At 34.7% G+C, this 72,089-nt stretch overlaps 4 protein-coding genes across 6 annotated transcripts; 2 read left to right on the top strand and 2 right to left on the bottom strand.

Moving 5' to 3' along the window:
* Positions 1-11,000: 11,000 nt before the first annotated feature.
* On the top strand, positions 11,001-15,783 carry LOC150035827 (pleiotropic drug resistance protein 2-like). The gene is made up of 8 exons (XM_090313954.1): positions 11,001-11,396; positions 11,508-11,626; positions 13,273-13,393; positions 13,491-13,579; positions 14,329-14,413; positions 14,499-14,789; positions 14,872-14,962; positions 15,059-15,783. The coding sequence occupies exons 1-8, from the start codon at positions 11,145-11,147 to the stop codon at positions 15,781-15,783; spliced, it is 1,773 nt and encodes a 590-aa protein (XP_090170080.1). The 5' UTR covers positions 11,001-11,144.
* Positions 15,784-19,461: 3,678 nt separating this feature from the next.
* LOC150035828 (uncharacterized) lies at positions 19,462-19,929 on the bottom strand. Its single transcript, XM_090313955.1, has one exon. The coding sequence runs from the start codon at positions 19,927-19,929 to the stop codon at positions 19,462-19,464; it is 468 nt and encodes a 155-aa protein (XP_090170081.1).
* A 16,731-nt stretch (positions 19,930-36,660) lies between these two features.
* LOC120077835 (uncharacterized) lies at positions 36,661-40,245 on the top strand. Its single transcript, XM_039031902.2, has 5 exons — positions 36,661-37,100; positions 37,870-37,965; positions 38,079-38,127; positions 39,334-39,459; positions 40,015-40,245. The coding sequence occupies exons 1-4, from the start codon at positions 36,744-36,746 to the stop codon at positions 39,420-39,422; spliced, it is 591 nt and encodes a 196-aa protein (XP_038887830.1). The 5' UTR covers positions 36,661-36,743; the 3' UTR covers positions 39,423-39,459; positions 40,015-40,245.
* An 889-nt stretch (positions 40,246-41,134) lies between these two features.
* On the bottom strand, positions 41,135-45,554 carry ERD3 (S-adenosyl-L-methionine-dependent methyltransferases superfamily protein). 3 transcript variants are annotated; one of them, XM_039031897.2, is made up of 8 exons: positions 45,180-45,554; positions 43,904-44,199; positions 43,662-43,810; positions 43,343-43,538; positions 42,929-43,139; positions 42,028-42,700; positions 41,841-41,918; positions 41,135-41,738 (listed from the first exon to the last, which is right to left on the bottom strand). In XM_039031897.2, exons 2-8 carry the CDS (start codon positions 44,180-44,182, stop codon positions 41,513-41,515), a joined length of 1,812 nt encoding a protein of 603 aa, XP_038887825.1. In that variant the 5' UTR covers positions 44,183-44,199; positions 45,180-45,554; the 3' UTR covers positions 41,135-41,512. The 3 variants fall into 3 exon arrangements, with proteins under 3 accessions (XP_038887825.1, XP_038887828.1, XP_038887826.1); XM_039031900.2 differs by lacking the exon at positions 45,180-45,554 and adding an exon at positions 44,766-45,157; XM_039031898.2 differs by lacking the exon at positions 45,180-45,554 and adding an exon at positions 44,394-44,558.
* Between the last annotated feature and the right edge of the window lie 26,535 nt (positions 45,555-72,089).

A 72,089-nucleotide genomic window follows, 5' to 3' on the forward strand; every position in this document is an offset into this window, starting at 1 on the left:
ATACATAGATTATACTGAGATTGTGATTATATGATTGACTTCCCAAAAAAAATATGTTTTGTAAAGTGATTGTTATTTTAAAAGGCACCACTCATTAGGCTTATTAGCTCACACTTTTCCAAATGTTTTCTTTTATTCCCTCCCCCTCCCCCCGCAGGTTGCAAAGCGGAGCGTTTAGAAAAGAGTCTACAACCACACAAAACACCAGGATTTGGTAATTTCTCAGGGCACAGCTCGGATCATGTAATAAAAGAATATAGGAAAATTTAGCTACATGTATCAAAATTAGATGGTTATTGTAAACATGTTAAGGTTTTTAATAGATAAAGGGGGAAATGTTAAATAAAAAGATTGTCTTGGAATAGTACTGGTATGTCTTCATGCTCTCTTCCAAGCCTTGGGCTAAGGTTAGGGAGGGGGTGTGACACGTCATCTGTCGTCTAGGACGAAAAACATCCTCGTCTCTCTCGTCAACAGCCTTGGGCCACCAAGCCTTCTTTCTACCATTCCTTTTCTGTGTTTTGCTCCCTCTCTTATAGCTTCTATGAGAGTGTAACTCTTTTTTGGGTAAATTTAGTCTTTCCTTCTTACGGTGCGCCACAAAGATCAAGCCTTCGTCATCGTCATCGTCAGGGCGCTCTCCTCCATTTTGAGGATTTGTAGCTTGGACCTTCTTCTGAAATTGCACTACCATAGATTCAAAGCTCCCAAACTGAACCGAGCTCTCCCTTTCTTCATAATATATGATTGGTGTCGCCACGCTTGGAATTGGTGTCGCCACGCTTGGAATTATTGTCACCACAGGATAATTCGTTTGGACCACCTCGTCTAGATCCAGCTCTATTTTCCTCTCACGAGCCAATTTGAGGATCAATTCCTTTAGTACAAAACATTTTTTTACTGGGCGGCTAACGACCCTGTGATACTTACAGTAGTTGGGATCATCCATTTTGCCGGCCTGTTCCGGTCGTTTACATTCTGGTAGTTGAATAAGGTGGTTCTCTAGTAGTTGCTCAAGCATATCTACAACGTCGGAGTTGGGGAACGGGTAGACTTTTTCCTGTTGGTCCTTTAGGGTTAGGCGACGTCTTTCGCCTCCTTCATCTTTCTTTTCTATCTTCTTCTCTTTCCCTTTCGAGGAGAACTTCAACGGATCGTATTAACAACCATTGATTTCTTTGTGGCACCTTTCACAATTTTCTCAGCGTCCTTCATCTCCTTCTTGTCTTTCTTCGATTCGTGGCTCAGGAAGTCCCTCGTTCCCCTGTTGGCGATACTTAGCTCCATGTCGTGAGTGCGGGTCGCCAATTCTTCAAAGGTATGGGGATTTATTCCCTACAGGATATAAAGGAATTCCCAGTGCATACCCTGCATGCACATTTCTACAGCAGATAATTCAGTGAGTCGATCTTTGCAGTCCAAACTCAGAGCTTTCCATCGGTTGATATAGTCGACAACCGGCTCCTCTTTTCGTTGTTTGGCATTTGTCAGCTCCATCATGCTGACGGTGCGCCTAGTGTTGTAGAAGCGATTCAAGAATTCTCTTTCAAGTTGCTTCCAACTGTCAATCACCTCAGGCTCTAAGTCCGTGTACCAGCCAAAAGTGTTTCCTTTGAAGGTTCTAACGAACTGCTTAACTAATAGATCTCCCCTTGTTCTCGTATTCTCGCATGTTTCTACAAAGTGGGCGATGTGTTACTTTAGGTTGCCCTTTCCATCGAATTGCTGGAACTTTGGGGGTTAATACCCTGCAGGCATTCTCAGGTTGTCGATCCTCTGGGTGTATGGCTTGGAATACATGAAGGAAGTTTGAGTCGGCCCTCCATATTAAGCTCTTATGAAGGTCATGATCATGTCTTGCAGTTGTTGGACCGACAGAGAGGCCACCGAGGCTGACTATTGCAGTTGGTTTTCTTGCAGAATGGTTTTTCCCTTGTCAATTGCTTTGACCATGGGTGCTTAGCTTGATTCAGCAGTCTCTCGAGACTGCATTTGTTCTCTCAGGGCAGCAATCTCATAGTCTCGTTTCTCGACGGCTTTCATCAGAAAGTTAATCTTCTTTTCCATCTCTGCCCTAGCCGCTTCCGCCATCACGTTTGCCATCATGATAGAAATCACATCTGGCGGTGAATCTCTTTTCGACTTGCTGGAGGCGGAAGTAGAGTTGTCAAACAAGGGGTTTTCCTTGATGACCACCCCGCTTTGTGGGGATTCCATCATTTGCCTCAAGATGTTGTGGGCAATGAGGGAGCTCTGCTCTTGCTCCTGTGTGACTTCTCTTGAGCGACTGTGGGTGATAGGTCCCATGTACGAGTCATTTGTGGAGGAAGTCTTGGATACATCTTTTAAGGTGTCATTTTCCTTTTTCAGATGCTAAAAGAGAGATGAGAGGTAGAGATGTTCCACTGGGCATGCCAATTTGTTCGCACGAGATTTCCGAAGAAACGTGTTTCATGGAGTTGAACTTGAGTTGGTGTTGATGTTGAAGTTGATTTGATGTGATGTGGTTCGATCTCTAATACTTTATCCTTTGATTCTCTCTCAGTTGGGTGTATGTACTTGACTTGAAGAAGAAAAGCACCGAACGTTCAAAGTAGAAGTCTTGGAAAAGTCTTTGTGTCTTCAAGGGTCTTCTGTCTTCTAGGAGTGCAACTTCAAGACTCTTGGGAGTCTTCTGCTTGTTGATGAATTCTCTCTGGGCTCTCTAAATGTAGAACATGCTTACCCTTACAAATGAAGAGAACTTCTTAAAGTTCTCAAGTGGGCTTCGTGAGCTTAGGCTTGGTTGGTCCATGGGCCTGGCCCTTGGGCTCAATTAGTTGGTTTTGGGTCTGATTTGAAATTTGGGTCCAATTCAGCCTTATTTTGTAGTTGGACTTTAAACCCAAATAATAATATCAAATTGGGCCAAATTAATCTCTTCTGATTAAACCGCGTGGCATCATCGAAATTTGTCTTCAATTCAATTCGGGACATATGTTAACTTCTAATTGGACCCAAATTTAATGATTTAGAATTTCGTCATTAATTTAGTAAACGACGTGGCAACTTGTGATTGGTCCAAAATTCCTCATTCAACAGTATCAATTCAGTCATCCTCGATTTAACAATTTCGTAGTTGAAGAACTTTTATACTGATTATTTTACAGAACATACTTTTTTTTTCTCTTGACAAAGTTAGAAAGTCGATTAAAGTTTATATATATACCATGAGTGATCTTTCTTCTACTCTTTTTTAGGCTCTAGTTCAATACTCTCTCAAATTTACCGATAAATCCTCCATTTTAAATTTTCATCAAGTATATAAAAAACATGAATTAAATTAGTTGTAAAATATATTACAGATTGGGGATTCCACATTGGAAAAAGTAAGGGACAGGTTCACAAGATACATGAATTATTTCTCTCAATGTCAATTGGTTTTGAGATGAAATCCAAAATTATGTATATTATTTTTGTAAAATCCATTTATTTTGTTTCATGGGTTGGAAAAAAAAAGAGTTAGACATTGTCCCTCTATGTGATTTATATATTCCGTCGGTCTAATTTTGATATTCCAATAGATGTTTAACATGACTGTAAATATGTATATGTATAATGTCCCCTATCCAAATACAATATTCAATTTTATGTTTGATGTATTATAAATGTATATATCAATATCGTTATCGTTCTTACATGTCATTTTGATAGTTCATTGTGTTTGACCAAGCCCGTTGGTGTATATATTTAGATGCATCTTTAGGTGAGTAAGTATATATATAACTAATATCATAAAGGTTGCCACTTGTCTTTAATATACAACTAGCTACATCAAGAGCTCACTGATAATTAGCATGAATTTCCTTCTTAGAGGTCAAAGGTTTGAACCCCCACACCCTATTATTATTATAAAAAGAAAAAAAAAACTATCTATATGTTTAATGTGTTACGTTTTAGATGATCTATATTACTTATATGTTCATATGTGTATATTATAGAAATCAATAAAGATGATAATGATAGTTAAATACACCGAAAAATCAAAATAGTAGAAGTCAAAAGATTTTCATAAATGTATATGAGCTAGTAGAATTTAAAGATGCATCATATTGAAGGGCATATCGAAGATTCCGCATTGAAAAAATCAAGAAACCACAGAAAGTTTATAGGATATATAAGAACTACTCCTCTAATTATCAATTGATTTTAAGATAGAATCTCATATTTTATAATATTATAAAATATAAAATTAGAAGTAGTTTCAATTATGAAAGGACTTAATTTGTCTCAAAAGTAAGAACATAAATTGTCGACGCATAACATTTTTGATGTGGTCCCGTTTTCAAACCTACTCAACAAGGCCATGCCAAGTGATTAGACTATCAAAGGATTGGTATACAATACATACATTGTCTTATGCATTAATTATAAAAACTGTTTTCTTGGATTTTAAGCTACAATTCTTATCACCCTTTCATGATTCATGATCACAAGCTCCCCTTAGTTAAAATACAAGTGTGCCCAACAATTACTCAAGTGAAAAAATGTTGGGTGTTGTCTATTGCATACCTCAAACATTTGCTCGATAAATTTTGCCATGTGGCAAAACAAATTAAATTAAATTATTTATATATTTTGTTGTCTAGACTACACCTAATCATTATTCTATTCAAGTTGTTCACGATCTCCAATTGAAACTTGAAACACGTACTTAAGGATTCAATAAAAACTAACACTAGAATACTCTTGAAGTGTCATTGAGAAATGATTATAATTGTATTTCTTTTTCTGTGTCATTTCACCTTCAATAATATTTAAAAAAAAAAAAAAAAAAAAAAAAAGTATGACAAAGAATAATTCACTCGAATGATATTTCATCAATCGATTAGCCAGAAAAACCACAAAGACTAAATTTGGTAATGATAAAATTGAAAAATATAATGATATACAATTCAATTATATATCTAACATATTCCTTATTAACTTCAATCTTATTATATACATTTTATAGTTTAAGAACTAATTTGATAAAAAAAAAATTTTAAAAAAAAAACCCACAAAGACTAAATTTGGTAATTTAATTTTTAAAATACATTTTATAATTTTTATCACATATATTTATTTTGTTGTGAGTTCAACAATATGATAGAACAAATTTTTAGTACTACCATAATTTTTAATACTACTTGGATTCGTTGTTTACCATAAAGATAAACATTAAAAACTATGTAGGGTCTATGAAATAAAATAATATCATGTAGTGTGTCAAATATTTATGAAGAATCTATAAATTCGTCCAATATAAAGAGTGAAGAGATTCAAATCAATAAGTTTGGTAGAAAAAATGTCAGTTAAGTAATCTTATATATGTATGCATTATTTCAATTAAGGGTGTTCATAGGTTAGGTTGAAAGATTTTTTTAGAACCAACCCAATTGTTCGGGTTGTAAATTTTTTCAACCCAAATAACCCTTATTAAAAAATGAACCCAACCCAACCTAACCCAACCCAACCATGAAATATTTGGATTGAGTTGGTTCGGGTTAATCAGGTCATTTATTTAAAATTTTGTTCTAAAAAAAGCAAAACGTAAATATATAAAAATCTAATTTAATTATTTTCATATATTGAATTAAGATTAACTACTCAACTTCAATTTATATAGTGAAAATTTTCTTTCTAAAATGCAAAAAATTACTTTTAAGAGTTGTTGAAGAATAAATTATTAAAAAATATTGAAATTAAATAAAATTAAAATCAATATATATGTAAATAATTGTATTATGAGTAACAAAAAATATATATATTAAAAATTGTTGAGAACAAAAAAATTGCACAACAAATTGTCTTTTATTGATAATGCTGCTAAGCTTAAATAGTAGCTAAACTACATCCACGAAAATAAAGGAGAAAAAATAGCAACCTACTCTTACTACAATTCAGCAAAGTGGAAACAGAAAGCTAAAAATAGAAAACTGTTATAACAAAAAACCTTTCATTCCCTCCCTTAAACTAAATGCTCAGAAGCAATTAGTTTTCCTCTGAAAATTCACATACTCCCAGCAACCTTCGAAGCTTCTGAAAAACTTCTAACTTTAAGGGTTTGGTCATAATGTCTGCCACTTGATCTTGGCTTCCACAATGAACCAATTCGGCTACACCATCTTTTGTAAGATTTCTTAGAAAATGAAACCTCACATCAATATGCTTGTTTCGACCGTGCATAACTGGATTTTTTGACAGCTTGATGGTTGAACTATTGTCACACAATATGGTAATGCAACTTTCATCTGGATGGCCCAACTCCTTCAAAATTTTCCTCACCCAAACTCCTTGACAAGCACAAATTGCAGCAGCTACAAACTCAGCTTCTGTAGTTGATAAGGTCACAATAGGTTGTTTTTTTGAACACCACGAAACAGCACCTGAACTCATTAAAAATACATACCCAGATGTACTTTTTCGATCTTCCAAATCTCCAGTATAGTCACTATCTGTATATGCTAACAATCCAGCATTTCCTCCTTTTATGTAATGAATTTCATAGTTCACAGTCCCTTTTAAGTACCGAAGTATTCTTTTAGCTGCTTGAAGATGATCTTCCATTGGTTTTGCCATGTACCTACTTATAAGGCAAGTAGCAAACATCATATCGGGTCTTGTGGCAGTAAGATACATTAAACTTCCCACCAATTGTTTGTAATATGTATCATCAACAGGGACCCCATTTCCAGCTTTACTCAATTTGGAACCAGGAACAATTGGGCTGTTCACAGAGTTACTTTCCAGCATGCCAAACCTTTTCAAAACCTCCAATGCATATTTTCTTTGACATATAAAAAATCCAGAAGACTGTTGTAACACCTTAATCCCAAGAAAGAATCGTATTTTTCCCAAATCGGTCATATCAAATTCACGCAACATGGAATTTTTAAAATCAATCATCATAGTTTCATCATCACCAGTAAAAATTAAATCATCAACATACACACTTACAATGATAATTTTTCCTTCCAAACTTCTCTTGGTGAATAATGTTTGTTCGCTATCGCACCTTTGAAATCCTTCATTGATGAAATGTGTTTCAATTCGACTAAACCAAGCACGTGGAGCTTGTTTTAATCCATATAAAGCTTTGTGCAATTTGTAAACTAAGTGCTCATTAACCTTCTTTTGATACCCTTTTGGTTGCTCTACATAAACATCTTCAGTTAACTCACCATGGAGAAAAGCTGAATTAACATCAAGCTGAAAAATATTCCAATCCTTTTGTGCAGCTAGAGCAATAATCATTCTTACTGTATCCATCCTTACCACTGGTGCAAAAACTTCTGTGTAGTCTACTCCATATTGTTAAGAGTAGCCTTTAGCAACCAATCGAGCCTTGTACTTATCAATTTTTCCGTGCTCATTGTATTTGGTTTTGTAGACCCATTTTACTCCAATCCTTTTAGCTCCAATTGGTAGTTCAACAAGTGTCCACGTTTTGTTCTTCTCAATGGATCTGATTTCATTGTCCATGGCCAGCCTCCAATTTCCATCTTGTATAGCATCTTCAAAATACAATGGATCAGTCGATATCCCTAGTGCCATATGAGCTTCATCCTCTGAAAGACCTTCTCCACTAATATAATCATCCATCCATGTAGAAAGACGCCTCTCACGAGATTCCCTTAAATTCCTCACATTTTGCCCACCATCACCAAAAATGTGATCCTCCTCCCTAACTCCATCTTCTTTATCACTATCAAGTTCATTTTCACTCACATTTTCTTCCTCATCTGCATCATCACCATCACCCAAATCTAAGTGTACTGCTACTATTTGTTTTGCATCCCAATCCCATTGTTTTTCTTCCTCAAAAATTACATCTCTACTCACAAAAACCTTTCCACCGACCGGATCATATAGTCTGTAACCTTTTGACTCCTCACTAACTCCCAATAACACACAAGAAATGCTTTTATTGTCTAATTTGGTTCTTTTTGCATCTGGAACATGTGCATGTGCATGTGCTACACATCCAAAAACCCGAAAATGATCTACTGAGGGTTTTATCCCACTCCAAGCCTTCTCTGGTGTGATATCTTTGACCACCAAGGTAGGACATCTATTTAAGACATAGATGGTCCAATTTACTGCTTCCGGCCAAAAGGTTTTGGGTATATTTTTCTCGATAGCATTGAACGAACCATGTTCATTATCGTTCTGTTTTTCCTTTCCGCTACACCATTCTGTTGCGGAGTATAGATGGTCGTTAATTGCCTTTTGATCCTATTTTGTTTGCAAAAATCATTGAACTCAACTGAATTAAATTCTCCTCCTCTATCGGTGCGTAAACACTTAATAGGCAACTCAGCTTCTTTCTCAACCAAGGACTTAAAGTATTTGAAAGAGTTAAAAGATTCTGACTTTTCTACCAAAAAATATACCCATGCTTTCCTGCTATAATCATCAATAAACAACAGAATGTACCTTTTGTTGCTATTAGATGCAGGGGTGATTGGGCCACAAATATCTGCATGAATAAGTTCCAGCTCTTGTGTTGCTCTCCAAGTGCTCCTCTTTGGAAAGGGATCTCGATGTTGTTTCCCTTTGATACAATCAGTGCATGTAACATTTGAGGCACTAAATTGAGGAAGCCCATTTACCATGTTTTTGCACTGTAGAATTCTCAAACCTTTGTAACTCAAATGTCCATATCGTCGATGCCAAAGATGAGATAAACTTTCAGCTTCAGCTTTTGTTTGAAGGCACTGCTCAACTTGTGTTTGAGAAGAAATTTGGGTTAGCAAAATAAACATCCTGTTGTTGCTCATTTTTGTTTGAATAATTAAGCCTTTCTTTGGATGAAATATTTTGCATTCCCCTCCCTTGATCAAAATAGTCAAACCTTTTTCTTGCAATTGTCCTATGCTCAAAAGATTGTTACTCAATTCTGGAATATAGTATACCTCAGTAACAACATGATTAACTCCATTCAGAAACAACTTCACATTTTCTTTTCTCATCACATCCATTTTAGTGTTGTTTCCCAACTTCACTGGATGTCGGAAATCTTCATTGAGCTCACTAAACATGAATCGATCACCACACATATGATTAGAACACCCGGAATCAAGAAACCATGTATCTTCTCTTTTGACTCCATGCAATTCCTCATAGGACATTAGAAGCATTTCTTCTTCTTCATCGATTTCGGCATAGTTTGCTTCTTTATTTTCAGGACACTCATATTGATAATGCCCAAGTTTTTGGCATCGGTAACACTGCACATTTGCTTTGTTGAAATTTGCTCGACCCCTTCCTCTTCCTCTTCCTCTTCTTCTTCCTCTGTAGCTGCCTCGACCTCGACCTCTTCCTTCATCATTCGTCACCTTCAAGGCTTGCTCCTCTCCGCTTCATCGCTGAAACTTTTGTTCATGTAATATCAAAGAACTTTGCAACTCATCAATAGTGAGAGTATCGATATCCTTTGACTCTTCAGTAGAACAAACAATATAGTTAAACTTTTATGTTAAAGAGCGTAGAATTTTTTCGACCACTTTCACATCTTGCATATCTTCTCCATAAATCCGCATCTTATTTGCCACCGTCATGACTCTGGAGAAGTATTCTGTCACTCCTTCACTAGACTTCATCACAAGAATTTCAAAGTCTCTACGAAGAGCTTGTAGATGAGACCTCTTGACCCTTGCATTGCCTTCAAACTTTTTCTTCATTGCATTCCATATTTCTTTAGAAGTGTTCTTCTTGAGAATGGTTTCTAAAACTGTACGATCAATGGCTTGAAAGAGATAATTCTTTACTTTCAAGTCTTTCAGCTTCATCTCATCATTTTTCTTTCGCTGGGTTTCTGTTTGCAACAATTCGCTAGCTGGTTCAACATATCCAGGTTCGACCAACTCCCAGTATTCCTTGGATCGAAGGAAGTTTTCCATCAACATGCTCCAATGATCATAATGACCATCGAAACGTGGAATTGCCGGCTGTACAAAACTTCCTTCATTCTTATTTCCTTCCGTAGTCATTTTGCTGCAAAGTTTCAAAGACTGCTGCTTTGAAAAATCAAAACCACCTTGGCTCTGATACCAGAATGTTGAGAACAAAAAAATTGCACAACAAACTGTCTTTTATTGATAATGCTGCTAAGCTTAAATAGTAGCTAAACTACATCCACGAAAATAAAGGAGAAAAAATAGCAACCCACTCTTACTACAATTCAGCAAAGTGGAAACAGAAAGCTAAAAATAGAAAACTGTTATAACAAAAAATCTTTCAAAAATAATAAATTCGGGTTGGTTTGGGTTATATTAGATGAACCCATGAACTAACTCAATCCATAAAATTTTCAATTATTTGAACCCAACTCAACTCAAATGAGTTGATAACCCAACCTAAACTGCATGGATTAAGTTGGATTGATCGATTTTTTTGGATCATCGAGTTTTTTGAATACCTCTAATTTCAATATTCTCAAATGAACATTCCGTTTACATCACACAATAGAAAAAAGAAAATTTAAAAAAAAAAGAGAGAGAGATTAAAAGAATTATAATTAGGCAACATAATATGTGCGCTAAGAAAATTTTCAATACTATGGGTTATTGTTGTTGGGTCCATAAAATAAATAATAATAAATTAATAAAACATTTAATGATGTGTCAAATATTTAATAGAATAAATAAGTAGTTGGTAGTATTAAATATTTTTTTAATGATAATATAATTATTTTTCTTTTGGGAATGACACGTATTCCATGCATGTACATGCATACAACATACAGCTCTGCATCAATATGATTACAACACGACTCATTTAGTCCTTCTAGAACTCCACGTCAGAAACGTTGACCAATATAAAATATTAAAAAGGTCAAAGTTGGTCTGTGCCTTTGTAAATGAAATCTCGTAAAATGGTTGTCAAAAAAAAAAAAAAAAAAAAAAAAAAAAATCCCGTAAAAATAGCTCTATAAATGTAGCACAAGTTATGAACAATAATTGCAACACTTACTAATTTTCTCTTTCGAAGTTGAAAAATCAACAGAGGAAGAGATTCGAAAAGAAAAGGAAAAAAAGATTTAAAAACCCACTTAGCCAACTATTAATGAAATCCGAGGGCTAGCGGAGGCCCACGTGGCGATTAATAATAAATAAAATAAGATGGCATCGGCCTTCACCGGAGACGAGTTTCTACGGCAAACGAGTAGCCGGAGCTGGAGGTCGTCAGCAAGCATGAGGGAGATTTGGAATGCGCCGACGGAGGTGTTCGAGTGGAGCAGCCGGAGGAAGACGGCGGCGGAGGAGGAGGAGGAGCTGAAATGGGCGGCGATTGAGAGGCTTCCGACGTATGAGAGGGTGAGAAAAGGGATGGTGACGCACGTGAGGAGCGGCGGGAAATTTGTTCATGAGGAAGTTGACGTCACAAAGATTGGAAGTGAGGATAAAAGACAGTAACAAAAAAAACAAAAAAAAAAAAAAAAAAAAGCAAAAAAAAAAAAAAATTAAAATAAATTTGTTCATGAGGAAGTTGACGTCACAAAGATTGGAAGTGAGGATAAAAGACAGTTGATGAACAACATTTTAAAGGTTGTTGAGGAAGATAATGAAAAATTTCTCACCCGAATTCGGGCTCGAACCGACAGGTTCGATCCTTTGAATCATTTTAGATCATCCTAATATTTTTCGACTTTTTTAGTTTTTTATTTTACAAAATAAATTTATATATGTTTCTTTGTTTTGTTGTCACTTCCTAGTTCCTACTATGTTTTTCTCTTTACAAAATGCTAATTTTTTAAATTTATTTTTATTTTGGAATTTGGAAGTGAAAACTATAATATAAAAAATTGGAATGAAACAAACATAAAGTCCATAAATAGAAAATTAAAATTGAAACATTCTCAAATAGAGCCTAAATACTTTCAAAACACGATAATTCTAAGGTGTGTTTGAGGATCAAATTTGTTTTTTAAAAAAATCATGATAAATAAATTCTAAAAAAAGTTTAAATTTTTTTTATTAATTTAAAAGTTATTTTCGGATAATCTATCTAATAGAGTTTCTTCCCCAAAAAAAAAAAAAAAAAAAAAAAAAAAAAAAAAAAAAAAAAAAAACTTTTAAATTAGTCCAAGTTTTGTAATTTTTTTCATTGTTTATTATAATTTCTACAACACTTTTGGTCATATGAAATAATTAAAAACTTATACTAAACCACTTTTTCAAAAGTATTTATAGAAAAATCGATTTTGTTAAAGTAAATTTTCTTCACAAATTATTCTAAACAAACTATAGAAGTTCTGTATTTTAACCTCCAGTCATTGGTTGGAGAAAATATGTATGTATGTATGTATAAAAGATTAAATAACTTAGAATGTTCTTGATTTATTTTTTCCGATTGAGTCGTAGTAATGTTCAATGAACAGTGTGATTTAACATAGTATTCAAATAGATGTCTTATATTTTTATAATTAATCTTCATAGTTACTAATTGGAAAAAAAAAATTGAGGGGCGGGAACAACGTGACTGACAATTTTTTATATCATTGAATCTACAAGAGATAACTTATAAATTATATTCCTATCTTAAATCAAATAATTACGAGAAGAAGATAGATTTTTAACATGCATTAAATGGTTATACAGTTTAGCAATTGAATACTTTTTTAAATAGAGTAAAAAAGATGTAAGACTTGTTTGGATTAACTTTTTAAGTGTTTAAAATAAGTATTTATAAGTGCAAAGAAAAGTATTTATAAACACTTAGAAAGTCAGTCCAAACAAATTAGTAGTATATCAACCGATAATGTTTGTAGTCACTAATTGGAGAAATTATCTGAGAGTTGGAACAATATGGTTAGTTTTACATCGTTTGATATATGAAAGAATTTAAAACAGTTATTTTTATCCTGTATATATAACTGGTATTAGGGGCAAATAGATTTTAAACATGCACTGAATGGTTATTAGACAACAATCCTATTGTAACAACCACATTTAAGGTCCATTTGGATTGACTTTCCAAGTTTTTAGAAACACTTTTTTTGCACTTATAAACACTTATTTAAACCCTTAAAAAATCAATCCAAACACGCCCTTAATCATTTTTTCTATAGTTGAGTTCATGAGGCATTGTAGTAAGAATATGTATAAAAGATTAAATACCCATAGCTTAACGACCTAGTAGCGACGTAACCATCTACTCTCATCTCATCTCTTTGAGCTTATTGCTTGGGAATGATCTGTTTGGTTGGTGAGAAAATGCAAAGTTACTAAATCATATTCTTCTTTACAGGGTAAGAGTTGAAATTCCTAAAATTGAAATAAGATTTGAGAAATTGTCCATTGAGGGGAATGTACATGTTGGAAGCAGAGCACTTCCAACACTTTTCAACTCCACCATGAATGCAATGGAGGTGCTTATAAACTATTGTTTCTTTCATTTGTTGATCTATATTTGAATTTGGGAGCTTTTCTATGATTTTTCTACTGAGAAAAATGGTAAATAAACAGGCTGTTCTTGGAGCAATGGGGCTCTCTCCATCAAAGAAAAGAATTGTTAAGATACTTCAAGATGTAAGTGGCATAATAAGGCCCTCAAGGTACATTTTAACTTCCCATTTTGGTTATTAACTTTCATGTTTCTTAATGTTTATACTTCGTTGAGTCTAAGATTTGCTTAGTGTGACATAGATTTGTGTTCTGAGTCACATGTATTGTTGAGTCTAAGATTTCGAATGCACAAAAATTTCATGGAAAAATGACCAAAACAAGTGTTATGGAAGTTCAAGGATAAAAAGTATAGGTTAAACGGCAAATTTGGCCCCTCTGATTTGAAGTTAGAATTTACTTCACATGGTTTATAATTAAAAATTAGTCCGGGACTATTTATGAGGATTATATCAAATCATAGAGACTATTTATTGAGATTTTACCAAATCAAAGGGACTTAATTCTAACTTTTAAACAACCATAGGGACTAAACCCTAACTTTCTTCAAATCATAGGGATCAAATTTGTAATTTAACCAAAAGTATAACGTTGAAAATGTAATGAAAAAAGAAATAAGGATGAAGCTTTGAGAATATTCTCACAAGCCTCGTATGAGGTGGAACCTCCACGTACGATTTTGAAGTTGAGTCTTTCCAGCAATGGGGCGTAGGGACGGGTATGTTGATTGGTTTAGATAGGGCGGTTGGGCTACTACGGGCACCTAGAGGGATTAGTGGCCAACCTTATGTAAATGTTACTTCTCTTATGATTTTGGCTATTTTCTTTTGCTTAGAAAAGTGATTAGTTATGTGTACACCATCATGTTATCACAACTTATTCTGTTTTCTATGTTTTCCAGGATGACATTGCTACTTGGTCCTCCTAGTTCAGGAAAAACAACACTTCTAAAAGCACTTGCTGGAAAATCAGATGATGATCTAAAGGTCAGGCACAACTTCTCTCTGCCATCTCTTAATGGATAGAATTGTTTCTTCATTTTAACTGAGAAATTAATATATTGTCAAACAGTTAAGCGGGAAAGTTACATATTGTGGTCATGAACTCGACGAATTCATACCTCAAAGAACCAGTGCTTATATTAGCCAGCATGACCTTCATTACGGCGAAATGACTGTTCGTGAGACATTGGATTTCTCTGGACGTTGCCTCGGAGTCGGAACCAGGTATGACTTGTTAGTTGAATTATCTAGAAGGGAGAAAGAAACAGGAATTAAACCGGATCCCGAGATCGATGCATACATGAAAGCCACAGCTATGGCTGGCCAGGAAACTAGTCTGATCACTGATTATGTTCTAAAGGTCTGTCTATTATGTCCTCTCTTCGGGAAGATCATATCTGTACAGATATAAAACATATTGAAACTGTTCCAACTTCTTTCAGATACTTGGTCTGGATATTTGTGCTGATATAATGGTTGGAGATAATATGAGAAGAGGCATCTCAGGCGGACAAAAAAAGCGAGTAACCACCGGTATGTTCGGTTATAGATTATGATGATTATGTTTTGAATTTCTCACTTGATTTTGATTAGTTTTGAAGAGAATCTTTGGTGTGTGTTAAATTCCAGGGGAAATGTTGGTTGGACCTGCAAAGGCATTTTTCATGGATGAAATATCAACAGGATTAGACAGTTCTACCACTTTTCAGATTGTCAAGTTCATGAGGCAGATGGTTCACATTATGGACATCAGCATGGTCATATCGCTACTCCAACCCACACCTGAAACATTTAATCTTTTCGATGATATAATCCTTCTTTCAGAGGGTCAGATTGTGTACCAAGGTCCACGCGAGCATATTCTCGAGTTCTTTGAATATGTAGGATTTAGATGCCCAGAAAGGAAAGGAGTTGCTGACTTTCTGCAGGAAGTTACCTCCAAAAAGGACCAAGAACAATATTGGAGCAGGAAGAACCAACCATACCGTTACGTATCGGTGTCGGATTTCGTCCAAGCGTTTGCTTCTTTTCATGTAGCCCAACAATTCATAGAAGATCTTAGAGTTCCTTTTGACAAATCCAGAACTCATCCTGCAGCATTAGTAACAGAAAAGTATGGTCTTTCCAATTGGGCACTTCTCAAGGCTTGCTTCTCAAGGGAATGGTTATTGATGAAGAGAAACTCTTTCATTTACATTTTTAAGACTTTTCAGATCACAATCATGGCTACAATTACATTCACAGTGTTCTTAAGAACAGAGATGAAACCAGGTTCGATCCGAGAGAGTGGGAAGTTTTTTTTGAATTGCTTATTTCATTTTAGAAAGAAATCCAATAAACTAAAAGATCCATGACTATTACATAAGTACTTGAACTTTATGTGGAGACATAAAAGTTGATTAGGTTCGAGTAAATAGTCAAAATGATCTATAGTATATGGATAAGGTTGGGTGTCTTATTTTGGTAACACTATTGGATGCGGCTCACTTAGTAGTTGTTACAAGGAGTTGTAAAGTGCTTCAGACGATGTGATCCTAATTCGTACGTGTTGTGACATGAGGAGTGGGAGCGTCCTGTGTAATGGGTTTGTACAAGATCATACCACTAAATTAGTTACCTTACTTTATAACACTGTTTACTGTTTTAGACTGGCCATTTCAAAGTGATGACCTAGGTAACTTGACCTCAATCCTGTGCTAACTATGAACTATTGTTTATTCGGGATTATCCTTAGATTTACATAGGTGAGGGTTGGCTCAACAGCGTCGGCTTAATAAACCTCCATTTCACGGGTAAGAATGGGTAGATAGCTGGGGACATAGGGTGCAAGATGGAATTCACTCCTACCTGCTTTCAGGGATAGTAGAGAGGTTGTTCCCTTAAGTACTGACTCCATGTCTTGAACAAGGGGCCCCACCCTCACATTTGCCCGAGAGGGACCTGGTTTAGTGATTGGATCATAAACCAATTGTTCATTAGAGGATTATTGGGAACTTAAGGAATAAGACGTAATATCGGGGGTAAAACTGTAACGACCCAAATTTCTAGCATGTTCCTAGGACGCTACTCTATGCATGCATAATCTTGGCAATACATTTCTCGAAGAATAATTAAATAAAAGAGATAAATTTTTATTTCATTAAATAAAGCTTAAATAAATAAAGAAGAGAAATCCTAGAAATATCGTTCGGGGTACCCCTAACCCAACTTTAAAATAAATCAAGGAATTAAATCAAGGAATATTTCATAAGATTTTTAAAATGCCTAACTCCTAAACCAGACTCTAGTACATGAAACTTAAGTGCAGAAGTAATAATTCGTCCAAATAGTCAGGTCACGGAGCTCTCTTGTCATTCGTCGGTCTATCTTTACCCTTACCTACATGAAAGGAAAGGGATGAGTATAAAAATATACTTAGTAGGCGACCCACTACTAGGCCCATCAATGATCTGTTAGTCTTTTCATTGAGACAGAAGTGCACAAGGGCATCATAGGCGTAGGCACAGGCATAACATAGGCATAAGGGGTGAACTCGAAGGCACGCTTTCATAATTGGTAGCCCCGGAGGGCACAATCATAAACATAAGTGGTGGTCCCAAAAGGATAATGTACATAAGCATATGGTGCAGGCCCGGAGGCTCACAACATGCGATGTGCATAGCCCAATGGCAACACTAACAGTCACTGAAATCTCATACAGACATAAAGCATTCATCCAACATCATAAATCATGCTAAAACTACGCAACCGTTTACAATTCATCCATCCATATACAGACATATAAAAAAATACATTCCAATTAGAACCAGTGGTACGCATGCTTAAGATCGAGGGCAAACCGTTAGTAAATCACTTACCTTGGGTTTAGGCCCACACAAAAGAAAATGGATAGCTGAAACTTCCTCCTAAATTAGCAAAGGCTTGAGTCAAAGCCTCTGACACCAACCACAAACACAATTCAATTTTTGGGGCGAATCCCCAAAATCCAAACAATTAATTCAGCAATCCTCACACAACTTACCCCCAAAACTTGCCCAAAAAAAAAACCAATGAAGGGTTTGGCGGCTACTACAATGCCTTAGAACCTCTACTTCGATCTTCTGATTCTACATTGGACTAAATGTCAAGCCAAGATTTCACTAAATAGCTAAGATCTTCCAAGAAACCTCAAAAGAACTTACCAAAACAATGTTATTCTTACCCTACAGTACGCGAACAGAGGCCATATGAGCAGGTCGACGTTGTACGGACGACCACTACCGCGGGTGTCGACGACCTTGACGACGATGGTAGGACGTAGTAGAGATCAGCTGCGGATGGCAAGACTCTCGTCTTCACGGCGATAATGGCCTGGTTGAAGTCGACGGAGGTCGTCGGTGCAAGTCTAGAACGACAAGTTAAAGCAGGGATGCGAGGCGTTGGTTGCGGCCGGACGAACGCGGCTCTGGATCAACGACGAATGGCGACGCCTTCTGGTGCGCGATCAACGGCGGCTACGGCTAGGCGGCGGGCTCCTCGTGCGGCTGGAAGAAGAAGAAACTTGGAAAGGGCGCCGTTGGCTGGAGAAGGAGAAGAAGATTTCCTCTTTTTTTCTTCTTTTTCCTTTTTTTCTCTATGCACACTTCCCGATGTCTTCTTTTTTAAAATAACCAAACCCTTAACCCTACTTCTTTTAGGAAAAGGCAAAAAAAAAAATATATATATATATATAACAACCCCAAATTTCCCTTTTTCCAAAAAGAAAAACTCAAACCATTAATAAAATATCTAAGTGCCTAAACTTTGGCCTTGAATTTAAAAGAAACGATTAATTCCACGAACTAATTTAAATCTTATCTAGATTCTAGGATGTTACAAACTTTCGTCCTTAAGAAACTTTCATCCTTGAAAGTTATAGTCCTGAAAGAGCTCTGGATGCAATGTTCTCATCTCATCCCCTCACTCCTAAGTTGCTTCCTCAAACTGATGATTCTGCCACAGAACCTTTACCAGTGGCATCTCCCTGTTGCGCAAAACTTTCACCTCCCTGGCCACAATTTGGCAGGTTTCTCTTCGTAACTTAAGTTTTCATTCAACTGCAAGGGCTCAAAGTCCACCACATGAGACGGGTTCATTAAATACTTCCTCAGCATGGAAACATGAATGACATTATGGACTGCGGAGAGAGTCGGTGGCAAAGCCAAATGGTAGCCACAAAGCCGACTTGCTCTAGGATCTCGAATGGCTCTACAAAACGGGGACTTAGCTTACCCTTCTTTCCGAATCTCAGGACACCCTTCATTGGCGCCACTTTAAGGAACATTTTGTCACCTACCTCGAACTCAAGATCTTTATGCCTAACATCAGCGTAATTTTTTTGTCTACAATGTGCTACTAGCATTCGAGCCCTGATCTTCTGCAAGGCTTCATTTGTCAACTCCACTAACTCAGTTCCTATCAGTTTCCTCTCCTCAACCTCCCCCCTAGTAAACAAGAGACCTACAACCTCTACCGTAAATAGCTTCAAATGGCGACATGCTAATGATGGCTTGATAGCTATTATTATAAGCAAACTCTGCCAAATGCAAGTGGGAGTCCCAACTCCTAGAGAACTCTTGCCCATGCGTCTGGGGGTGAAAGGCTGTACTGAAGTTTAACCACGTCCCTAAAGCTGTCTGGAGGCTCTTCCAAAAATTGGAGGTGAAACGAGGGTTCTTGTCAGACACGATTGACACTAGCACACCATGCAATCTTACTATCTCCTTCATATATAGCTGAGCCCACTTACTCACCGCGTACGTGGGCTTCCCTAGAATAAAATGTACCACCTTGGTGAGCATGTCTATCACAACCTAAATAACTGAGAAGCCCTTCGCTGTCCTGGGAAAACCCGTAATGAAATCCATGGACACGCTCTCCCACTTCCATTCTGGCACATCCAATGGCTGTAGCAAACCTGTTATCTTCTGCCTTGGGGCCTTCACCTGTTGGCAGACTAGACATCTGTTGACATAGTCAACTATCTCCCTTTTCATATTGGGCCACCAGTAATATCACTTCAAGTCTTGGTACATTTTGGTACTGCTTAGATGCATTGAGAATGGGGAGTTGTGAGCTTCTGTCAACAATTCCCTCTTCAGGTCATCATTTGCCAGAACACATAACCGTCCCTGATACAGAAGGCCCTGGTCCACCGACATAGAAAATTCACTAGCCTGAGCTGGCCCTACCTGATGACATTTCTGAACCAGGTTCGGATCACCCTGCTGTGCAACAATAATCCTTTGCCTCAAGGTTGGTCGTACTGTCAACTGAACTAGCTGCAAAGTAACTTTTTCCATTGCCACTGCAATCTCTGCTTGCTCTAGATCCTTACACAACTGAATTTGCCTAGTGATCAAGGAAACCAAATGAGCGGCCTTTCGGCTGAGGGCATCAGCCACCACATTCGCCTTACCTGGGTTGTAGAGGATCTCGCAGTCATAGTCCTTTACCAACTCGAGCCACCTGCGCTGCATCATGTTTTAACTCTTTATGGGTGAAGAAGTATTTCAGACTCTTGTGGTTGGTGAAAACCTAAACCTTTCCCCATATAAGTAGTGCCTCTAGATCTTCAGAGCAAACACCACTATCGCCAGTTCCAAGTCGTGAGTAGGATAGTTTCACTCATGTTTTTCAACTGGCGGGAGGCATATGCGACCACTCTACCATGTTGTATAAGCACACAACCCAAACCCTTCTTAGAAGCATCACTGTAGATCACGAAATTCCCAGAGCCATCTGGTACCATGAGAACCGGTGCTGAAACCAACCTCTGCTCCAGGTCCTAAAAACTGTCCTCATAAGCTTTGCTCCAAACAAACGAAGCTCCCTTCCTGGTTAGCTGAGTCAACAATGTGGCCATGCCAGATAAATTCTCTTCAAACCTATGATAGTAACCAGCCAACCCCTAGAAACTGCGTCTTTCGCTGACCATTGTAGGGCAGGACCAATTTTTAACGACCTCAATCTTAGCTGGATCCACTAAAACCTCATCATTTGACACCACGTGCCCAAGAAAGGACACCTTTCATAGCCAGAACTCGCACTTAGAAAACTTTGCATATAGTTTGTTTTCCCTCAGCGTTCCTAGGACTTTGTTAAGATGTTCCTCGTGTTTCTCCTCTGTCTTGGAATAAACCAAGATGTCATCAATGAAAACAATTACAAATGTGTCCAGGTAATCCTTGAACACTCTATTCATCAAATCCATGAATACCGCTGGAGTATTGGTGAAATCAAAAGACATTACAATGAACTCATAATGTTCGTATCTTGATCGAAACACAATCTTCTAGATATCACTGTCCCTTATCCTCAGTTAATGGTAACCTGACCGTAGGTCAATCTTGTAAAATATAGTAGCACCCTGAAGCTGGTCAAACAGGTCATCGATCCTAGGAAGCGGGTACTTGTTCTTAATGATTACTTCATTCAACTCCCTGTAGTTTATGCATAAGTGTAACGATCCATCCTTTTTCTTCACAAACAACACCACGGAGAAACACTGGGTCGTATGAACCCTTTACCAAGCAGTTCCTGCAACTAGACCTTCAGTTATTCAATTTGGCTGGAGCCATTCTGTACGGAGCTTTGGATATGAGAATAGTGCCCAACTCCAGATCGATCGCAAAATCAATCTCCCTTGGTGGCGGTAACCCTGGAAGTTCTTCTGGAAACACATCGGGATAATCTCTCACAATTGGCTTAGAGGTTAGAGTAATCTCAGTTTCTCTTGTGTCAACTACGCTAGCCAAGACACTTCAAACACCTTGGTAATCAACCTAAGGCTTTATCGCTGAAATCACCTTGGGAAAAACTACTATTCTGACCCCCTTGAACTTAAAACTGACTTCTCTAAGGGGGTTAAAAATCACCTTCTTATGAGAACAGTTTATGCTAGCATGGTTGACAGCCAACCAATCCATGCCAAGAATTACATCAAAATCACGCATGTCTAACACTATTAGAGTCACATCAAGGGTGCGGTTTGCTATTTCTAACTGACATGCTTTTATCTTTTCACTTGCTATCATAATTTCTTCTGATGGTGTAGATACTGATAAAACATAACCAAGGGTTGTAAAACTGGCATGACATGCTTTACGAACAACGATGAAATGAAAGAGTGAGATGAGCCTGAGTTAAATAATGCCAAGGCATAGTGCACCAAGATTAGGAGCGTACTTATCACTACTATTCTCGAATGCTCAGCTTCCCGACGATTGGTGACATAGACTCGACCCTGCTGCTAATGTCGGTTTGAACTACCCTGATGTGAACTCGGAGGCTGACCCTAATGCTTGATTTTATGAAGTGGAAATGTGGATGATATGCGATGATGAAATTGCGCTGTACACTCAAGTTTCCCCAGCGGAATCCAAGTGTAAATTCCTCTGAGTTTCCTGGTAAGTCCAGGGTCGAACACAAGGACTTGTGAAAACAGATTGCGTTGGTATCAATAAATAAGTCATTGGGTTTGTTGCTTGCGTTGATGAAAAATAAATAAATGCGACGGTTTTGAGAAAAGGTAGTTGTGTGATAGATGCAATGAGTATGCGATGAATGGGTTGAGAAAATCTTTAGCTAGCATTACTTGGGAATGCGTCAGACTATGCGATCATGTTATAACCATACACAGCAAGTCATTTTCCAATGGAAATGTGATGATCTTAAGTCTAGGACGCATGTGTTGAATGCAAAATGTCCATAGAGCTTATCCTTAAGTCTCTACTCTTGTCCTATGCGATGATGCAAGATACATGAAAGCAAGGTGACCGCATACAATCATATCCTATCTCAAGGATATATGCGATGCATTGATAACAAATAGTGATCATTCCTAAGCTCCTATCCTTTGTTTATGCGTTCTAATATGGCTCTTCCGGGTCTAGATTCTAACCTGACCTTTCCATCCTATCCTTAGACTACCCTCCCGAATATCTCTAATGGACGAATGAAACATACATAAAACAAGATAATCGCAAAGAATGAAGATTCCTTAGTTGTGCTAGTTAAATGCTTCTCAACCCATTCAACTGATTTAGCTACTCATGCGTGAATAACAGAGAGTGAACAAATATAGAGAAGTAAATTCCAATTTTATAAATGAGTTGAGTACAGAATGACAATGGAAGTTGAAGGTAGAGAGCTTGGTAGCAATTCTTTTCTGACCGAGGCTTTTACATTGAAATCTCTATTCTGCTCTAAAGATGTTCCCGCTTTCGCAGGTGTCGGCCCTCTCTCTGTCCTTAAAGCTCCCAGCGCTTTCCCAAACTTATCTTGATGATCTGCCAGCACAACTTCCTCCCTCACGTCCGCCTTAAAATGAAAGAAAACTAAGAACAAAAGCGTGAAAACAGAATTATGAAATCTCTAACTGTTGAACCCTTTCTCTGAAGAATACCCTTGGTATTTATAGAGCATCTATGGTGAAAGGCGGTTTCTCTCTCCTGGTTGTACAGATGGGACAACTTTAATTCCTGACTGATGCGCCGAATAATTGTCATCGAAAAAGCTGAATGTACTTTATGACCGTTATTGGCTATCAACTTAATTTGGATTCGACTATCATCAACTTTCTGTCCCATCGTGCTTAATTGGCCGTTCACCCAGATGCACCCACCATATTGCGTTGACCAAGTTTTGGTAATCCTTCTTGGGCGAATGTTTGCGAGCACGATCAACACAAAGCCTTGCGGTGAAATTGCACTCGACCAATGATTTCCTATGATCGCAATTCTTGCATTGCGTTAACGCATATTCTACACAAAAATACAAAGATCAACTGTTTTAATGCATTGAACGCATGCGGCCGCAATATTATGAAATTGGTGCTTAATGGACATAAGTTAACATATTTCATAAACGGAATCCAACATTGTTTAAGACTTTAGCACTATGATAACATGCATTTCAGCCCGTTATCACACCCCCAAATTTAAACAATGCTTGTCCTCAAGCATAAGCTAAAGATTCCTTTAGCAAGTCAACTACAATGTTCTTTTACTAGATTTCTCAAGAATACTTCGTTCAAATCCTATGTACCAAAATTTCCTTAAGTCTTATTCAAGTCTCTTCTAAAAATATTTCTAAGACCTAGAGACTGCAAGCTTACCTTTCAAAAAGACTTTACTAAATTCTGGAACATCGCATGATTTATTTCAAAACAAAAATTTTCTACCGGGGTTTCAAATGATTTTATCCTTGCATCAAAATTTCTTCATTGATATTTTATTTTCTGACCTTGCACTGATCCAAGTGCCTTGCCTTCATTTTGGCTTGCCCCCACGGGTGTCATGGGACATCCAACTATGAGCAATGCACTCTTTCTCAGACTAAACTCATACCTATTTGGCAGTGGAGTTGCGGTCATTTATTTATGCGTTGATCCTGGTGATTTACTTTCATTTCGGCTTACCCCCACGTGTGTCATGCAGACATCCAACTACGGGTAAGTGCCTTTCACAACTTAACTCTTGTCAACATGGGTTTCCCATTGCGTTGACCGTGGAGTTATTATTCTCAACTCTTTTTTTTTTTTTTTTTTCCAAAAAATAGCAAAATCGAAAATAAATACATCACCTCTAAATTTAAAATGCGGCAATGTCCTCATTGCCAAAAGATGAAAATAAGTCATGCGATTTTCTAGAATACGTTGTAAAGAGAGTTTGAAAGAAAGCTAGCAGACCTCTAACTTCTATAAATATTTATGAAGTGAATATCTTAAGATTAAGTTGACTCTAGTATATATGAAAGACATATAAGCATATTTTTTATCATTGAAATCATACTTGGCAAAGAAATAGAATGCGGTAAACTACTAAATTTATCTATGTCAAATGATTGCGGTGATCAAAGAGGATGGGGTGATAAAACTTTGAAAACTAAAATGCAATGTGATAGCGCAAAATTTGAAATAAAGATAAGGAAGAGTACACCCCCAAATCGCTATCGCCAACATTGTGTAGTGACACATCCATCCTTGTGGAGATCTATCTTTTGTGGATTGCGGTGATGGAGTGAGATAATTTGCGTCTTCATGTAACATCTCCGCAATCCTGTGCCTTAATCGTTGTGGACAAACAAAAAGAGGGTTAAATGATTTAAAGTAAAATAACGAATTTTTTTTTTCAGAAAAATAAAAATAAGTAAGATGCAGATAGCTTAAATAATAGTAAAGTGATGAAGGGATAAATGTTCAAGAGTCAAGTAAGGGGTAGTCTGGGTTTTTCATCTTCACGGAGGCTTTTTCTAGCTGGAAATCGCCTCTGCAATATGCTTTAACTCGCTGTCCATTAACCTTAAATGTCCGACTGCCATCCTCAGTGATCAGCTCTACCGCACCATGTGGAAATATTTCTTTGATGATGAAGGGATCGGACCAGCGTGATTTTAATTTTCCCGGGAAGAGTCGCAGTCTTGAATTGAAGAGTAAGACCTTTTGCCCGACTTGGAGGTTCTTACCGCATATGCGTTTGTTATGCCAGCGCTTGGTGTGCTCCTTATAAATCTCCGCATTCTCATATGTGTTGATCCTTCATTCTTCTAGCTTGACCAGCTGCATTTTTCGCTCTTCTCCTACTTTCTTCAAATCAACATTCAGCTTCTTTGCCGCCTACAATACCTTATACTCTAGCTCCAAAGGAAAATGACACGCCTTACCAAATACCAACGCATACGGGGACATACCTATTGGTGTTTTGATGGTATGTCCACGATGCATCGTCGAGCTTCATTGCCCAATCTTTCCATGAAGGCTTTACTACCTTCTCAAGTATCAGCTTAATTTCTCAATTGGACACTTCAACCTGACCATTCGTTTGCGGATGGTATGCGGTGGACACTTTGTGGAGAATGTTGTACTTGCGTAGCAACTCCTTGATATTGCGATTGACAAAGTGGGATCCTTCATCACTTCTGATGACACGGGGAGTGCCAAAACGAGTGAAAATATTTTTCTTCAGGAACTGGGAGACTACCACCGCATCGCTTGCAGTACATGCTATTGCCTCTACCCACTTGAAGACATAATCAACGGCTAATAAAATGTAATGCTTACCACCCGAGGGAGGGAATGGTCCCATGAAATCAATCCCCCATACGTCGAAGAATTTAAGCTCCAAGATAGTGTTTATTGGCATTGCGTTTTTTCCATGAAATGTTACCTGTGCGTTGGTATCGATCACATTTCATTGCGTAGTCAGTCGCATCCTTGAATAATATAGGCCAAAAGAATCCATTTTACAAAATTTTGGCTGCGGTGTGCTGCCCTACAAAGTGCCCACCATATGGTGAGTCGTGGCATTGTGACAATATGCGTTGTTGAGCAGCATTTGGTACGCATAATCGAAAAATCTGGTTTGCACCTCTTTTATACAGATTCGGCTCATCCCAATAATAGTGTTTGCATTCGTGCTTGAGCTTCTTCTGTTGGTGATAGGTGTAATCATCAGGGAATTTTTCGCAAACCAAATAATTGACTATGTCTGCATACCAAGGCAATTCTTCTATATGGAATAGCTGCTCATCTGGGAATACGACACTCACCTCAGACTCATTGCGGTCAACCTTAGGATTTTCCAGTCTGGAAAAGTGATCTGCAACTTGATTCTCTGTCCTCTTCAGGTCAATTATTTCGATATAAAATTATTGAAGGAGAATAACCCATCTGATCAACCTCGACTTTGTATCCTTCTTTATCATTAAGTATTTGATCGTCGAGTGATCGGTGTGGATGAGTACCTTCGTTCCCAATAGATATGTCCAAAATTTTTCCAACGCAAAAATTACTACAAGGAGTTCTTTCTCTGTGGTGGTATAATTTGTTTGAGCAGGATTTAATGTCTTACTTATGTATGCGATGGGATGCAAAATTGTTTTTCTCTTTTGCGCTAAAGCTGCTCCCATCGCATACCCGCTTGCGTCGTACATGATTTCAAATGGCAGTGTCCAGTCCGGCGCAATCAACACGGGTGCGGTAATCACCACATCTTTCAAAACTCTGAATGCGTTGAGGTAATTGTTGTCAAATTCAAATTTTCTGTCAGTCTCTAACAAAGCACTCAGTGGTTATGCTATCTTAGAAAAGTCTTTGACAAATCTTCTGTAGAATCCAGCGTGCCCCAAGAAGCTTCACACAACCTTCACGCTGGTTTGAGGTGGAAGTTTTCCAATTGTTTCGATCTTTGCTTTGTCCACCTCCAACCCATCCCGGGGGACCTTATGCCCCAACATTATGCCTTCCTTCACTATGAAGTGACATTTTTCCCAATTGAGCACTAAATTCGTCTCTTCACATCTCTTCAGAATCTTCTCTAAGTTGGTTAGGCAGACTTCATAAGTGTTCCCATAAATGGAGAAGTCATCCATAAATATTTCTACGGAGTCCTCGAGATAATCTGAAAAGATAGCCATCATGTACCTTTGGAACGTGCTTGGTGCATTGCAGAGGCTAAACAGCATGCGGCGAAAAGAAAATATCCCATATAGACAGATGAATGGGGTCTTGTCTTAATCTTCTGGAGCTATCATGATTTGGTTGTATCCGACATAACCATCGAGGAAGCAACAAAAATCATTCCCTGCTAGTCGATCTAGCATTTGATCGATAAATGGCAGAGGAAAATGATATTTCTTTATGGCCGCATTTAGTTAACGGTAGTTTATGCATATACGCCATCCAATGATGATCCTTTGCGGTATTAATTCATTATTTTCATTCGGGACTACCGTCATTCTGCCCTTCTTCGACACACATTGCACGAGGGTTGACTCACATACTATCTGCTATGGGATAGATAATGCTCGCATCTAGCCATTTGATAATTTCCTTCTTGACGACCTCCTCCATCGAAGGGTTGAGTCTGCATTGATGTTCAATTGTCGCTTTGTGGTCATCTTCAAGACGAATGTGGTGCATGCAGTACGTAGGACTAATTCCTCTGATGTCGATGAGCGTCTAACCAATTGCTCACACATGTTTTCTGAGAATGCTTATCAACGCATTCTCTGATCTTCGTTGAGTGCAGAGGAGATAATAACTGACAGCTTTTTATTCTGCCCCAAAAATGCGTACTTTACATGGGTTGATAGGGTCTTCAATTCAAGTGTCGGTGGCTCCACTAGGGAAAGTTGCGTTGTTTTTCTTCTTCTTTTTCTATTGGCCCTTCTTCTTGCTTTGCGATCATTTCTTCTTCCTTGTTTGTTTTTGTTATGATCGCATTGCAGGCAGCAATGGATGCGTTGGCATCCTCTTCTTCATCCTCTTTATCAAACTTTTCTTCTTCAATTGAATTCTGGTCATCATTAGAGTTGTGTAGGTCTTCTTCATCCCGAAACTTCATGTCACGAATTATATTAAACTTGCGCTTCTGCCCGTTGATACTCAAAGTGATTTCTCCTTTATGCACGTCAATTTGAGCACGACCCGTTGATAGAAAAGGTCGTCCTAGAATGATGGGCACATCTTTGTCGGCCTCATAGTCTAAAATGATGAAGTCAGCTGGCAGGATAAATTTATCAATTGTTATCAGCACATCCTTCACCTTTCCTTTTGGATGAATTAGAGATCTGTCGCTCAGTTGGAGAGTCACTGTTGTGGGCACAAGTTTCCCCACATTTAATTGTCTAAAGATTGACAAAGGCATCAAACTTATGCTGGTTCCCAAGTCACACAGGGTTTGCTCAATGTAGAGTCCTCATATGGAGCAAGGAATTGTAAAGCTCGCAGGATCACTCATCTTCGATGGAATTATGGATTTTGAACTTTGCGTTAACGCCACCGTGGCAAATTTTCCATCTCCCCTCTTCTTAGTTATCATATCCTTCAGAAACTTGGCGTAGGCAGGCATTTCCTCAATCGTTTCACTGAAAGGAATGTTAACTATAATTGCTTTAACATAGATAAAAAGCGTTGGTACTGTACCTCTTCGTTTTTCTTCTTTCTTAGTCTCTGTAGGAAAGGGGGTAACTGAACCTTCACGGTTCCCGTTTCAGTTGTCTTCGAGGTCGAAGCAACCTCTGGTTCTACTGCTTCTTTTTCTCTTTCTTCTTTTTGTGTCATCGCAATCTCAGGTTCAGTCGCAATGGAAGTTATTCTACTAAGCTCCTTATTTTCTCCCTCCACAGTCTTCCTACTACGCAATGTCACAATCTGACATTGCTCTTTACCTGATCCCCCCAAGTTGCATGGAAGTTCGGTTGAACTTGGCAGAGCTCCTTGCGGTCTACTTTTCAGCTCACTCGCAATCTGGCTCATTTGTAATTCGAGATTACGAATGAATGTGACCTGACTTTGAAGCACGATTTCATTTTTCTAGATGTATTGCTTCAATAGGCTCTCTAGAGAAGAGGATTGTGGTGGTTGTTATGAGTTACTTGCTTGATTGCTCGTTTGACCGTTGTTGCGAGAGAAGAATCCTAGTGGTTCTTCTTTTTGCGCCATAGGTTGGAAATTTTGTTCTTGATTTTTCCAAGCAAAATTGGGGTGGTTTCTCCACCCGGGGTTGTAGGTGTTTGAAAAGGGATTATTTTTCACAAAGTAGACAGATTGTGGATTTTGCGGGAAATATTCCATCGCGTGCCCATCACCGCAAGTCGCACACCTTACGGTGTTTTGACTGATTGTGTTGATTTGCCCGGTTTGTGGTGTTGGCTGCTGATCGCAATTCCTTGGATTCAATTCATCATTGCTGTCATTTGGTTTTGCGTCAGTGTTTTTGAGTCTCAATCTTTGGTCGCTCTCTCTCCAATCTTTATGGTTCTTAGAGATGCGATCCAGGATATTCTTTGCTTCGTCATATATTTTATCAACTAGACCACCAGCGGCTGCTGCATTGACAGCGGTTTGTGAAGCGGGATCAAACCATGATAGAAAATCTCCATTTGAAGGCAGTCTAGCAACCCATTATGTGGACAGTCCCAAACCAACCTCTTAAACCTCGCCAAGCATCGCTGAGCGATTCGTTCATATCTTGTTCAAAATTTGTAATAAGTTTCCTTCGTCTGACATTATCGGTGGGTGGAAAATACTTCTTCATAAATTTCTCCACTATCTGCTCCCAAGAAGTGATCTCTCCCAGCTCGAGAGAATATGCCTATTGCCTAGCTTGATCACAGAGAGAAAATGGGAACAACGTTAATCGAACTTCTTCAATAGAGATGTTCGGGAACACAAAAGTATTGCCGATTTCAATAAAACTTCGGAGGTGGGTGTGCGAGACCTCGCCACGCCTTCCTCCGAATTGACCTGCAGTCTGGATTATCTGCAGCATCACCGGTTTCATTTTGAATCTGCTTCCGTCGAGGGTAGGCCTCATGATTCCCAGAGAGAAATCATAGAGGTTTGCCGATGTATAGTCCCTAATGGGTTTATTGCGATCGTTTGCCAACAGAATTGGATTCGCCATGACATTATTATCATTTGGTGCTCCATTTTCAAGCTGCTCTGCCATCTCTTCCTTGTCTAACTGTGGTTATTGTTGACGGTTTATGAATCTCTTTCGAAATATTCTTTCAATCTTTGGGTCGTAATTCGTCAGAGATTGAGAGTCTATAAAGAAATCAGAAAAATTACCGTTAGCACTCTATCTTGTCGAAGTCCCCGACAACGGCGCCAAAAACTTGATACTTGATTTTATGAAGTGGAAATGTGGATGATATGTGATGATGAAATTGCGTTGTGTACTTAAGTTTCCCCAGTGGAATCCAAGTGTAAATTCCTCTAAGTTTCCTGGTAAGTTCAGGGTCGAACACAGGGACTTATGAAAACATATTGCGTTGGTAATTTTTATGAAAACTTTTACAGTAACCGTATCAATAAACAAGTCATTGGGTTTGTTGTTTGCGTTGATGAAAAATAAATAAATGCGGCGGTTTTGAGAAAAGGCAGTTGTGTGATAGATGCAATGAGTATGCGATGAACGGGTTGAAAAAATCTTTCGCTAGCGTTACTTGGGAATGCGTCAGACTATGCGATCATGTTACAACCATACACAATAAGTGACTTTCTAATGGAAATTCGATGCTCCTAAGTCTAGGATGCATGTGTTAAATGCAAAATGTCCATAGAACTTATCCTTAAGTCTCTACTCTTGTCCTATGCGATGATGCAACATGCATGAAAGCAAGGTGACCGCATACAATCATATCCTATCTCTAGGATACATGCGATGCGTTGATAACAAATAGTGCTCATTCTTAAGCTTCTATCTCTTGTTTATGCATTCTAATCTGGTTCTTCCGAGTCTAGATTCTAACCTAACCTTCTCAAGTCTAGATCCTGTCCTTAGACTACCCTCCCGAGTATCTCTAATGGATGAATGAAGCATACATAAAACAAGATAATCGTAAAGAATGAAGATTCCTTAGTCGTGCTAGTTAAATGCTTCTCAACCCATTCAACTGATTTAGCTACTCATGCGTGAATAACAGAGAGTGAATACCTATAGAGAAGGAAATTCCATTTTTATAAATGAGTTGAGTACAAAATGACAATGGAAGTTGAAGGTTAAGAGCCTGGTAGCAATTCCTTGCTGACCAAAGCTTTTACACTGAAATCTCTATTCTGTTCTAAAGATGTTCCCGCTTCAGCAGGCGTCAACCCTCTCTCTGTCCTTGAAGCTCCTAGTGCTCTCTCAAGGTTATCGGGACGATCTGCCGGCACAACTTCCTCCCTCGCATCTGCCTTAAAATGAAAGAAAACTAAGAACAAAAGCGTGCGAACTGAATTATGAAATCTCTAACTGCTGAACTCCTTCTCTGAAGAATGCCTTTGGCATTTATAAAGCATCCATGGTGAAAGGCGGCTTCTCTCTTCTGGTTGTACAGATGGGACAACTTTAATTCTTGACTAATGCGCCGAATAATTGTCATCGAAAAAACTGAATGTACTTTTGATCATTATCGACTATCAACTTAATTTGGATTCGATTGTCATCAGCTTTCTGTCCCATCGCGCTTAATTGGCCTTTCACTCAGATGCAGCCACCATGTTTCGCTAACCAAGTTGTGGTGATTCTTCTTGGACGAATGTTTGCGAGCACGATCAACGCAAAGCCTTGCGATGAAGTTGCGCTCGACCAATGATTTCCTATTATCGCAATTCTTGCATTACGTTAACGCATATTCTGTACAAAAATACAAAGATCAACTGTTCTAATGCGTTGAATGCATGTGACTACAATATTATGAAATTGGTGCTTAATGGATGCAAGTTAACATATTTCATCAACGCAATCCAACATTGTTTAAGACTTTAGCATTATGATAACATGCATTTCAGCCCGTTATCACCTTGCACTTTCGAAACCACTACTAGAGCATTCGTCCACTGTATGCCCTGTCTGCTTACATCTAAAACAAGTCCCCGTGCCAATCAAACAACCTCCCCAATAACGTTTTTCGCACGACTTGCACACCGGTCTTTCCTTCCAAACTCCTCTTGAAGTAGTAGCTCGCCGTTGGGCATGCCTTAGCGACCTGTCTGTACTTTGAACCTTATGCGGAGGTCCCGGAGCTTTCTACTCAGCTTTCCTCTTCTGACCTGGGGTAGGATCCTTCGTCAAGGACTTCAGGAGCTCTATCCCTGAAGGACAGCCCACACATGTTGCCGCTCAGAATGCTTCGATGTAGGTGGGAGGCTCCAAAGCTTGCATAATACCTTGCACCCCATCCCAAAGTCCTTGCACAAATCTTTCAACCTTCTTTGCTTCAGTAGACACCAGATCAGAGGCGAAGTAAGACAACCTGTCAAACTTCTCCTCATACTCCTCTACTATCATGGTCCCCTGCTTTAGATTCATAAACTCTGCCTGCTTGTTGTACCTCACGTGAGCAGAGAAGTACTTTTCGTAAAATAGCTCCTTGAACTGGTCCCACGTGGCTTGGCCCCCATTGGCTTCTATCATTCTTTTAGCTGAGCGCCACCAGCGCTTGACATTATTGATGAGAACAAAAGCGACACACTATAGCTTCTGCTTCTCTGGACACCTCATATACTGAAAAATCCCCTCTATAACGGACAACCACGACTCTGCATTTGTGGGGTCTTTCAGGGACCCGTTAAACGTCGGGGGATTATACTTCTTAAAGTCCCGTAGATATCTGGCCTCCAAGGAAGGGCCTGCTACAGTTCAGTTCGAGGCCCTATCTTGATTTTGAACTTGTGGTAACGGGACCGACGAGGATGGCACCTGCTACGATTATGCGTGTTGAGCTATCTACTTGGCCACCATATCCCTTAGCTGTCCTATTACGGCCTGTGTGATGACATTCCCAATAGTTGCAGCCATGGCCGTATACTCTACTAGAAATTTTTAGGATGACGGTCCTGGCGGAGGCATAGTCGAAGTTTGAGGCCCACTTCTTGGTCTAACCCTCTACCAGGTTGACCTAGAAGGGTCACGAGGTGGTGGGTCCTGCACTTCTTGGCTCTGCACCTCAGAGTCTTGTATGTCAGGGTCCTGCTCCCCAACTACTTTCTTACCTTGACTACCCCTTCCTCTAGTTCGTGGTGCCATAGCTGATAACCACACGTAACACTTTAATAAACGCTAACAGGGTAAACCATCAAACGACTGCACAACAGGTAAGATTTCATACATATTTTCCTAAAAAATTTTAAACGACATACCTGGTGATGACGAGAGATCCATTTGTGGCCCTAAGGAACAATTTGGACTCACGATGTAGGTCAGTCTACATAACTTAAAACTTAGGCTTTGATACCAACTATAACGATCCAAATTTCTAGCATGTTCCTAGGATACCACTCTATGCATGCATAAGCATTCATCAATATCATAAATCATGCTAAAACTACATAACCGTTCACAATTCATCCATCCATATACATACGTATAAAAATATAACATTCCAATTAGAACCAGTGGTATGCATGCTTAAGATCGAGGGCAAACTCTTAGTAAATCGCTTACCTTGGGTTTAGGCCCACGCAAAAGAAAATGGATAGCTGAAACTCCCTCATAAATTAGCAAATGCTTGAGTCAAAGCCCTTGACACCAACCACAAACACACAGTTCAATTTGTGGGGCAAATCCCCAAAATCCAAACAATTAATTCAGCAATCCTTATACAACTTACCTCTAAAACTTGCAAAAAAAAAAAAAAAAAAACAAATGAAGGCTTTGGCTGTTGCTACAACGGCTTAGAACCTCCACTCCAATCTCTTGATTCAACATTGGACCAAACGTCAAGCTAAGATTTCACTAAATAGCCAAGATCTTTCAAGAAACCTCAAAAGAACTGACCAAAACAACCAAGTTCTTACCCTACAGTACGCGAACAGAGGCCACACGAGCAGGTCAAGTTTTACGGATGACCACTGTCGTGGGTGTCAACAACCTTGATGACAAAGGTAGGATGCAGCTAAGGTCGACTTCGGATGGCACGACTCGCGTCTGCACGTCGACTGCGGCTTGGTTGAGGTTGACGGAGGCCATCGGTCCAAGTCTGGAACGGCGAGTTGAAGCAGGGACGCGAGGCATTGGCTGCGGCCAGACGAACGCGGCTTCGGGTCGACGACAAACAGCGACGCCTTCTAGTGTGCGATCGACGACGGCTACATCTAGGCGGCAGACTCCTTGTGTGGTTGGGAGAAGAAATTTGGAGAGGGCGGCGTTGGCTGGAGAAGGAGAAGAAGATTTCCTCTTTTTTTTTTCTTTACTACACGCTTCTTGAGGTCCCCTTTTTTAAATAATCAAACCCTTAACTCTACTTCTTTTAGGAAAAGACAAAACAAAACAAAAATAAATAAATAAATATAACAACCCCCAATTTCTCTTTTCCTAAAAAGAAAAACTCAAACCACTAATAAAATATCTAAGTGCCTAAACTTTGGCCTTGAATGTAAAAGAAACGATTAATAATTAAAATCATACCTAGATTCCGGGACGTTACAAAAACAGCATATTACCCAGTCGTTATTACGAACAACCTGTGAAGGGTCGACTTACTGTTTATGGTTATATCACATGGACACAAATATATTTATAATGAGAAAAGTACAATTATCGAGCTACAGTGGTGTGACTCAATAGCTAACGAACACTGATTAATTGGATCTAAAGGGTTTTAGCCAATTAATCTTAAATCGTTTGAGCTCATGATCTGTAGGTCCATAAGGTCCCTCTACTAGCTCGTAAAACATGAACATCTTGAATTATTAAATTAAGTGAATTTGGAATGATATCAATTTGAATTGTTCAAATTCAATTAGGGTTTGAATTTAAATAAGTTCAAACTCATATTAGAGTTTGTTTAATTATATTCGATATAATTAACGTTTAATTTGTTGAAATTAAATGAAATTGGAGAGTTTATAATGTTTAAATATTAGTTATGTGGATAAGATTCATGTTGGAAAATAGATGTGTGATTAATTTGATATTTGATATTAAATTAATTAATTAATTAAATATGTTTAATTAATTAAAAATCAAATTAATTTCAATTTTAGAATTCAATTGGAGAAATTGAATGTTGAAATGTTGAATTTGATTAATTGAAAATTAATCAATTTGGAATTAGTTAGATTTTTGAAAATTAAGGAAATTGGAAATTTGAGAAAGTGGGGTTTTCTTGCTTTTCTCGAGCATGAGGTGCTTCTCATGCACAATCACACAATTCCCACTTGAATTGGAAAGTACTTGCTGGCCATTAATCAGATTGAAGGTGGTTGCATGCTGAGATTCAATAAAAACTCTTAGATTTGAAGAAGAAGAAGAAGAAAAAAACTAACTAAAGCTGAAAAAGAGTTTTCTGTTGCTTCTTCTTCCTCTTCAAACCCACAAAGAACACCTTCACAAATTCACTTAAATCTGAGTTCCACCATTCAAATTAAAGGCTGAGAATGGTAGAGAAGATCTCTTGGTGGTTCAAAGATGATTTGGAGCTGGATTAATGTGAAGAACAGTTTAGAATTGGAAGAAATCATCAAAGGTGGGTTCATCTTGAAACCCTCTTCAATTTCATGCAAAAGCATACTTTTAGAACTCAAATTAGAGTGTTTATCGATTTTGTTTGCTTCCATTTCTTGCTTGTATATTCCTCCAGTTATCTCGTGGTGACGGTGAAACAAACCATAACAACTTCCTCAAATGATATTGAAATTCTTGCAATTCACGAAACTAGTCGAATGTATATGACTACGATAAATGACTCGACACATTCATGAAATATGTGGCTTGTCTTCTAATAAAAATCTTCCAACGATATTATATGAAGACAACACATGTATAACCCAAATCAAATGGAGATATATTAAAAGAGATAAAACAAAACATATTTCACCCAATATTTTCTACACTCACGATCTTAAAGAAAATGACGACATTACTATACAACAAATTTGTTCGAATGATAATATGACATACTTATTTACAAAATCATTACCAACTGCAATATTTAAAACATTGGTGCACAACATTGGAATGAGCGCGACTAAGAGATTTTAAATGATATTTTCATGAGGGGGAACATATATATTATATTCTTTTAGGAGTATCAAATTATATGAAATATGTATTTATTTTTTTTCATTGGGATTTTTTTTTTTCCATTTGGGAATTTTCTTACTAAGGTTTTAACAAGACAGATTTCATATATAATTGGCATGTAAGGGGAAGTATTATAAATAATATAACATATGTGTTAGATAGATGCCCATACTCGGTGTAAAAAAAAAATGACGTTCTCTCACTAACTACATGTGTCTTTATACATGTTGTCCATATGTCCAATAATTTCACTTTTAGTGTCCATGTAATGCCACATCCTATATGCTAACTTGCTTATAAATAGTACATTTGGCAGGTCTTTTAAAAATGTACATTGGTGGAAAATATTAGTGAGAAATTCTATCATTTTCATATTTCCACTTTCAAAATTATTATTATTTATTTTTGTTTATTATTATATTATATTTTCAGTTTTGATATTTTTACGGTGTCTCATTTTGCTCCTCAAATTTACAATCCTACCATTTTTTTTTTTTTTTTTTTTTTTTGCTAACTATCGATCGAGGTTAAAGGTTTGATTATCTCATCCTACATTTTAATTACAATACTTTTACCATTTTTTTTAATGTTTTTTTTTTCTCCTTTGTTATTAAAATGATGCATGGATGGATGTAAATATCCTCGCGAGTTTACTCCTAAAATATTAATATATATATATAAAGAAAAGCGAGGGAAATGAAACGATTTGGTATAAAATATTCCCGCAAAATTAGCCATTAACGGATTTTGAGCCCACGGACTCAAATTGAGCGAAGAAGATGGGGAAGAAAAGGGGTGGAACTCGCCGGTCTTCGGCGGCGGAACTTCTGGAAACGCCGCCGTTAACGCCTCCCCCGGCCACTGATTCTCCAAAGTCAGCGATCTTCAACAGAAAAACGAACAGCAATGGATGCAAATTTTCTTCACCAGAAAACACCAACATTGCGAAGAATAGAGTTCCCGCTAGTCTCTTTAAGCCGCCTTCTCGAAATACTTCGAGTTTGAGCACTATATCTGATCTCAAGGATTTTGCGTCTTCACAACTCCTCGATCTCAAGCGCCACATTGATCATTCTCACTCACAAATCGTCAAAGACCTCGATTCCTCCAACTCACACCTCCAAAAGCGATTTAAGGTATGCATCTCTCCGTTTTTATGATTTTAACGACGAATACGAGCTGTTGCACCTACTTTCTTTTTCCCTATTTTTCTTTGCGATTTCCTCAGATTAGAATCCCTAACTCGAGATTTCTCTCTGTTTAAAGAACACGAGCTAGGACAGAGGCAGTTTAGTTTAGTTCAATTCGTTTGAAATTAGTTCAAAAATCGCTGGAAATTTGCATTCACCGCTCTGATACTGAAGATTGCATCGATAAGTTGTGAAAATTTTAGGCAGGAGAGAGCATTATAGTTCTCTGTTTTCGTGTTAAATGCGTAATCCTGCCGTTGTATAAACCAGGATCTCTTTGGTGCTTTCATATCTATGTTTTAAAGCTTTTGTAAACGATTTTAGTTTAAAACTTGAAGTTAAATGAAAAACTACACGTCTGTACTAGTAATTTCGGCTTCATAGGTACGCAATTGAACTGATAGTTTCCATGATTTGAATATAATGTATAACACACGCGTGGAACATTTAAGGCTTAGATTATCCATGTGAAGTAGATCAACATCAAGAGTTTCAATTGATCTTTATAAACATATTATGGGTTTGTGTGTGTACTGATTAACTTTGTATGTACAAGCTGGGATATAAGATCAGGTTTGTGTGTGTACTTCGTCGCTATTACTGAAAATTTATCTTAGATAGATGCATATTCTTGGTTTCTTTATGATTCTCGGTTCGTAACGGGAAGGATGAATAAGAAAATGATTATGGAATGTCATGTCAATTAATTCAACAGATTCAGAGTCAAGCATGCCAAAAAATGATGGATGAAGCAGAGAAGGAGTACAAGAAGATGTCTCAAAGAATTTATGAAAGTCAGGAAGGAATGAAGGTGCCTTAATGAGAAATCCAACTTGCAAAAATATTTACATGATTTTTTTAAAAAAAAATTTTAATTTTTAATTTTTGCCAAAAAGCTCACTCTGTTTCATTGTTTATCATTAGGCTTCATTTGAAGAGTTTTTAGTACATGAACAAGAGAGTGCATCTCGAGGTTAGTCAATCTTGCAACGACATTGGTTAACTACGAATTACTCCAAGATAATATTAATCAGTATAGATTAGATGGTCTTTTGAAAATTGCATATTATACTGGTTCTGGATGGCTTTTCATGATTTGATGCTCGATGTCAATATTGATATCGAGGATTCGATTCTACAGCTACGTCTACGGATATATTGATAATATATTGATATCAATAGATGTTAAATTCTTTTTACTCTCTATACAAATTTTAGATTTTATTCTTAGCATTTATATTTATATTTTGATTTATTTTATGACTATACATGAGATATTGAAGACATCGATTAAATCTTGATACTGATATCAAACTTTTCGATTTGCGAATATATTGACAAATATTTTAATCGAAGTAATTTTATTGTTACCAGAAAAACCTTTTTGTTGGTACAACTTTAGGGTTTATTTTAGAATATTTACATGGAACGATATATATTGTTTTATATCTAAAAAAACTTGTCAATTAGTGCTTAGAACTAGAAGTTGGAACACTGAAAATAGAATAAATTTTTATAAAACAAAATTCAAATTCTTAAAATTATAGAATTGACAGACGGTTTTGAAATCCAGTGTTTTAGAAAGTCCTCTCGGGCACGTGCCTAGGCCGAAGGCACAAATGTGGTACCTCACCTTGGAAATACGAGGCTCATAAAATATGGTGCACCTTAGACATGTGCCTTTTGTGAAGCTCAAAGGCTCAAAGCTCTAAGCCTTGGAGCTTTTTTTATTATTTTTTAAAAATAGTAATTATTAAGATTTTCTTTCTTTTTTTACTAGAAGAATCAAGTTTACTAAACCAAAATGTAAAATTTCCTGTGTTTGGGTTCTCTTTCCCTCCATATTTTCACTTCAACTATGCTTTCTCTTTTTAATATAATATTTTATATATAGTGCGCCTCACAGAAAAAAGTCTACGCCTTTTTGTGTGTCTTGCACCTAGGCTCTAGAGGGCCATTGCGCCATAGTACGTCTTGGTCATTTAATAACACTGTCGGAATCCTTTTTCTAGAGTCTGCAAAAGCAACCACCATCATATGTTTAGAACGTTTTTAATCATCATAGATTCCTAATGACATGAAGCTGACGTGATTTACATATTTTCATTATTTCAGTTTTGGAACTATTATATGAATTATGAAATATGAAACCGTGATTGTAATACTTTCTCATTAGCAGCTTGCAAAGTATCCATAACTGAACTTTCACAGTCGTTTGAGAGATCTATTGATGCTCTTCGTAGCCGTTTTGGGATCTCGTCCACCTAACCTCGCTATCAATTGATAGCAGCTTTGTGGTGACTTGGTGAGTCTATTAATCTAATATAAGTACAACATATGAACAGGCACTAAGTGACTAATAAGGATGGCTTCTTTCCTCATTTCCTTGCCGTTCACCGTTTAAATTTTATGGTTCATATAAAAATTAACTGATATAAAGTCTATGATCCTGATATATTTGAAGTACTTGTTTTTCGAAAGGAACTACGTTTCTTAAAGTTACACTGTTGAAATTTCTGTAGTCTTCCTTTTCTGTGTATCTGTCCATAGGTTCATTTTCATATTAGGCTAAAGTAAATTATTTCCTCGTAAAAGCTTCTGCATTTTCTTCTCCACGCAATTCTCAATTCAGTGTGGTTGTTCAGATACTCTAGAAAATCAGGGATCTTTGTTGAAGTGATTGAACAGTCTTTTAATTCCAAGAATTCTAATCATTGCTTCTTATAGTTTTTAGTTTAAAAAAAATAATAATAATAATAAACTACTAATATCTTCTTATAGTTATTGGTGCAAACTAACCTCTCCTTTTTATTTTATTTATTTATTATTATTATTATTTAATTACGTTTTAATTTTTCAGAGCAATAACTTGTACATGACATCATGTGGTTCTCAAGTAAGTTTACTGCACTCTAGCCAGATGTAATAGTCAATTCAAGTATCTCACAATATTCATTTTTACATCGAATACTCGCCAAGTATTACCCCATCAAATGTCTGTTCTTTATAACTTGAAGATTTATACTATCAACACTACCCTGTATATGGATGCTGAACTAAATCATTTTATCTAGTTTTCGTTGAATTGGCACATAAATTTTCTCAACGTTAATCATGTACAGATCCTACCATCCCTCGCTTTCAAAATAAAATTCTCAAATGTCTTCAATTGCTTATTTACAAAACTAATGCGGGTAGAGTATTCATAAAACTAATAAAAGCATATTAACTTCTAATTTTCAAATATTAGAGTCTCGGATAGATAGATATATCCTTCATTACTGATATTTGATTTTCTTTTGGCTGATATTTGAATTAAAAGGACAAAAATTGGTATTTCTTTTTTTTTTTTTAATTTCTTTGCAGGGGTAGGGGATTAAATCTCCATCTCATCCTCTTGTCTTTTATCTCATTTCATCCAAAAAAAAAAAAAAATCCCTTTCTTCCGTAACTAGCTCTGACGATAGGGATTTCATTTTCCAGTTTAGTTTCACAGGAGTTGAAACGATTGAGTTGTCGTGGGGCATTGGTCACGTGATTTAGTTATCTAGCTAATTACTTCCCAGCTCATGAATGACAAACTGCCTTTACTACTGTTCACAGCCTTAACATTTGACGCTGAATCTTTAGCTGCAATGACCTACTTACAGGGGAAAAGTTTTACCGACTCTATTCCTAATGGGGTATTCATCCATGTGATCTCTTTTATATTTGTCTTCTTCCAGCTTCCTTTTCTCCCTTTTTCACTGCCATCCTACTAGTTATATCTTCACCAATGCTCTTCCGGATGTACTTCGCCTGTCCAAAATTAAACCAACTAGTTTGATTTTTTTTCCCCTCCTTGTTTGGATTTTAAAGCTTGAATTCTAATTGAAATGTCCAGCTATTCAGAGATATTAGATGGTGTGTATTGAATCCGTTTAGTTCTCTTTTGCTCTTGAGGGGGACAAAATTATAAACAAAACGAAAACCAAAAGACAGATCACAAGAACGGGACTTGTGGTTTAAACCTTCTAGCCCACATTTTGGTATCTCAATAACCCATCAATTACTTCAATGTAGACGACAAAAAGTAGTATTGAACAGAAAAAGATACAGAAGAAAAGTTGAAAATTGACGTACAATTTGCTCCCTTACAAAAGAATATATCTATATGAAAGAGGCCCTGTAAGATAAATATAACCACATTATTTGACACCCGATTCTTCAATCGTCCAAGATATTTGAGGAGAAATATCGTACTTTCTCCAGTATTTTGTAAAAGTAAACTAATCTCTTTGTGCTTCTATCGAACTTGCTTCTCTTTGATTCTGAAAGTATAAGTACCTGGATTTGGCCAGCTTCTCTTTCTCCGTTTGTCATCTTGATTTTCTGCTAGAAGAAGAATACCAAAGTTTTTTCTGGCAAATCAATATTTTCTCTTTCTCGGTACTGTATTCAGTTTCTTCTTTACGACATCCCCATCTCATCCCTTTAGCCAATGAGGCTACTGCATCTACGTAGTAGCTTGACTCTCGAATTATTGCATACCCATTAGGACGCAGGATTCGATCCATCTCCAAAAGCACATACTTCATCTCACATCTGCAAGGAATGCAGAATGGTCAGAAACTCCTTTTAATGGTTTCCCAATCATCTATTTACTGAAAAAAAAAAAAACTTTCAAAGCACACCATCTCTTATTACCTATGGCCTTCTGCGGTGAAAAGCCCATCAAGATGGATCAAATCATAAGTTCGAGGATATGTTGAAAATGCTTCACACCTGCCAAATTAGCCATTGCAAGTTAACCAAAAGTTTTTCATTTGCGTATGTCTATGAAGACCAACCAAAAAGTAATAAAGCAAAAGAAGAAACGGTGCTTTTATTTTACCAGTCATGGTAAGTTCCAATAAGGCCACGATCATAGACCACAGGAAGAGTATTAGCAGCGTAGGAAGAAACCACATTCATAACCCACAAAGGATCATCAATAATGGCTGCAGCAAAACCTCCATAAACTGTATTCATGTCCATAACGTTTCTGATCTTTTCACTCCCAATTGCTGGAAGCAACTTCTTGTAGTGTTTTGCTCGGACCTTCCATTTACTATCATCGTGCTTGAAAGTGCCAGTACTCCCACCATAAACATCTGAAACACGTTCCGGTGAGGTGTGCAAGCGATCTGGCCATTTAGGGACAGCCATCAAACTTGTCCTCTTCAATTTTGGGTTGGGAGCAACAACACAAGTGCGCAATGGACTGTACCATGCTGAATCTGGTTCGAGGCTGTCGTCACACTTGGGAGGGAAAGCATCAACAGCGATCTTGTTGAAGCAATTAGGATCAGAAGATTTCTGCCAGACAGCAATATCATCCTTTTTGTTGTAAAGGGTGAAGCACATTGAAGTTAGGAGTTCCTGCAATTTTTCGTAGTCTGATCTTTGTTCTTCTACAGTCGTATTCCATCCTCGCCAACGATTTTCATAGTTGACAGGAGGACCAGATAGAACCCAGAAACCTCCAGGACGAAGGATTCGGTTGATTTCTAGCAAGTATATGCCACCTGAAAACAAAGAATGATGATCACAAATCTTGGTAAAACAAAAAACATAAACAAAAAACACAACAAACAATAGAATAACTCAATAACTCAATTAAGTATAGTGGTAACACATTCTCATAATATTTATTCATTGAGTTTCTCATGATGGGTAAAACCAGCATAGGCAACAAATGTTCGTTCTTAGAAGAAACCAAAACCTGATTTAATTTTTGAAAAATTGATATTTACCAAATTCTGTCCATGGGATAAGGCATCTTGAGCAATGAGCCATATCAAAGGCGCTCGATGGGAAAGGAAGTCGTTGTGTGGAAATGATGCCAAGAATTGCTGGAATTCCACGTTCCAATGCAAATTGGACTTGAGCTTCATGGTTATCTCTTGGTGCTAGAGAAACTGTCAAAATTCCACGGTCTAGTAAATCTCCTCCCCAGCTTGCAACCTGAAATGTGATTCATCAAACTGATCAAAACTTTTTTGTCCATCAGTGATATAATATGATCCTCTTAAGTGACCATGGAAAGTTGGGAACTGTTGGAAATAAACAACGAAAATTTCCTCTAAATGCAAAGATCGCATTACGAGGCTTAGTGACAAACATAGTTTGTCGTAGAAAGCACAAAATGAATTGAAAGTAGGACTCACCCCACACCCAGTATCAATCGCTGTTCGAACAGTTCCATCCTTCATTTCCGGAATAAGATCTGTCATCAGATCAACATACGCGCTAACACCATGAGGAAACATAGTTCCCCCACCAGGAAAAAGGAACTTTTCACCTTCTTTCCTCAGCCAATTCTGATTAGATTTCTGCTTATTGATCCAATCATATGGCACATTCCTAAAGTCCAGTCAACATGAAATTAGTGAAACTTGTAGTTGGAACAGATCGAAGTTTTTGAAATCCATATTTGGTAAGAGGACGTTCCTTTCAGAAGAAAAAAACATTAACAAAACATATTACCTGTACCAGCACTCATCCTTGCTTTTTGGCCATCTAACTGGTGGTTTATATCCATCTGGTGGTGGAATTAAGCATTCCTTTCTTTCGAACACGGGTGGGCAATGTCGTTCCATGAACGTAAGCCGATGCAAACCATACTTCTTCCATTTCTGCACTCACAAGTTTAGATTTACAAAATGAGATACTCTAAACTATGAAAATCCTGGAAGAACCAAAAATGCCAAGTGGGAAATAGCAAATACCCTTGGATCTGTGCAAGGAGTGTAATCTTGGTAATCACTGCTGCATTCCTGGAAGGCAACCGGTTTAAGTTGGAGCGGGGAAACGGCAGTATCCCTCGGCGAAGCGACGGAGTCTCCAACATCCATGGATGTTTTGACATCGATTCCCTCTTTATCAGAACAAAAGATTCCACCGAGATAGAACGAGAATCCACACAACACAAACAACAGAATTGTCATAGGAAGAACTCTTGCATTCTTTTCTGAGTTATATCCTGGCTTCCCATCTTTATACTTCATGATTCTCTATCAACAATCTGCAAAAGGAATCCAAGTGGCCAGAATATTAGTCACAGTCCATATCATTCATTTTCATCATGTCTTATCTGAGTTACATGAACGTTTGCATCTATTAATTAGGTCTGAAACACAAAATGTGGACTTCCATTCTACAAAATACAGCCTGTAACAAACCTATTGAATCTACAACAGAAAAGAAAAGCTACCCTACAAGTTACAATCTGGTAAGATGGAGAAAACAACAGATCTAGTTAATTTGATCTTGTAATAAAATCTTCAGACTTGAGTTGGGACATGAAAAAAATAAAAGAAAAGAGAGAGAGAAATAAAGAAATTCAAAAAGCTATGGAGATACAAATTGTCAAATGATGAACACGAAAGAATATGAAGTGCAGCTGTAAAAATTTAACATCCGACAATAACAACCGACAATTTCCACTTTCCTTTGCCCCCTCTTGATTGGAATTTTCACACATGATGTTGGGCCCCTCAAAACACAAACAAAAAAGGAAAACCCACCTCTTGAATCTAAGTATCAAATGAGAGAAAGTTTAAAAAAAACCAAATGAAATTCAATAATCACCGTTTTCTGATAATGGGATGCTTCCCTCTTCTGATTCACCCCAATGTCAAGATGATAATTTTTTTTCTCTTAAAAAAAGTAGAGGTTGTTAGAAGATGAAGCAAAATCAGCCAGGCAATTGCTCAAATAGAGCAAAAACGGAAGACAAGGAAGAGGGAACACATCTGTAATTTCCCTTAACATTGAATCGATAATGTTAAAAAGGAAAAAAAAAAAAAAAAAGAAATACCCAGAAGTGAGTTTTAAAAAGCAAGAAAAAGAAAAAAAAGAAGACACATCAGAATCTAATAATAGTAAGAAGAGAAAAGAATGGTGAAGCGTCCATAGAGAAGAAGAAAATAGAATAGAAAGGCGTTTTGTGAAGAGAGAAAATTTATAGAACAGAATGGACTAAATATAAGAAAGAGAGTTTACCTTTGATTTTGAAACTGGGAATAATGAAGAATGGGGTCTGTCTCAAAACCTCTCTCTCTGGTTTCAGTGTCCCAAGAGAAAACAAAGAGAGAGAGTGAGAGAGAGAAAAAAGAGTGTTTCGTTGAGCTTCATGAAGATGAAGGTTTAAATAAGTCAGCTTGTTGCTGGCCTTATGCCTGTGTGTCCCCACTTCCTCGTCCCTTCCGTTTCCTTCCCTCTCAACTGCCACCTCTCTCTCTTCCCCATGTTTATCTGGCTACTACATTTCACTTTATTATTATTATTTTTTTTTCATTGATTTTCATTGTTATTTAAGTGTGAGAAGAGCGCTGAGAACGTGGAGCCGAATTAAAGGAGGATAAGTTCCTTAGGTACATTGAATTTTTTTAATTTTTATTCAATTCATATTGGTTAAATTACGATTTTTTTTTTACTTTTAAAATTACTAAGGTTGTTTCTAAACTTTCATTTTTTTTATAAAAAATTTGCCATTCATTAGTGTAAATTTGAGGAATATGTTAGATGTAAAGTAAAATCTATATCTAGTAGATCATTTTTTTTAAAAAAAATTGAATTTATTAGAGATTTATTATAAATAAAATTTAGAAGATTATATTTCATTTGGTTACTATTTGATTTTTAGTTCTTTTTAAATAAAGAATATAAACATTTGTTCTACTTTTAAGGTTTTATTTGGTAGTCTTTTCATTTTTTTTTTTTTGAAAATTGAATTTATTTTCTTTCTATTTCTTACCATGATTTGCATTTTTATCAAGTATAATGGTTGAATTCTTAGCTAAATTTCAGAGATAAAAACAAGTTTTTAAGGTCTTATTTGGTGACCATTTTAGTTTTTGTTTTTGTTTTTGAAAATTAAGCTTATAGACACTATTTATACTTTTAAATTTCTTCCTTTGTTATCAACTTTTTACTAATGGTTTAAAAAATCAAGCTAAATTTTGAGAACTAAAAAAAGTAGCTTTTGTTTTTGGAATTTGGCTAAGATATAAAACACAGGAAGAAATGTAGATTATATATACTTAATTTTTAAAAACAAAGTGCTTATCAAACGAGACCTACTTTTTTAGTTTTCAATTTTTTATTTGGTTTTTTAAAGTGTTGGTAAAAAACACATAACTAAGGAAGAAATTTGGAAATGAAAGTAATGTCTATAGATCTAATATTCAAAAACAAAAACAAAAACAAAAAAAATCAAATAATCATCAAATGGAGTCTAAATTTCTTGATTTTTTTTTAACAATATTTCAAAAATCAAGCCAAAATTTTTTAAAAAATCTTATTTTGTTTTTGAAATTTAGCTAAGAATTCAATTTTGGTATTTAAGAGTTATATAGATCACTATAGAAAAATTAAGTGGAAATAAACTTAATTTTTCTAAAATTAAAATTAAAAAACAAAATGGTTATCCATGGGTGTTTTAAGAATTTATTAATTAATTAAAAAAATTTAGACAAGAAGAAAAAAAAAAAGACAAACATCAAAATTTAAGAATTAAGCTTATGTTTTTAAAAGAAAGAATATTGATTTTGGGTCTCTTATTTATACTTGATCTTAGATATTTTTGTTAAATTATTCGCATTTAATTCTTTTTAAGGAATGATTTGTTAGTTGATGTTTTTATTGATTGTTATTGGTGTATGTTCCTTTGATAAGTTATTTATATCTAAATAGCTGAAGTTTTATTAATGGATTAAGGAAAAATTAATTCAACATAGTTTAACGAATAAATGTACTTATCCTGCAATCGTTGAAGTAAAATAGAAAATTAACTAGAGTCTATATATATATATATATATATAATGTGTTTCAAATATTAAAATATAACCTTGTAAAGGAAAAAAATATATATATAACAACTGTAACTTTAAAAATAATAAAAAACTATTTAATCTCAATAAATAACTAAAAAAGTCAAGGGTTCAATTCATGGTGGTTATTTATTTAAAATTATTTTTTTACGAGTTTTTTTATACTTAAATATTATAAGATCAGACAAATTATCTTATAAGATTAGTCGAGATGTGCATAAGTCGGTCGAATATCCACATATATTAGAAAAAAAAAAATTACAACTCAAAGATAGAATAAGCATAACAAGGAGACTTTTTTGTTGATTGAATTTTAGGTTTGATTATTATTTTTTTTCCCGTTTTTATTTTTGACTTTTAACATCCTTGATTTCCATGATTGGCCCTTGCCTTATACAGTTGCATGGAAGATTGATTCATACGCGGTATTGAAAAAGAAAAAAAAATGCAACAATTATCTGTTTTATTAACTTTATTTATTTATTTATTTTGATTTTCCTAAAAGTGGAAAAAAGACAATAAAACTTTTTTCGGTACACAACTGGCCTGACTTTTATCAACTTGAAGCCAATCAGAATATGCCACAGCACTGTTGTCCAAATATGCTTATCGGTTTATTGAAAGTTATTTCTTTTCTTTTTCCTGTTTTATGCTTTTGAATTCAGTGGCTAGTTATTATTATTATTATTATTATTATTATTATTTTTAATAGTAATCGTTTGATTAAATAAAACGGTAAATTGCATATTTGACTTGTTTTCTAATTATAATTCATTTTTTTTACAAAATCCAAAATGGTTAATTGAAGGTTAAACTTTTTGATTGAACTTCCAACTTCAATAGAAGAAGTGCATGTTTTTTTTTTTTTTTTTTTCAAAATTACATCAAGAGACACAAGTAAGACAAGACACTTAGGCTTTAGAGTAAGGTATTTAGTGAAGAGAACAAAGTTGTTCTACCAACTTCTTGGGCGTAATTAGTCACAAGTGTGTGTGCCAACATAATGACAATGCTACCATGATAAAAGGAGACATTGCCCAACTCAAGCACAAAGGACTTTGCCTCATCAATGAAAAGAAAGACTTTAGTCAGATTCACATAAACTTCATTTAGCAGGTTGATGACCTTCAGATAGTCAGATTCAACTATGAACAATGATGTGCTAAGTGTTAAAAGAAGTAATATTATGAAGACTATCACAAATAGCTCTCGTTTCGAGAACAATGATCTCATTACATCTTGGAAAGGATTTAATGACTCAAATGATCCAGAAGCACCCACCTCAACCCACCTGCCTAGTTGACAGAGCTTTAGCAACTTTAGTATTTAACTTCTAAATGTTCGTAGAAAGAGGGCGTCAATCGATAGGAGAATGTGTTGATGAGGAAACCAAATATTTGCCACGTATTTGCCACTTGAATCTGTTCAAGAATCTCTACTATTTTAGAAATGTTTTTTGATTGAAGCACTGATGAAGTTAGAATTCTACTAGCACTCTCTGTGTAACGTCCTAGACTCAGGATTCAGATAGGAATTCGAAACTTCGGATTTGACACCTGATGATCCCAACATTCTCTTGCATCTCCTGCGATTTGGTAATATCATCCTTACTTGTCTTCAATGCTTCCAAGAGTGAAGACTATCCCCACAAACCAACACGGGTCCTTTCAGCATGTTTTGTTCTCATTTACATGCTTATTAGGAAAATTCCTAGGTCACCTAACATAGAATTACTCTAAACTAAGCACACTTAACTATGAAATTCTTATGAATGAACCATAAAAAAGAAATGTGCGCCTTATTGTTACATATCATAATTCAATCGTACTCCCATTATGCGTGCATTCATAAATCGTAGCATCTTCTCAAACTCTCCTATCATGCTTCTAAACTTCTCCTAATCAAAATTAAACTGTTAACTAAGGTGCTTGGCACGTAGGCATTTCGATAGTAAACTCACTTTATAATTTTGATTTGATTTTCGTTTAATTTGTATAGGGTTTTCTTTAAAATTTGTGTATGCATGAGATAATGATTTTGTTAGTAGTCTTAGAAAGTCGGGTTGTGATACTCAGTAATAACAATTTGTTTCTATGCTCCCAAATCTATCACACAATGACTACCACCTTTTCCAACTCCTTAGGAGAACCCTGATCAAGAATCCAAGACCAATGATCCTAGTTACTCCACTTCATCTTGTCATCACGAAGAATGTCCATATTAATAGAAAGAAGTCAAAAACCATATATCCTTCTGTTGAATGAGAAATTTTGGACCAATCATAAGTCACCACGTCGTTTGCTAAATTAATGACGAATTTCTAAATTATTGACTTTGGGTCCAATTAGAAGTTGACACATGTCCCAAATTGAATTAAAGACAAGTTTCAATGACGTCATGCAGATGAATCAAATGAGATTAAAGTGGTCCAATTTGATATTACTATTTGGGCTCAAAATCCAAACTACAAAAAAGTTGAATTGGACTCAAATTCTAGATCAGGCCCAAAACCAACTAATTGGACCCAAGGGTCAGGCCCATGGACCAACCAAGCCCACGAAGCCCACCTGAGAACTCTATAAATAGAGAAGTTCTCTTCATTTGTAAGGGCATCATTTTCTACACTCAGAAGACCCGAGAGAATTCACTAACAAGCAGAGGACTCCCAAGACTCCTGAAGCTGCACTCCTATAAGGCAGAAGACCTTTGAAGATACAAATACTCTTCCAAGACTTCTACTTCAAACTTCCAAGACTCCTGAAGCTGCACTCCTATAAGGCAGAAGACCTTTGAAGATACAAATACTCTTCCAAGACTTCTACTTTAAACTTCCAAGACTTCTGAAGCTGCACTCCTATAAGGCAGAAGACCTTTGAAGATACAAATACTCTTCCAAGACTTCTACTTCAAGTTTCCAAGACTCCTGAAGCTGCATTCCTATAAGGCAGAAAACCTTTGAAGATACAAATACTCTTCCAAGACTTTTACTTCAAGCTTCCAAGACCCCTAAAGCTGCACTCCTATAAGGTAGAAGATCTTTGAAGACACAAATACTCTTCCAAGACTTCTACTTCAAGCTTCCAAAACTCCTGAAGCTGCACTTCTATAAGGCAAAAGATCTTTTGAAGACACAAATACTCTTCCAAGACTTCTACTCCAAGCTTGCAAGACTTTTACTTCAAGAACGTTCGATGCTTTCCTTCTCCAAGTCAAGCATATTCACCCAACTGAGAGAGAATCAGAGGATCAAATATTAGAGATCGAACCACATCGCATCAAATCAACTCCAACATCAACACCAACTCAAGTTCAACTCCACGAAACATGTTTCTCCGAAAACCTCGTGTGAACAAATTAGAATGCCCAGTGGGACATCTCTACCTCTCATCTCTCTCTCGTCATCAAAGTCTAACAAATCTACAAATGGTACCAAAGAAAGTTGTAACACTTACATAAGCTCTGTCATCACGGAGGAAATCTGGGACCAGCTGATGGAATCTTCTAAAGGCGGGATCGTCATCAGAAAAAATCCCTTGTTCGATAACTATACTTCTACTACTGATCTATCAGAGAAAGAATCACATCTTGATGTAGTGTCTGTCATGATGACTGACGTAATGACTGAGTCGACTATGGCAGAGATGGAGGTAAAGATAAACCTCCTAATGAAGGTTGTAGATGAGCGAGATCATGAAATTGCTGCTTTAAGAGATCAGATACAGGCTCGAGATACTGCTAAATCAAGTCAATCCCCAGCTACAAAAGCCAATGACAAAAGAAAGACTGTCTTGCAGGAAAGTCAGCCACCACAATCCACCTCTATTGCCTCCCTATCAGTTCAACAGCTCCAGTATATGATCACAAACTCTATAAGAGCTTAGTATGAAGGACCGTTGCAAAGCTCCTTTATGTACTCCAAGTTATACACCAAGAGAATGGACAACCTCAGAATGCCAGCTGGGTATCAACCTCCAAAGTTCCAGCAGTTTGATGGAAAGGGCAATCCAAAACAACATGTTGCACACTTTATTGAAACTTGTGAAAATGCTGGAACCAAAGGAGACCAGCTAGTCAAGCAGTTTGTCCGTACCTTGAAAAGAAATGCTTTCGATTGGAATACTGATTTAGAGTCAGAAGTGATTGACAGTTGGGAACAACTAGAAAAGGAGTTCCTGAACCGCTTTTATAGTACAAGGCGTATTGTCAGCATGATGGAGTTGACAAACACCAAACAGTGGAAGAGAGAGACAGTCATCGATTACATCAACCGATGGAGAGCCTTAAGTCTAGATTGTAAAGATAGACTTACTGAATTATTTGCAGTGGAGATGTGCACTCAAGGCATGCACTGGGAGCTTCTCTACATCCTATGAGGGATAAAATCTTGTACGTTTGAGGAGCTGGCAACACGCGCTCATGATATGGAGCTGAGCATTGCCAATAGGGGAACTAAAGATTTCCTAGTCTCTGAAGGGAGAAAATACAAAAATGATGCCAAGGGCACTGAAAAGAAGTTATGGTCGTTCATGTGACCTCGCTGAAATTTTCCTCCAAAGGAAAACAAACAAAATTTGAAAGAAGGCACAATGAGGGCGAAAAGCGTCATCCAACTCTTAAAGAACGACAAGAGAAAGTTTATCCATTCCCTGACTCTGATGTGGTAGATATGTTGGAGCAACTACTAGAGAAGCAACTTATTCAGCTACCGGAATGCAAGCGGCCGGAACAAGAAGAAAAAATAGATAATCCTAACTACTGCAAGTATCATCGGGTCATTAGTCACCCAGTTGAAAGGTGCTTCGTGCTGAAGGAACGAATTATGAAGTTGGGTCGTGAAAAGAAGATTGAGCTAGATTTGGATGAAGTAGCTCAGACAAATCACGCTATTGTAGCGGTGACTTCAAATGTTCCAATACTGTCTTTGTCCCATGCTCAAAGACAAAGTCCGATCCAGTTTGGAGAATTCGAGCCTATAGTTGTTCGGTTCCAATAAGAGATTCAAACAGCAAATTCTGAAAAGAAAGATGAGCTTGTTGAAGATGACAACGAAGGGTGGATAGTTGTGACTTATCGAAAGAGAAGACAACCAAACTCCACCCAAAAAAAGTCGCGTTTCTATCGAAGCTATAGAAGAAGTAACAAGACTCATAAAAAGAAAGGCAAAAAGATGACACGGAAGCCTAAGCCTGCTAAGAAAGAAGACAAAGACTTCCCTCACTTTCGACGGCTGGCAACTTCGGCAGAATTTCTCCCAATAAGCTTTCTCAATAATCATCCAGAGAAAGTATCAGAAGTTATTGCATGTCACATTGTCGGCATAGTAGAAGTTGACAACAATCATGTGACTGCTGAAGAAGTCAAAGACTCAGAAGAAATGAAGCAAAGAACTTTTGTCTTCGATCGTATTAACCCTTCAAGTGCTCGATCTTCAGTCTTTCAAAGATTGAGTATGGCCACTGTAGAAGAAGAAGACCAATGTCCAACAACTACTTCTGCTCAAACTTCAGCCTTCAAAAGACTAAGTATATCCACATCAAAGAAAGATCAACCTCCAGCATCTACTTTTGATCGTCTCAAGACAACAAGCGATCAACATAAAGGAAGGATGAAAATCTTGAAGCCAACGTTATTCCATGAAGAAAACAACGACGAAAAGATTCACAGTCGTGTTCTTTCACGCATGAAGAGGAAATTTTCTGTTGACATAAGTACAAAAGGTTCCTTGATAGTGAAGCCAAAACTCATCATATTGACGAATCCTACAAATGAAGAGGATAATTAAAACCATGATGAAATAAGAGCTTTTGAAGTTTAAATGAAGAAGCTCCTCATCGCAAGAGCCTAAACTGCATGATGCTCCTAGCCCGCATGAGCTTAAAATGTGAACGGCCCAAGAAAAAAAAATTGTATGAACTACGTTACGACTTGATCTCTTTCATTATAAAGGGTACGTAGGCAACTTAAAGAAATTTAAGTTCAGTTCTGCATAAAAAGAAAAAAAAAAACTCTCTTCGAACTACATTATGACTTGATCCTTACCATTAAAAAGGGTATGTAGGCAGGTCGAAAGAAACTTCAAGTTTAGTCTAGTTAAAAAAAAAAATTGAACTACGTCATGATTCGATCCCTTTCTTTAAAGGTATGGAAACTTAAAGAAATTTAAGTTTAGTCCATCAGAAGAGGTACCACAACCACCTAAGTATAATACTACAAGATTGATGTTGATCATCCCCGTCAAAGAATGACACTTCAGATTGAAGATGTTCATCCTTATTGGGGGAAACACAATGGGTTGAAAATGTTCATCCCTCGTAAGGAGCCAACACAGTAAATAAAAGGCACACACGTGGAATGCGCTTCGCTTCCTCTTTAAAAGTAAACTTATACGCTCTTCCATCTTCAAGTTTAGAGGCTCCATCGATGCTTCATCTTCATGCTCAAAGTCACAAAGTCAAGCCTACTCCAAAGCTTCATGCTTCATCAAACTCAAATGCGAAGAATTTGTTGATGCTTTGTCAAACTCAAGTGCGAAGGTCTCATCAATGCTTCTCCATATTTAAGTTCAAAGGTTTCATCGATGCTTCTCCATCTTTAAGTTCAAAGGCTTCGTTGATGCCTATCCATTTTTAAGTTCAAGATTGGCATGCATGACCCCACTTCCATCTTCAAGTTAAAGGTCGGTGTGCATGACTCCGCTCCATCTTTAAATTCAAGGTCGGTGTGCATGGCTTGGGTCCATCTTCAATGACTCGGTCTACAAAATCATGACGCAGCTTCGCTTAATCTTCAAACTAATGATGCGGCTTCGCTTAATCTCCAAGTCGTGGCGTGGCTTCGTTTTATCTCCAAACTGATGACGTGATTTCGCTCCATCTTCAAAGTTGTGGTACGGTTTCGCTTCCTCTCCAAAAATGTGGGTGTGGTTCCACCTTATGTGCGAGATCAAGTTTGGTTTGTCTAGCTCTACCTTATATGCGAGGACGACTCTAGTCCATCCGGCTCTACCTCATATTCGAGGACAACTCTGGTCCGTCTGGCTCCGCCTTGTACGTGAGATCGACTCTAGCCAACCTGACTTCATTTAAAATCTTGATGACACATTCTTCTCATCTTCAATATTTGATGGCATATCCGCCTCATCTTCAAATACTCAATGGCATATTTCCCTTATCTTCAAATTTTGATCAAGGAGTAACATAACAAGGCAAACCTTTCAAGGATCTTCCCTAAGGTGATCGAATGGGAGAGTTTTAGCCTTTGCGGGGCCCCTTCTCATGATGATCAGGATACACGAGCGGCGCTATAAGGGATCACGAGCGGCGCTATAAGGTAGACCTTTCCGAGATCCTCCCTAGGGTAATCGAATGGGAGAGTTGTAAGCCTTTGCAGAGCCTCTCCCATGATGATCAGGATACACGAGCGGTGCTACAAAGTAGACCTTTGCAAGATCCTCCTTAGGGTGATCGAATGGGAGAGTTGTAAGCCTTTGCGGGGCCCTTTCCATGACGATCAGGATACATGAGCGCACCAAAGACAAGTCGATGAGATTAAAAAAAAAAAAACTTGTTTTGTTGTGCTCCTTTGGTTGCACCGTAACTCCTACAAAAAAAAAATAATAGGGGGGCAAGTTAGTAAAATAATAATAATAAAAAAGAGAAAAAAAATTTTAAGAAACAAAAAAAAGAAAAGAAAAGAAAAGAATATATATGAAAACAAAAAAAAGGAAGGGAAGCTCTAATTCCTCATCTTTCTTTCTTTCTCCATTCTCCTCACTTACAGCTTCCTACTGCAATTCAAGGCTGATTTGCAATTCGAGTCCGATTGACAAAGAATGTAAAGAACGTAAGATCGAAAGAGAATCACAATTCAAATTGCAAAGGACGTAAGAACGAAGGAGATCACACTACAAGATGAAGAAGAGCATGCGTCCTGCCAATATTTCTATAGCTAAGTTCTATGGGATTTTTTTTCCACTAATCAGTTGAAATCTGATAAAATCACGGGTTACTCGAACTGAATACTGTTTATTTTGTTGTGGAACTCCGATTCTTGTTGAAATTAGTTAAAAGTCAACAAAAAAGATCATGCTTAATTGGAGGCTGCCTGAATTAGGGGTCACGGTGGAGTTTTGAATCTCCAGATTCAACGGCGAAGAGTTTTGAGCTTAAGACTTGAGAGAATCTGGCATAAGCCAACAGTATGGAGAAGGAAATCTCGCTAAGGCTGGTATCTCTAGCCACAAAGCAGACGGCTGCCTGAGATAAAAAAGAAAAAAAAATATTAATAAAAAATAAAAATAAAACAATAATAATAATAATAAAAAGGGGAATCTCCTCAAAATACTCTCGCTAATGTCGCTCTCTCCCACTTTCTCGCTCTCTCTAGTGTCGTTCTCTCTCACTTTCTCGCTCCCTCCTACTTTCTCGCTCAAAATCTCGCTCTCTCCAACAAACTTCACGTGCTAATTGCAAGTACTGCAAACAAAAGATTATGAAAGGAAAGGAACTTGTGAACTTAGTCACCGCCTTGGTGCCTTCAGAGACAACGTGTTTGGCCAATTCTCGAAGATATCGTTGATGAAGTTGTTCATGATACCCATGGCCTTGCTGAAAATACCGATGTCTGGATGAACTTTCTTCAGCACCTTGAAGATATAGATCTTTTACGTTTCTACACTCTTTTTCGTCCTCTTCTTCTTCTTGTCTCCGACAGCAGAGTATCATTCCTTCTTCAGCTGTTAAACGAATCGAATTTGATTCTCAAATTAAGTTCCTGGTGAAGTTGGTAGGGTATCACCATGAAGTTGGTAGGGTATCGCTGGTGATGGCTTGGTATCGTTGGTAATGGTTTGGTATCGCTGTTAATGGCCTGGTATCGCTAGTAATGGCTTATATCGCTGGTAATGGCCTGATCTCGCTAGTTTACTTGGTATCACTGGTAATGGCCTGATCTCGCTAGAAATGGTTTGGTATCACTGGTAATGCCCTGATCTCGTTGATAATGGCTTGGTATCGCTGGTAATGGCCTGATCTTGCTAGTAAGGTTGTCTTCCAATACGTTGGCTCTCCAAAATTTCTTCCATTTAAGTTCAAATTCATATTCCATTCAAATTGGAATTAAAATCAACTATTATTCCAAATTTCAATCTAAAGCTTTTAATCCAAATTTTTATTCTAAATTTAAGCCAGCCAAATCGGGTGAGATAAATGTCAAATCCATCCTAAATTAAAATTTGGCCATATCTCAAATTTTATCAATATTCGAATGGTTAACCTTGATATTAAGTTATGAATAAAATGTCGAGTCAAAATTTGACTATATTCCAAATTTTATCTCAAATTTAAATCAACCTTAGTTTCTATACTCATTTCTAAGTAAAATTGAGCATATCTCAAATTTTTATCTCAAACCAAAATTGATCAAGATTCAATTTCACACCAAATTCTATTCCAAATTCAAATTAAATTAAATTTGCAATTAAAGTGGAACATAAATTCTACTTTAGTTCAAATTAAAGTTTACTTAGCGGAAGTGTGTCAAACGAACAAGATTTCAAATCAAAATTTTGAGCTAAATTCTCATATTTTGATCCTGATGATGCATCAAATTAAAAGAGTAAAAAAAAATCATACTTTGATCTCAAATTACATTTTTTTTCGAGATTCATCCACCCATATACGTGCATAAATCTCAAAAAGGGACATTTGTTGAATGAGAAATTTTGGACCAATCAGAAGTCACCATGTCGTTTGCTAAATTAACGACGAATTTCTAAATCATTGACTTTGGGTCCAATTAGAAGTTGACACATGTCCCGAATTGAATTGAAGACAAGTTTCGGTGATGTCATGCGGATGAATTAGATGAGATTAAATTGGTCCAATTTGATATTACTATTTGGGCTTAAAGTCCAAATTACAAAAAAGTTGAATTTGACCTAAATTCCAAATCAGGCCCAAAACCAACTAATTGGGCCCAAGGGTCAGACCCATGGACCAACCAAGCCCACAAAGCACACATGAGAACTCGATAAATAAAGAAGTTCTCTTCATTTGTAAGGGCAATATTTTCTACACTCAGAAGACCCAGAGAAAATTCATTAACAAGCAGAGATTCCCAAGACTCCTGAAGCTGCACTCCTATAAGGCAGAAGACCTTTGAAGATACAAGTACTTTTCCAACTATTTCAAGCTTCTAAGACTCCTGAAGCTGCACTCCTATAAAGCAGAAGACTTTTTGAAGACACAAATACTCTTCCAAGACTTCTACTCCAAGTTGTCAAGACTTCTACTTCAAAAACGTTCGGTACTTTCCTTCTCCAAGTCAAGCATATTCACCCAACTGAGAGAAAATCAGATGGTCAAATATTAGAGATCGAACCACATCGCATCAAATCAACTTCAACATCAACACCAACTCAAGTTCAACTCCATGAAACGCGTTTCTCCGAAAACCTCGTGTGAACACCTTCGTATCTTGAATTTTCACATAATATGGGTAGAATTTTCCAACAGTTTCTTACGAAATTAGCACTTCTAGTGCATGTCCATCACCACTAAACTAAGTTCACTTTTACATAAATAATTTATATATTTCTATTCCCAAATAGGTGACACTCCTTTCATCATAAATATCTACTTCAAATTAGTATTAAGAAAGTGCACCATTTAAAATAATTAAAGAATATAATCATATTTCACCTTATTATTATTATTTTTTTAAAATTATGACGTGTTTATTTGGTTTTTTTAGAATAGATTTCAATTCGAATTGTAAATTTGGGGGACAACATTACCAGTGATAATGAAGCCTGTCCAAACCTTTATCTCCCACTCAGAAATCTGTTTCCCAATCTTAATTATCTGGAAAATAGAAAATAATAATAATTATAGAAATGGTAAATATTTCTATAAATATAATAAATATTTCTCCTTCCCAAAAAACAAAAACAAAAAGTAAATATTTTAGGACTAGGGTTAATGATGGAATTTCCATGCTCCATCTATGTTGATAATGAGTGTTCACATGAATGGATCCGCATGATTATCACATGCATTAAAGTTTAAATATGTTCCTCGATTTAAGTAAATGACTAAAATGCACACAAATATTTACAATTTAACTTATAGTATTGGATATCTAATATTGAAACAAATAAAATGTAGAAGTGTATTACATATTCTCCAAAATCCTAAATTATTGTGAGTTATGACGAAGGTTAAAATATCAATATCGATGAAAATGTTTGAAGCCTCAATTTTGTAGAAATGTCATTGAAAATATAGATAGAATGTCAATGTCGATGAATATTTTTTTAAAATATTATAAAGATAAAAAACAAAATAAATAATTAGTGAATAATCACTCTACGGATTTTTTTAAAATAACTAAATTTTAAACAAGTTAAAATGTCTATTATATATATTATATTCACATTAGTGATATTTTGATATGACTCTTTTCAAATATAGGAAAATGAGGCAACTTATTTACAAATATTATAAAATGTCGTTGTCTATCATTAATAAATAGTGATGTTTTTTATATTTGAAAATATTTTCAACAATTTTATCATTTAGAATAATTGTCTATTTTTTTTTTTTTATATGTTTCATGAATTTTTTTACGATATAATAGAAAAGTAGATTTACCTGTGAAAATATCGATGAAAATGTCGACATGTAGATGAAAATTTAATCTTATGATAATATGATCGTGACTATAGAGATGGGTCACAAATGACGATCAATAAGTTTTTTATTCTCAAAAGAATAAGTAGTAAATCTCCATACTATATTATATTCTTAAAATTTATTTGAAGAAATTTAATAAAATAGTTTTAAAATAATATTTGGCTGGCTCAGTCAGTTAAATATAGTCTCAAACATTTTAGCCCTTATTTCTTGAAATAAGAATTTTCATCTACTTTATCCGACATTAAAGTTTTCCATCTAATACATTCATTTCTAGTGTGCAATGTACATAAATGCAACATGTAATGTTAATGTAGCCCTAGGCATCAAACTTTCAAGTTTTTTTTTTGGGGGTTTTTTTTTAGTTGACACATGTTTTCTTTTTTCTTTTTAATTAAATTGTTATAAAAAAAAAGTGCCTATAGTCATTGGTTAGACTCAAAGATTAAAGTATCGATGTCGATGTCGATATCAATATCAAAATTTTAATTTTATGAATATAACAAAATATCGATATCGATAAATATCTTTGTAACTCAAGAAATTAATAAAATTTATTTTGACTAATAATTAAATTTTTACTCCAAAACTAAGTTATGGATATTGTTATAGTAATTCTATTCATGTTGGGCTAAATAGATGTCATTCTTTATATTTTATGAATATTTATAAAAGATGTTAAAGATATTCATTGATATTTAATATTAATACCAAACCTGATATTCATTGATATTTAATATTAATACCAAACCCTTTGGTTTACGGATATATCGAAATATTCACAAATATTTTCATCATTGGTTAGATTACAAGTTTAGTCATTGATCTTTTATATTTGTGTATAATTAGTTCTTCAACTTTCAAAAGTGGATCAAGTTCATGTAACTACAATTTTGTATCTAGAAATTGCCTCCGAAAGTTCTTAAAAGTTCAAAGATGTGTCTAATAGATTATTGAATTTTTTATTCATATCTAATATGTATTAATGTATTCTATATTTTTTAAACTTCATTGATTTACTAGACACAAAATTACAATTTCACGGTTTATTAAACATAAAATTCAAAAATATATCTAATAATTTATTAAGTTTTTTGAATTTATCAATATATCATAGATCTATTAGACACAAAATTGAAAATTTAGGAACTTATTACATATCTTTTAAACTTTAAAGACATATTAGATACATAATCAAAAGCTTAAACATCTTTTATATACTTAAAAATTCAAACTAAATAGATATAAACTTCAAAATACAACCACTAAACTCATAATTTAATTAAAAATATTTATGAATAAATTTTTAAATATCTTTTGGAAAATAAATGCAGAGTGAAAACAACCTTTATATATAGAGAGAGTAAAATATTAAGGTTTCATTTGGTAACTATTTTTTGTTTTATTTTTAAAAATTAAGTCTATTTCATCCTCATTTCTTACCATGATTTGCATATTTCGTAAGTACAATGGTTGAATTCTTAAATTCTAAAAATAAAAACAACTTTTTAAAAGTTAATATTTTTATTACTAAAAATTTGGCTTGATTTTTTAAACCATTAGTGAAAAGTAGATAACAAAGAAGAAATTTGAATCCCAACATAGTATCCGTAGACCTAATTTTCAAAACCAAAATGATTACCGGAGCGTAAAGGAAAGATACATCAAAGTGACATTCATACAATATTTATAACCTAGTTTTCATGAATGATTACTATACGGAATGAAATACTCACCCATAATTTCGTGTTACGATGTATAGGGTGTAATTATAATTTGAAATAAATTGTTTCTATGTATAAGGTGTAATTATATTTGTAGACATGTAGTACATGTATTTCTTTTTTTAGGTATTTTTGGGTTCCTACCTCCTTAATTTGATTGTCACTTATCATAATTACACTTATTCATATATATTTTTAAACCATAAATGTAGGGTAGGGATTTAGTTTTTTTTTTCCTTTAACCATAAATGTATAGTAACTTTTTTTTTTTTTTTTTTTTTTTTTTTTTATGGTTAAAATACTATTTTTGGTACCTATACTTAAAAATTTGTTCAATTTTAATCAATGTATTTTCAATATTTCAATGTTAGTCCTTGTACTTTTAATAAATTTAAATTTTATCTCTACGACCAGTTTATTATTCACCTATTACATTTCTTAGTAAGAAAATTATTATTATTATTTAACACATTTTGGTAAAAATTAATTTTGATGTACTAAATTTAAGATTTGTTGAAAGTACGAGAATTAAAATTGAACAATTGAAAGTATAGGGATTAACATTAAATAAACTTCAAAATATAAAGACCAAAATAATATTTTAGATTTTTTTTAATACAACAAATTAAGGTATAAAAATTTAAATCTCTAATCTTAAAAAAATGTAGTAGTTAATTGGATATACAATTTAAAATTAATAAACTTTTTCACATCTCTTAAAATAAAATAAAATAAACTTTTCAAATCCAACTTTTATTATTATAGTTGATGTTAATGAAGCTGTGCTTTCAATGAATAGAAATTCAAGATATTTATAGAATAGTTTTTTCTTTAATAATTTGTCAAACAAATAATAACATTGAGTTAGTTATTTTACCTAATAAATTTTGTCTTTTGTTCTCATTTCAAGATTATTAGGTGTATCACTGTACAAATCCTATTTGATGTTGTAAATATAAAATTGAAGTCTTGTATTAAAACAAAACTTTTTTTTTTTTAATTCAAATTTCCAACCTTTTAATAAAACTGAATTTAATCTTGGCATCTACTTTAAATGTAATATTTAAAATATTATTCTACGTCTAATAAACTAGAGTATCTATTAGGAAAATTATTTTAAGTGATAAAATTACTGAAAATATTTACAAATAATAGTGAAATATCATAATCTATCTGCGATAGATTATTATCTGTATCTATCATGATATGGTCTATCGCTGTCTACCGCACCTAGACAACGAAATTTTATTATATTTATAAATATTTTGATTCATTTTCCTATATTTGAAAATAATCCTATCTATTAATTATTAAATATGGAAAACTTTTTAAAATTTAAGAATTATGCGAAAGAATAAGAAATTAATATATCTATTGATAATAGTCTATCGCGGTTTATCAATCTATTAATTTACAAATCAACAAAAACCAAACCCTCCAATTTGAGATATTTTTTGTCCCCTTTTTGTTGACTCTTTTTAGGGAGAGTGAGACATTTGAGTAAATTTTCTTACATAATTGAGTCTCCCTTTCCCTCTTTGTAGTAATGTTCTTCTCTAGGGTTGTTGTAGAAACCTTACCCCTAAAATATTAGGGTGGGTGTCCTTAACAAGACAATGACGTTTACTAAATTCCAAGTAAAAGAAGTTAGATAAAGCAAGAAAAAAAAGGCATTTTAATTAAAATTACAAATATACAATTTAATATATATATATATATATATATATATTAAATTATAAGTTCATTAATGTTTGTGTCTATTTAATTGTTGAATTTTTAAAAGTGTCTTATACATTTCTAAACTTTCAATTTTGTGTCAAAGAAATTCCCAAATTCCCAAATTTTCTATTTTATATTTAGTATGTCCCTAACAAATTCAATTTCTTTTAAAAAAAATAATTACTCGATCGATGTAAATTTGAATTATATATACGATGGAGCTTTAATTTTTAATTTCATATCTAGTAAATTTGTAAAATTTTAAGATAGACACAAACCTTAAATCTGCAAGATATAGATCTTAATTATATGTCTAATATAACCCCCTTTTTTTGTGTCTCCGTAAATTTGTGAATGTCTTACATCTAGGCTCCATTCCTCGAGAAATAGAATTCACTTATTCTCGTGCCCCCTCCCCTATTTTGGCACTTATGATACTAAGAGCTCTAAGGTATTCATATTGTTTTTATCGTCCGTGTTATGCAATTGGTCGAATGCATAGAAAGGAAAGGTCAAACGAGATTAAAAAAAAAAAAAAAAAAGAGTCCTGTTACTTATAGAAAGGATTACAAATACGTCCTTTTATACTTTTCTTTTCTTTGACTCTGATATCAACCTAAACAATTTACTTCATTTAACAGTTGATTTTTCTAAAAAAACAGTTGTTATCCATTGTTTTAAAAACCATAACAACCTCAAATTAGATCCAAATCTCTTAAACAAAATGGAGTGGTAGGAAGAGGAGACGAGTACACAAATCTAAAAATTTAAGAGCTAAAATTATAATTTTGAATTTGTAACTTAACCCTAAATTTTTTATTTATTTTTATTTTTTAAAAAAGAAATATAGTTATAGAAAAAGGGAAAAGTATAGAGATGCCTCTTCCATGTGGAAGGAGTGCCAAAATTTGTTGATTTAATCAAAGTTTTGTCGGTGACATTGCCTACAGCTTGCATTTTTTTTAATTAATGTTTATTTATCGCTCTTTTTTTATTTTTTCTTCACATAACTTTTTTTTTTAATAATTAATTTTCTTTTTCCCTTAATGATAACCTACGTGCAATTATTTTACTCAATTTTTTTCTCGCCGACACTGAGAAAATTCAAATAAATAATTACAATTTTGAAGCTTATTTTACACAAAATTCCAAATATTCATGTGCAATTTTTCTATGACATTCTTTTCTTCAGAAATTTTGAATATTTTATTTCATTCACTAAATTTGGCACAAAATTTTATGTCAGACCTTTTATCAGTAGATATTTCATTTATATCTACCACAGATAAATTCATATCGTTAAATTAGAAGTTTATATTAATAATTATATCGATTTGAACTTTCTTATAAAATTAGTCTTCTTCGATATTTTGTTTGAAAAATATTATATAAAGTTTTTAATTTGAGTCAATTAAGATGATAATTTTTCATAGGACAGTCAATTTAGATTTTTTATTATAATTATCTTTAAAAATCTTTTATGCATTAATTCTTAAATACATGCGGACTTCTTCAAATGTATCTTATAAAATGGACAATTAAAATAAATGTATGAACATTCTAAAATACATTCTTATTAAAAATCTAATTTGATTTATTTTGGAAAGTTCAAGGATTTAATAGATAAATTGTAAGTTCCACACGATGTTTTCCTAAACAAAACCTACTGAAATGTGTAAATCGATACACTTCCTACTATTTACTTTTAAATTGAAACAATTTTTAGTTTAGACTTTAAATGGACACGGCCCAAATTTAGGGTGGTATTTTTTTCTTCCAAATTTTATTTTTAAAAATAAAGGGTAATACACATCTTCATCCATGCATTTTTAAAGATCTAACTTTAGTCTTTGTACTTTCAATAATATATATTTTTAGTATAATAAATCTTAAATTTAGTCCCTACAACTATTTGTTGTTGGTCTTTTAATAACTTCTTATTATCTATTAGATTTTTCATTATGAATTTTATAAAATATCCATATAATGTAATTCCCGGATATTATTTATCAATTTCGATAAAAAAATTGAAAAAATTGAAGGACTAAATTTAAGATTTAATTGAAAAAAGATTATTTTAAATAACAAAATTGTTAAAAATATTTACAAATAATAGCAAAATACCACCGTCTATCTATGATAGATCGCGATATACTACTATCTGTGTCTATTAGATCGCAACATTAAACACAATTAGTAGTCTATCATGGTCTATTATAGATAAATAATGAAATTTTATTATATTTATAAATATTTTGGTTCATTTTTCTATATTTGAAAAGAACCCTACAGACTAAAATTGAAGATTTACAAGTATATGGACAAAAATGGAAGAAATTCAAATTATAAGTATCTTTTAACAAAAATAAAATATCTCTACCATATATATAATTAACATTATATCATTTTGATTCATGTACTTGATTTTTGTTCTACCTTAATCAACCATTTTCATTTTTTTTACAAAAGGAAGAACTTACCTCTATTTTAAAATTGATAGTATATACTTTATATCAGTTAAGTTACGTTATTTTTTATATTTAAATTTTAGTTTTGGTAATTTTAATAAATCTTAAAATTAATGTAATAAAATTGCACTGCAAGTCTGCATCAACTAAATACAATGTGGATTGTTTGACAAATGACACTTTTTTTGTTTGAAAAACAACATTTAGGAACAAAAATATTGAGCATAATATTTAATCAAACTCAAATTTTCACACGAACATATATAAATATATTAATATTGCATGTAAATATGTTTTAGGAAAATTATTTCAAATGGTAAAACTGTTGAAAATATTTACAAGATATAACAAATTTTTCGAATTATTAATGATAGACGCTGATAGATATTGTTAGACTTTAATTTTTTTACGGATAGAAGTCTATCATTAATAGTTCTAAAATTTTGACATATTTTATAAATATTTTATAAATATTTTAATTTATTTTTCTATATTTAAAAACAACCTTATATTTTATTGTTATAGAATAGAATATTGCACACAGTAGAAATTTCATATTATAAATTTTAAAAAACAGTATAATTTTTTTTTAACAAACAAGTTAAAAGTATATATTCAAGATCTAAAAATTATTGGTCAACATTTGTTTGGCCTATTTTATCATAACTATAGAATATCGTACACAACTCTGGACACAGTACAAAATTTTAGATTACAACTTTTCCAAATAGTATAAAATTATTTGAAACTATAAGTTATTTCTTAAAAAGAAAAAAAAAAATCCTTCAACAATATTAAAAGATTTCTTGGTCAACTTATTATTTTTTTAGGGCTTACACATGGATAAAGAATCGAATATTTTTCAAATATAGTTTTAATAAATGTTCTAAACTAATTCACTTGTAATCATTTAAAAATTCAATAGATAATAATCAAATATCATGCCTAACATTTTTTTAATTAGATTTAAAAGAAGACGTAAATTGATACACTTATAAAAATTAAGATTTAAATGAATATAATTATTAGTTCAATATTTAATTTCATACAATCCTAGAATTAAGGAGCATAAGTTAAAAATATTTTATTTGCTTTTACTTCTATTTTCGAAAAAATTTAAATTTAGTTATTCAATATTAATTTTTAGGTGAAGTAAAGAATAATAGTAATTTTTATGAACAAAATATATATGTTTCTAATATAATTTTTTCAAATAGTGTAAGCTTTCTAAAACTAAAAATTCATAAATACAAATAATATATTAAAGATAGATATATATATAATTCACCATTTTGGGGAATTATAAATAAATAAATAAATAAATAATCTAGGGTCAATACCGACCGCCATGGATAAATGCAATGGTGAGACCCTCACATGTCTTATGTTCACACCATGAATCCGCCGTCTATCATTCATTAAAGACAAAACTAAAGCACCCCTTTGTTTTCTCTGTCTCCACAAAATATGTCATAACAAAGTACAACTAACTTTCACATCCAAAATTATATTTTTGGAAAAACAATATATCTTTTAATTTAAAAGATTTAGTTTAGTTTCTATTTAGTTTTTAAATTTCAAAATTTAAATGAAAAATATTCAAAAAAAACATTTCATTTGGCTTAGATTTTTATTAGTATTTATACGTTAAATATGTTCTTTGATGCGTTTTTATATTAATATGGTAAGAATCGAGCATTTGGACGGAATTAGAAGAAATTTGAAACTTAATTGAAGAAAAGAGCGTTAGGAAGAACAAAATGGTCCTAAGGTATGTAAATGGGCTAAACAGAGCATATAGTTATCGCCTCAATGCTAGGGTCGACATAGAAACCTGAAAGTAAAAATAGGATAGTGTTGTAATGCTGCTATTATTTTTTTATAGGGTGGATTTTTTTTTTTTTTTAATAATGTTGCAGCATTGTCGCAATTCCAGCATTACAAATTTTTTTCGTTACGTTTGATTAGGTTATCGAGTTCCCGAGGCTTGGAGAGGCCAATAAAAAAAGGTCAGAACAGAGTTTAGAGAATTTTGGAGTTGGAAGACGAACGGAGAGCGATTAAGGATCAATCCTATCTCGGAGATGGAATTGGATTGTCAAATAATGCTTTTCTTTTCCTTTTGTGTCTTTAATTCTTCTCTTTATTTTTTTACCCTAAATATGGTTCTGTAAATGGAAGTCATGTTTAGTTAGTTTTCTGCTTGTTCTAGAATTAGATGGATTTTGTGGATTATTTCTAAACTCTTTTGTGAATCTTGAATTCAATTTAATATCAAATACTTTTTGGGATGAATGTTCTCAATGCTTTCAAACACTTGTATATCATTTGATTGATTTCATGATTTATTATCTTACTGTAACAAGAGGACTTTAGATTAATCACACATACTAAACTATCGTTTGATTATATTAGTGTAATAGGATAACAGTTGTTGATGAAGGATCTTATTAGTTTACTTAATTGACTAGTTCAAAAGGTTTAAGAATTTGTAATTAAATGAAAGAAAAGGTTGACCCCAAAGAGGCAGCTAAATAAAAGACTTTTAGATCTAGTTGTTGTGTTAATTGGTTCATGAGTTAAGCACAATTGAATTTATTAGGCCCATTAATGAAATCTAGACCCTAAGATGTCTCTTAGTTCAAATTTCTCATACTTGACCATTTTAATTGCTTTCTTAGGACTAGTTTACTATAACTATATCACAAGTCAGTCCCTAAATAAAATTGGAACTATCTCCAAGATAGCTAAAAGAATTAAAAACTGATTCTCAGATAATGACTACCCAACCAAGATTGTTTTAAACTGTATTATAATCTGACTAGTGCGCTTGCCCGTTATCATTTAGTCACTAAATTTCAAAATATTACAAATTACTCTTAAAGTTTGAGTTTATGTTTCAATTTGATTAATAAATTTCAAGATTTATACTTTTAACCTTGATTTTTCACTAAACACTCAATTTGTCTCTTTAGTATCAATGTCTATTCATTAATTTAAAAGAAATACAATTAAGTTTAACTATTTTTCATCGTTATTAAATTTAATTTTAAAATTTCACTTCATAATTTTTTTCAAATTAATTTTAAAATTTCACTTCATGATTTTTTAAAATTAATCAATAAACATTCGTGTCAATGTCTAGAAGCAAGTATTTAGTGAAAAATCGAGGTTAAAAATGTAAATCTTGAAAATTAGGGATCAAATTGAATAAAAATTCAAACCTCAAAGGTAAATAAAATTGTAACATTTTGAAACCTAGAAATTAAATTGAAACGAAATTCAAAACTTAAAAATTAAAATGGTAACATTTTGAAATCTAGAGTTCAAATATAAATCAGACCCAAAACTTAGGGACAAAAAGATATTTTTCTAAAATGTTGGGTAAAAATGTGTTTGAAATGGTTTTTTAGTAAAAAAAAAAAAAAAAAAAGCATGATGAAGGAAAGGAGCCATCAATTTTCTAGGATGCTAACATGTTTGATCAAATAAGTTAAATAAATGTGTGTGAATAGTATATTTTCATAATAATTTTTACAAAAGGTATAAAAACATTAATTTCTACAACCCTTATAGTACTTTTCATAAGAGTTTTCTTTTTTCACAGTCATTTTAATTTCATACCATATCTTTTGGTCATAAAAAATATAATTTTTTGATCAGTTGAGCTTGCTCAAGTTGATAAAAAATTATATTTTTACTATTATACCTTCTTAAAATTCAAGGACATAGTTGTACAACCTATAAAACAGATCATGTATAAGTAAGGTTGTTGCTATTATACTCTCTTTAAGAATTATGATTGGAAGTTGATAAATTTTGATAATATCACCTTCAATAGTGGATTAGTTGGTTTTGGAAAAGAAGTGGCTTTCAAAACAAATAAGACTCTTACAAGGTAATGGTGTTTGTCACTCACGCTTTAATGCTTGAGTTAGAGGGATGAGAACACATCTAGTGTAGCCAAGTTTTAGAATTTGAGAAAGATGACTCGGTAGGACTATTAACCTTACATGCTTCTTGTTAGATCGATATGACAATCCTAAGGGGTGAATAGGGTTTAATTAAACTTTTTTTTTTTAAAATCAACCCAATTAAACTAATTAATACACTTTTTATAAATAATAAGAAAATTTCAATTTATGCAACAAATAAGATGACAAAAAATGTGATAATTTAATTCTATCAAATTTTAGAAATAAATAAGAACAAACTAAAACAAACAATAAATTGCTTAAATTAATTGCAAAAATAAAAAGGAAAGAGTTAGAGAAGAAGACACTGTAATTTTTATAGTGGTTCGGTCAAAGTCGACCTACTCCACTCTCCAAGCGCCTCTTGGGAATTTGAATAAAATCTTTCCGACTCTTTCCATGGATTAGAGCTCAACCGTTACACCACCGCTCCTTTTACGGGTTCAAGAGCAAACCCGATCCTTTCCACGGTTTAGGATCAAACCGTTACAAATGTTGAAATTTTTGAAGAACACAATACAACTCTCACTAGAGTGGATTTACAAGTTTAAGCACTCAACAAATTTATCCTCACAATACAATAACACTCTCTCAAGAATAAGATGAAAAGAAAAGAAAAAAAAAAGGGAATTTAGAGAAAGCAACAATGAAACTTTTGAGTTTTGGAGGATTATGAAATGTAAAATTTTATTTCTTTAAAATTTGGAGAGGAAGATGGTTTATATAGAGATGGAAAAAAATTTTAAAAACCACAATTAATTTGGACCATTGGATTTTAGAAACAAACAAAATATAATATTAAATTCTTTTTCTTTTGAAATTCATTTTCTTTTTAAAAATTAATTAAAAAACATACCATGTGTCAAAAACTAACCGTTAGATACAAATATAAAATAATATTAAATTCATTTTCCTTTTAATTAATTTCCTTTTAATTAATTTTCTTTTTAAATTCATTTTTTTAAAAGTCAATCCAAAAATAAAAAGCATACAATGAGTAAAAAACTAGCCGTTAGACACTAACATAAAATAATATAAAATTTATTTTTCCTTTTAAATTTCTTTTTTTTAAAATCAATCCAAAAATCAAAAGTCCATCATATGTTAATCTCAATCCACTATTCAACCACATGTCTACATACAAATGGTCTGGTTATGCCACGTCATCCACCATTGTTTTGGTCATATCGTCTTCGTTTTAGCTCCGATTTGAGTGATTCAAGAGGTGTTGGAATCGTTGTTCCGAGCTTTACGCTATAGACATATTAAAACACTAAAATTTTTAGTAATTAAAAATTAAGTTTGTTATCATCAAAACATTAATTAATTTGAGATTAAGGGCCAAAGAGCCAACAATCTCTCCCTTCTTTATGATGACAAACCATTCAATAAAAATAGCTTCAAATACATGTAAACCATATGTAGCACATAATAAAATTCAACATATCACCATAAAGATCATTCTTGAAATTCACTCAAAAAAATAAATTCTCCCCCTAATTAATACAATCAAAATCATAACAAATTTATAGCATATTTTTCTTAAACTTCTCCCCCTTTGGTGTCATCAAAAAGAATAATTAAGAAAAATTTAGAACTACATAAATGTTTCCCTTAAAAATATGAACATAAATTTAGCACAACTTCCCCTAAGAATATTAACACACGCCTTCCATATCTCCCCCTATCAAAATATCTTCTAAAAGATTTAACAAGTAAAATTATAAAATCAAGAGGCATCACAACGAATAATACCAAGCTCAAGCCTATTTTTGCAAAAGTTTTCTTTATTCAAAGGCTTGATAAAAATATCTGCTAATTGATTATTAGAGCTTACAAATTCAAGAGTAATATCATCATTTTGTACATGCTCTCTAATAAAGTGATGCCTAATATCAATATGCTTAGTCATAGAATGATGTATAGGATTTTTAGTCAAATTAATAGCACTAGTATTATCACAAAATATAGGCACATTATCAAACTTTAATCCAAAATCACAAAGAGTTTGTTTCATCCAAAGAATTTGAGTACAACAACTAGCAACTGTAATATATTCCGCTTCTGTAGTGGATAAGGCAACCGAATTTTGCTTTTTACTAAACCAAGAAACTAAGGAACTACCAAGAAATTGACGAGTTCCACTAGTACTCTTACAGTCAAGTAAACTATCTGCAAAATCCGCATCGAAATATCCAACCAAATTAAATTCAACATTTCTAGGATACCATAAACCTAAATCAATAGTACCAAGCAAATATTTAAAAATTCTTTTAACGGCATGTAAATGTGATTCCTTAGGACAAGATTGAAATCTAGCACAAAGACATACACTAAACATAATATCGGGTCTACTAGCGATTAAATAAAGTAAAGATCCAATCATACCTCTATAAGTTTTTATATCCACACACTTACCTTTTTCATCCTTATCAAGCTTAGTGGATGTGTTCATAGGAGTTTTTGCAATTTTACCTTCATTGAATTTGAACCTTTTGAGCAAATTCCTTGTGTATTTTTCTTGACTTATGAAAATACCATCCTTGAGTTGTTTGATTTGGAGTCCAAGGAAGAAGCTAAGTTCTCCCATCACACTCATCTCAAATTCACTATGCATACACTTAGAAAATTCTTCACACAAAGATGGATTAGTAGAACAAAAAATAATATCATCCACATATATTTGTACTAAAAGCATATCATTTTCTTTAGTCTTAATAAAAATAGTATCAATTTTACCCATTTTAAATTCATTTTCAAGCAAGAAATTACTAAGTCTATCATACCAAACTCTTGGAGCTTGTTTTAAGCCATAAAGAGCCTTTTTCAACTTATAGACATGATTAGGAAAATTAAAACTTTCAAACCTCGGAGGTTGTTCTACATAAACTTCCTCCATGATATAACCATTTAAAAATGCACTTTTCACATCCATTTGATACAAAATGAAGTAAAAGCAAGCAACATTCTAATAGCTTCTAATCTAGCAACGGGTGCAAAAGTTTCTTCATAATCTATTCCTTTCTCTTGACAATAACCTTGAGCTACAAGTCTAGCTTTATTTCTAATGATATTTCCATTTCATCCATTTTATTTCTAAAGACCCATTTAGTTCCAATTATAGAAGCATGAGAGGGCCTAGGGACTAACTCCCAGACTTTATTCCTTTCAAATTGATCTAATTCTTCTTGCATAGCTAAAATCCAAAATTTATCATTTTCGGCATCTTTAAAACTTTTTGGTTCAATTTGAGAAACAAAAACAAGATTATTAAACATATTAAGAGAGGAACGAGTTTTCACACCTTGTTCGAGATCACCAAGAATTAATTCTTTGGGATGGGAAGGAGCATACCTCCACTCTTTAGGCATGGATGAAGAACCAACTTCGTTCATTTCAATTAAGCTCACCTCTTGCTTACTTGAAACAATTTCCTTGCCTTTGTCACTAACAAGTAAATCTCCAAAATTTCCTTCTAAAACATCACTATAAATAGGCTCATT

Source organism: Benincasa hispida, chromosome 5, assembly GCF_027475165.1.
Source record: "Benincasa hispida cultivar pf3 chromosome 5, pf3_genome.v1.1, whole genome shotgun sequence".
In the NCBI taxonomy this organism is placed as follows: domain Eukaryota; kingdom Viridiplantae; phylum Streptophyta; class Magnoliopsida; order Cucurbitales; family Cucurbitaceae; genus Benincasa; species Benincasa hispida.

Coding starts and splice junctions, on each gene's coding strand:
- LOC150035827 (XM_090313954.1), top strand. CDS start 11,145: ATGGCATCGGCCTTCACCGGAGACGAGTTTCTACGGCAAACGAGTAGC. Junction 13,580..14,328: donor GGCATAATAAGGCCCTCAAG/GTACATTTTAAC, acceptor TATGTTTTCCAG/GATGACATTGCTACTTGGTC. Junction 14,790..14,871: donor TCACTGATTATGTTCTAAAG/GTCTGTCTATTA, acceptor AACTTCTTTCAG/ATACTTGGTCTGGATATTTG.
- LOC150035828 (XM_090313955.1), bottom strand. CDS start 19,929: ATGATGCAGCGCAGGTGGCTCGAGTTGGTAAAGGACTATGACTGCGAG.
- LOC120077835 (XM_039031902.2), top strand. CDS start 36,744: ATGGGGAAGAAAAGGGGTGGAACTCGCCGGTCTTCGGCGGCGGAACTT. Junction 37,966..38,078: donor AAAGTCAGGAAGGAATGAAG/GTGCCTTAATGA, acceptor GTTTATCATTAG/GCTTCATTTGAAGAGTTTTT. Junction 38,128..39,333: donor ACAAGAGAGTGCATCTCGAG/GTTAGTCAATCT, acceptor TCTCATTAGCAG/CTTGCAAAGTATCCATAACT.
- ERD3 (XM_039031897.2), bottom strand. CDS start 44,182: ATGAAGTATAAAGATGGGAAGCCAGGATATAACTCAGAAAAGAATGCA. Junction 43,539..43,661: donor AAGGATGAGTGCTGGTACAG/GTAATATGTTTT, acceptor ACTGGACTTTAG/GAATGTGCCATATGATTGGA. Junction 42,701..42,928: donor TATCCCATGGACAGAATTTG/GTAAATATCAAT, acceptor CTTTGTTTTCAG/GTGGCATATACTTGCTAGAA.